Source organism: Acipenser ruthenus, chromosome 53 (genome assembly GCF_902713425.1).
Source record: "Acipenser ruthenus chromosome 53, fAciRut3.2 maternal haplotype, whole genome shotgun sequence".
Lineage (NCBI taxonomy): Eukaryota > Metazoa > Chordata > Actinopteri > Acipenseriformes > Acipenseridae > Acipenser > Acipenser ruthenus.
This window is the reverse complement of record NC_081241.1, coordinates 7,782,467-7,854,555: the sequence shown is the minus strand read 5'-3', so window position 1 is coordinate 7,854,555 and position 72,089 is coordinate 7,782,467. Positions and strand designations below refer to the sequence as shown.

The following is a 72,089-nucleotide window of genomic DNA, read 5'->3' as shown; positions in this document are numbered from 1 at the left end:
GTTCAACCAACTGTTGCTAAAAGATTTCCCCTGGCTTAAGTTTGACAATGTTAAAAAAAATCCATGTTTTGCACATTTTATCAGGATGCAGGGGAACTGATGGCAGGCAAGACTGCATTAACAGGGAGCCAGGAGTTCAAACATGAAAATATATTAAATACAGTGCTTCAAAACGGCACGCAGTGTGCGGAGAGGCAGCCCATCCCGCTACCATAAACAGCAAGCAGCGCATTCTGAGGAACATGTAGGTAAAGTTGTATCTTTTTAATTTTGTTGATGCAAAAGTATTGAACTGCACAAGTGTTATGTAAGAAAGAAAACAAACAAACAAAAAAGATCTGTAGATATTCAACATTACATTTGAGCAAAAATTCTATTATTATTATTATTATTATTATTATTATTATTATTATTATTATTATTATTATTATTATATTTGTGTGCCCCTAAATTTCAGTGCGTGGCTATCTATCTAAAAAAGTTTGCGTAGAGCGTTTGTTAGGTTTTTGGTGTTGTGGTTGTTTTGTTTTATTATTACTGTTACGTATTGGACACTAATATATTAAATTCCGCTAATAATTGTTTGTCATAGCTTACTGGTGGATCGCGGAGCCCTTTGAGATCCACCAAAATGGATTGCAGTGTTTTGTGTATTGGCCACCACTGCCTTAGGTCACCCAGCGGAGCCATGAGAACCGGAACTGTCCTGGTGACTGTCCACGATTGAGGAGCTCGCTTGCGGTTCGACCTGTCCCATGCGGGAGCGCGGGGAGAGAGCAACGCGAACACCTGCTGGGACGCCTCGCATTCCCGGTGGGATCTCTGCAAGATCTCCTCCACAGCTGGCCCAAAGGTATGTCCTGGGGATATCGGCATGCCTAGCAGCGCGGCCTTATCCGCGTCAGGAACTTGTGACAGCCACAGCTGTCTACGAGCCACCACTAGGCTAGTCAGGCTCCGGCCAAGAGCTTGGCCTTGAAGACCGGATATATAAGAACATAAGAAGAACATAAGAAAGTTTCCAAACGAGAGGAGGCCATTCAGCCCATCTTGCTCGTTTGGTTGTTCGTAGCTTATTGATCCCAGAATCTCATCCAGCAGCTTCTTGAAGGATCCCAGGGTGTCAGCTTCAACAACATTACTGGGGAGTTGGTTCCAGACCCTCACAATTCTCTGTGTAAAAAAGTGCCTCCTATTTTCTGTTCTGAATGCCCCTTTATATAATCTCCATTTATGACCCCTGGTCCTTTTTTCTTTTTTCAAGTCAAAGAAGTCCCCTGGGTTGACATTGTCTATACCTTTTAGGATTTTGAATGTTTGAATCAGATCGCCGCGTAGTCTTCTTTGTTCAAGACTGAATAGATTCAATTCTTTTAGCCTGTCTGCATACGACATGCCTTTTAAACCCGGGATAATTCTGGTCGCTCTTCTTTGCACTCTTTCTAGAGCAGCAATATCCTTTTTGTAACGAGGTGACCAGAACTGAACACAATATTCTAGTTGAGGTCTTACTAATGCATTGTAGAGTTTTAACATTACTTCCCTTGATTTAAATTCAACACTTCTCACAATATATCCAAGCATCTTGTTAGCCTTTTTTATAGCTTCCCCACATTGTCTAGATGAAGACATTTGTGAGTCAACATAAACTCCTAGGTCTTTTTCATAGTTCAACTCTTCAATTTCACTATCTCCCATATGATATTTATAATGCACATTTTTATTGCCCGCATGCAATACTTTACACTTTTCTCTATTAAATTTCATTTGCCATGTGTCTGCCCAATTTTGAATGCTGTCGAGATCATTTTGAATGACCTTTGCTGCTTCAACAGTGTCTGCCACTCCTCCTATTTTTGTGTCGTCTGCAAATTTAACGAGTTTGCTTACTATATCAGCGTGCTGGACAGGAGGTGTAGTTCAGTGGCTCCTCTGTATCCTCTTGTGCCGGCTGGGGCGCTTCTTCCCGTTCACCCTGATCTCCCCTGGGGGAGGGAGGGTACGGTACTTGGGGCAGGGTTGGAGCTGGTGCTGCAGCTGGAGCCGCAGGTGCCTGTTGAGAGGAGCTCCAGGGCCTGTGCCATTTGTGCGTTGAGGTCCATAATGTCCCTGGCCTGTTTAGACCGCTTCACCCTTCTCGCCTGTGGGGATGGAGAGCGACTATGGGGGTCCCGTGTGCCGGGGATGTCCAGCAGGGGGTCCTGGGACAGGTCATGGAGGAGGGGCTTTGGGCCACTGAGGAAGCGGAACTCGCCTTGTGGCCCTTTCCAACCTGCTCTCCTTCACCCGGGGCTGAAAAGCAGCACAGATACTGCAGGCCACCTCTCTCTCGAGGGCGTAGGTGGCATGCTGGACGCCCAGGCACCACACACAGAGGGTGTGCTTGTCCTCCTGAGGGATGTTGCCCCTGCAGGATGTACAGGCGTGGAACTCGGTCATGCTCAACATCATATTGGCGTGTTCTGCATCGATTGAACACAGCATGCACCGAACACTGTTTGCACTGGTTATCGTGCGCCCGTGCACTAGCGCTGTATCACCGGGCACCATGTGCACCGCGACCAGGCACCATGCACACTGAGTACCCTGAGCACTATGTGCACCATATACCTTGCGTCCCTGCAGTAGCGCCGTGTGCACTGCCATTTCTGTTTTTGTTTTTGTTTTGTTTTTTTGTCGTCAGGGTTTCCGTGACAATTGTTAGGGAGCGTGTTAAAATGACGCGCTTTCACATTTCTATTTTTCCATTTCTGTGTTCACGGGTTTGTTCTGAGGGTGGTTGTGTTTGCTCACATTTCTGTGAACCCTTTTTGTGTGAAGTGGATTCCCTTCAGTCCGAATCAGAGTGTATTTCAAAGCCCGTTGGTGTGGGTCCGGGTGATTTTTCGGGTGTCCGGTTTCTCCATGTTCGCAGTGACTCCCTCATGGAAATGCAGCTCTGTCCTCAGATGGGATGCGGAGCGGCTGTTGCCGAGGTGGTTCCGATGTTGGAAACGCGGGTTTCTCTTGGATTGATCAGGGAGGGCTGGACGGGTTTCTTTATCAAGCGCTCCCGAGAGGATTGTGGGATGTGTTGCTGTTTAATATAACGTTATAACTACATTAATAACATACGCGTACAGACACCTTACAGTACGCTGCTAAAGAATAAGAATCACACGAAGCTGAATAATGTATAAAGAGATATTAAAAAAAAAAAAATCATGTCTGATAGGCTGTGTGTGTGTGTGTGTGTAAACATTATTTTTTAAACTATAATAACGTTCCACTGTGGCTCTCAGTGATGAAGTTTCATGATTGCTTCAGCTCACATTCAGCAGGTTCCTCAGGCTGTGTGACTGACATATAATCTGACCAATGGAAACGCAGAAAGGGTTGAAACGGTTGTATTATTGGCTAATCGACCAAAAATAAGTCTGGTAACTGGTGGAGGAGGGAGGAGGGAACAGGGAGGAGGAAGCAGGGAGGAGGGAGTGATTTGAGGATGCAGCAGACAATGACTGTTGTATGTTTCAATTCTATTTCTCTCTCTTTTTTCTACCCAGTGAATGAAGGTGCAGTTGACAGTCTGCAGGCTCCAAAGCCAAGGAACAGAGCTGAGTTTTTAAAATGTAAGTCTGTTTCACTGAAACATTTGATTGAAAGATGTGTCACTCCATTGAGAGAAGAGCTAACACTACAGAACAGGGAGGGGTGGAGCTTGAGGGCAGCAATTATTATTATTTATTAGTAATTGTGAAGCCATTAATCTACACTCCTCTCCAACAAGTATTGGTTCAGATGAATACATGCAGAATGACTGGGGGTGGAACATTTGTTGCCTGTTTTCCCACTCAGACCTTTCTCTCCCTAAATATCTTGGTATCCCTGAATAGATAATCATCTCATCTTTTAATACATGTACAATGCATGTGAAACCAGTTGTGGGGTAAAATGAACAGCTATCCCTCCCAGTCATCCTGTGCTGGTAGTAAATGTATATTGCAGTATCACTGCACTTGTGGGATGGATTGCTCATTAAAATATTAGACAGATATTTGAAGAGAGGATGATATTCTATTGAAGATATTTAGTAAGCAAGGGGTCTGAGTGGGTAAAATGGCAACACATACCCTGTAGGAACATTAAGTGAACTGTAATTGTATGCAGAGCTGCATTTGATTAGTTCCAATTGAAGAAGTTTGATAAGATTGAGGAATTATAATGAACAAAACAATCAAACAGCAAGAGGGTTTAATTAACAGCAGCAGCAGTTTATTGAAGACAGAAAAATAAAAAGAGAAAACTTATCCAAAGTCAGAAATCAATCTCAAGTAAGAATTATAGATCAAATCTATTGATTATTATCAATCTTAATTATTACAGTCTAAATATACTTGTCTATAAAATAGCAGGGAGAAGGGAGCATGGAGGAGACAGCGTGGACCAGGGAGCAGGGTAGAGCAACCAGGGAGGAGGGAGCAGGGAGGAGGGAGCATGAAGGAAGGAGAGTGGAGGGAGCATGGAGGAGGAGCATAGAGGAAGGAGGATGGAGGGGGGAGTATGGAAAAGGGAGCATGGAGGGAGGAGGGAGCATGGAGGAGAGTAGGGAAGAGGGAGCATAGAGTAAAGAGGATTGAGGAGAGAGCAGAGAGAATGGAGCATGGAGGAGGGAGGAGGGAACATGGAGGAGGAATGAGGCAGCAGGGATATGGAGGAGGGAACATAGAGGAGGGAGCAGGGAGGACAGTGGAGTGATTTCAGTAGATGATATTCTATTCAAGATATTTAGTAAGCAAAGTGTCTGAGAGGGTAAAATGGAAACAAATGCCCCTCCCCCAGTCATTGTGCATGTATTTATATTATCCCAATACTTGTTGGAGGGGAGTGTATAATATTTTACAATGAATAGCATCATTACTTTGTGCATTGATTGTCAGCTGCAAAATGAATTCACACAAACTCACCCAAAATAATACAAACAATCCTATTACTCCCTTCTGTACCTTTGTATCTCAATGCGTCTTCTGTTTTCAAGCTGTATCCTCATGTCAGAAACAGCCATTATAAAAAGAACTTGCTGTAATATGTATTCAATTACATTATTTTTTTTACACATTATTATACATATTATTATACATACAATTCCCCATTTATATAGTTGTGTTTTTACTGGAGCAATCTAGGTAAAGTATCTTGCTCAAGGGTACAGCAGCAGTGTCCCCCACCTGGGATTGAACCCACGACCCTCCGGTCAAGAGTCCAGAGTCCTAACCACTACTCCACACTAATATGCATTCATCTTTTTATTGGTTCTGTAACATTTCTCAGTGATTTGACTTTTCTATCCGTTCTCTTCAATCAGATTCCTGTCAGCTCACACTGGACCCCAACACAGCGTATAGAGAGCTCTGTCTGTCTGAAGGGAATAGAAAGGTGACACGGAGGAGAGAGACCCAGAGGTATCCTGATGATCACCAAGAGAGATTTGAGAGCTATCCCCAAGTGCTGTGCAGAGAGGGTTTGTCTGGGACTCGCTGTTACTGGGAGATTGAGTGCAGTGGGGGAGGGGCTGCTATAGGAGTCACATATAAAGAAATCAGCAGGAAAGGAGGGGATTCCTGTGGCCTTGGATTCAATGACAAGTCCTGGAGTTTGCTCTGCTCTGGTTCCAGTTACACTGCCCGGCACAATAACAATGAAACTGCAATAACTGCCCCCCGCTCCCCCAGAATAGGAGTGTATCTGGACTTTAATGCCGGCACGCTGTCCTTTTATGGCGTCTCTGACACAATGACCCTCCTGCACAGATTCCAAACCACATTCACTGAGCCGCTCTATCCTGGGTTTTGGGTTTGGGATTATGAATCCCCTGTAACAATCTGCCAGCTGAACTAGACTGTTTTGTGTTGTAAGAAACCCTTTGTATTGAACTCCCTGTCTGTCCTCTCCACTCCTCGGGTGAAGGGAATGTTCAATCTGACACAACTTTGGATGAAAGTTAGGGGGTAAAACGGCGCCACCTGCAGAGCGAAACTAGGGAATTATTTGTTTTTATGCTTGTGGCATAACATTTGTAATTGTAAACACTCACACCTGGACAGCTGTTTCAGCATAAAACGTTCAATATGTCGTGAGTATGAGAAGTATCTCTTAAGGTGATTGTAGCTCACTAAATAATTCCACACTGTGTTCCTATATTGCACTTCCATGGCTACACAGGACTCAAATGTGCAGGTTTGAAAAACATGATGGGCAAGATTCTCAGAAATCCATGATCTTGTTTCGAATGGGATTTTGTGTCTCAAATGGATATTTATAGTATATAGCTGAACTATCTGGGATTTAGGTACATCTTGCAAATCTATAACCCGTGAGGCTTCATACATACCTTTATACAGAAAAGCAATAGGTACAAGATGCCTTTTCCTCATGTTATAATTGTAAATTAGTTTAAATATTAGTTTAAATATAGTTTGTAAATTATCTCATTGGAAATGGTTGCATATTTACTCTTGACTTGCATTTAATTAGATGTATCGGGTCTACTCGTCAGGCAGTTCAAAGTTTCAATATTATAATTGTTTACTTATTTTAACTATAATGTGAGTGAAATATCATCACAAGAAAGAAGACATTTCCATGGATAAAGTAAATCACATTCAATTTGCATTACATGTGCAATCTGCCCACAGTGGAAAGGCAGAAACGTGTTTTAAGCCTGGCCTTTGTCGCCCTCTTCAGGACAAACTCTGCAGCTGCGCAGAGCCTGATTGAAAGCAATTCTTTTCACTTGGTGTGGTTCCATTGGAAATGTAGGGCTCTATTCACACAACCTTCAGGACTGTTCCAAGCACTGTTTGGTTAAAGACGCTTTATAGTTTAAATCAGGTTGTTTAGAGAGGGGGAGCAGTTTACTGTTTATTAATTTTATTGTTTATTATTCAAAGCACCATTTAAGGTCAACACTTTATAATCAGGTTTCAAATTAAAACCAAAATATGAATGTAAAGAAGGACCATTTTAATAACCATTTTTTTTTTTTTATGTTTCTGTACTTCAATTAATGCAAACGTTTTTTTCATGTACTTTTTCTTTAAATGTTTTGTAAAGTTTTAATTTTCAATAAATGATTTGTTCTGCACCTACTTCTGAAATGAACATAAACTAAGTGGTCTGTCAACAGCAGCTGCTCTCTGGAAACGTGAAGTGCACAAAAAAGCTTTGGAGAAAATGTTAAACACACATAAAATATATTCTACTATAACAATGACCACACAGTGTTGCTTTAACTAAACTATACCAGCAGACCAGCCTATTTCATACAGGTCTTTGTAACTAAACAATACCAGCAGACCAGCCTATTTCATACAGGTCTGTGTAACTAAACAATACCAGCAGACCAGCCTATTTCAAACAGGTCTTTGTAACTAAACTATACCAGCAGACTAGCCTATTTCATACAGGTCTTTGTAACTAAACAATACCAGCAGACCAGCCTATTTCATACAGGTCTTTGTAACTAAACAATACCAGCAGACCAGACTATTTCATACAGGTCTTTGTAACTAAACAATACCAGCAGACCAGCCTATTTCATACAGGTCTTTGTAACTAAACAATACCAGCAGACCAGCCTATTTCATGCAGGTCTTTGTCCAGTGACTGCTGGGTCTGATGTAAGAAGAAAAAAAACAGAGCGATTCAGTCTATTGTATCTTTCAAAGGTTTGCCTGCCAGCTGAAGGAGCCAATGATAGCAGGGTAATACTATTGTGAAGCTGCTCAAAGAACACTACAGGTACAGTCCTGAATCCTCCCAGAAGCTGAGGGTGTGAAGTATAGAAGAACTGAAATGTCCGCTCTGGATAGACAAACACCAAAAAGATAACAAAGTTACAAACTGAATGAAAGGAGACAGGACAATATTGTGGATCAAATAAAAGCAGGTTTTTCACATCTTCAGCATGCCCAGCTGGCACAAGCCCATGAGGCTCTCTTGTCTTCAGAGCGCGAGCTCGGGTTCAAATGATTTCAGTCGCTTCTCAACTCTGGGATGAAGCTATCAGACACTTCCAGATGGTTAGTCAAGCTAACAGCCCCTAAAAGACTAAAACATCCCATTTAAAACATGTGAAAACCCCGTGCAGCCAGTCTACCCAGGCTAAGTGCTTGAGAAAGAGAGAGGGAGAGAGGTCTAAAGGGAAGGGGTGTATATCTCACTGCTCATGAACACACTGCTCCCAGGTAGGAAACCCACTGATCCTCTATTACTGCTCCTAGTGATCTCACACAGCTCCAATCCTCCAAGTCCACAGCTTGAGTTGCAATCTGGTGTCTCAGCTTCTCACACGGCACAGCACACAGCTCCCAACTTACAGCTCCCAGCTCCAGCACAGTTCATCTCCAGCACCCCATCCTCAACACTCCCCACCCCACACTGTATACTCTCAATCCATCACTTCTCATCAGCTAAACCAGCTGCACACCTCCAGCTCTTGTATACCTTAGTTTTAAACCCATTGAAGGTGAGAGCATAGTGAAAAGTCCATCGCAATCCTGTTTTAAAATGTGCCACTTTAGAATCAGCTTGTTTCCCCTCTTCGTGGGTCAGCAAGGGGGTCAGTAAGGTGTGGAATGGATTGGATTGGAATGTGTGTCCCTGGAGAAGTGCAGAATCCCTGGCCTCTGTTCTGAGAGTGCGATCTGCTCGTTTTATTATTTATTATTATTTTGTTTATTTAGCAGACGCCTTTATCCAAGGCGACTTACAGAGACTAGTGTGTGTGAACTATGCATCAGCTGCAGAGTCACTTACAATTACGTCTCACCCGAAAGACGGAGCACAAGGAGGTTAAGTGACTTGCTCAGGGTCACACAATGAGTCAGTGGCTGAGGTGGGATTTGAACCGGGGACCTCCTGGTTACAAGGCCTTTTCTTTAACCACTGGACCGCACAGCCTCCTTTTATTAACCTGGTTTTATCACAATTTGGAGCTGCACTGCTGGAGGAGTGCTTGGAGAGGCTGAAGAAGTTGTTTTCAGATAACCAGTTCCCTGACACTGAGCCACTTTCTCTAATCTGCTGGTCTCCCCCCGCAGTGCATCAATACTGTGATGAACCAGGACATGTGCTGAGGTTTGGGACCTGATCTAGTGTGTCTCTAAACAGCGCTGATGAAAAGACCTTCAGCGAGGGAGGCTGGGTGTGGATGACGCTGCACAAGCCACCGCTCCCTCAAAGATCAGGGTCCTTCAATGGAGGATTCTGTACACCATGTAGAGTACAAATCCAAGGAGGATATGAGGAGGTTGTATAATGCAGTGGTGAGACCGCACTTACAGGACTGGGTCCAAGTCTGGTCAGCACAGTACCAAAGGGACACTGTGGCCCTGGAGAAATCCCTAGAGCTATCATCGATGGGCACTACCACTTAAATATATATATATATATATATATATATATATATAACTAGCTTTGCATGTTTCATAAGGTACTTCGTTTCTTGTGGTAAAGCCCTTTGTATCAGATCAAGGTCCAGGACTTTACCACTGTTTGTGTTTGTGTGGGTGCGTCAATAACAAGTCTAGTCATCAAGCTGCTTTTAAGCACATTTTGTTCAAAAACAAACAAAACAGAGACTTCTAAATAAACAGTTTAATCAAAACCTGTGTCTGAACTAAATTTTAACAAAACACTAAACTATCTGTCCGGGCGGCTGAGTCGTTTACCGGTACACACACCTGGTTTCCATAACCAGTATTTGTAAAGATAGTTTTTACCTTCCAGCTCGCTCTTTCTTTCTTTCTTTCTTTCTTTCTTTCTTTCTTGGGTAGGGGTGGCCTAAGTCCAACTTAGCATTTCAAATCAGTTACAGTATTCTAAAACGAACACCGATGTTTATCCTTATATTAATGAGTACATTTGAAATCGCAGCATACTTAAATCAGAACACGTGACAGGGGAAAAAAACAACATTTCGGTTCCATTTCCTCAATGATCATTCTTTACTATCTGTGACGTGTCTGCACTTCCATGCGCCTCAGCTTTAAATGCTGCACTGCCATCTACTGGCACCCCATAGAATAGACCCGCCATTGCAAGTGAAGGAATATACAGTATTTAGGGCTTCTGGTTTTCGGTTTTAAACGATAAAACCTGATAAAACACCCGATACAAAAAAATGAAACCGATGGATAGCCAATAAACACCGGAAAACACCATAAAAACTGTGGAAATGGTTAATCTATTCATGATGACTTTACCCTTTTTCCATTACAAAATAAAACCTTCTACAAAAATAATAATAAATACATGTCCCGCCTTCCTGACTTGCATCCATCATTGATTTGTTCGGAATACTTTAAACCCGCCCCAACTACTGAGTGACAGCACATTCCTGCATTTCTATTGGAGACTCTGCTTGCGAGATTTAAAATAAGATTACAATCAGGATGGAGGCTTGTTAGCGGGATTTCAAGGTGTATTACAGTTAAGAAACGGAAGATTTAAAACAGAATTATGGCGAAATGTACAAAAATACCTCCAGACAAAAACCCCAGAAGAATGTGCGACCATAGGGATTTCGTTGTGGAAGACAGCAAAGGAAAGAAGGGGCATCTTAAGAGTGCAAGTACTGTCGAGTTACTACTATACATATTGTGACAGAAAAAGAAAAAAATAAACGCTCAAGCATTTAGGAAAGTAACTGAAAACACTAATTTCATACAGTATATCAAAAACGAAATCCCCCCCAAAAAACGATTTGCATAAAATTCGAAAATAGCTCAAAATAAGCACCGAAAAATACAATTAAGCCCAAAATATATCGTTCATACAACATTCATTATGTATTTAAGATAATGTCTGAATAAATTAAATATATTTCTACATTTACTTCTTAACAGACACCCTTAGCCAGGGCCACTTACAATTGTTACAAGATATCACATTATTTTTTACCACAGCAGTGTTCCCCGCCTGGGATCTAACCCACGACCCGCCAGTCAAGAGTCCAGATCCCTAACCACTACTCCACACTGCTGCATAGCCAATGTTTAATTTTGATATTTAAACACAGTAGCCTATATACTCGACATATTTCTCAATATGGGAATTAGTAACTGGCCAGTTCACAGCTATGGCGATCTTTATTATTGTATTACTTGTATTGTAACACTTGAATGTATTTGTATTTGCTTGCGATTGTAAGTCGCCCTGGATAAGGGCGTCTGCTAAGAAATAAATAATAATAATAATAATCTTTGCCCAAGCTTTATTTGCTCATTAACAGTAACAGCATTATGATTTTACATTTATGTAATGTAATGTTTGTTTACTTCTCGGTTTCAAAGAATATGAGTAATATTTCCCCTTATAGACAACAATGTCTATAACTATGTCAATTAAGTATCGAATAGTATTTTTAAATCAAAGAAAATAACTGAAAAATACGCATGCCGTATTTTTAATACTTGTTCCCATTTCTACCGGCAAACAAATACAGAAACATTTAATTGTGTTCGAGCCATTTTATATCACTTTAGACTTACTGTTCAAGTACAGCTCAAAGTCAAGCTTCAAGTCAAGTCTTTGATATTGCAACCCTTTCTCAAGCCAGACTTACCCCAGCCCGACAGTAGTTATACGCTATTGCAGATATCACCATGTTAATTTTTAACCAATGTGAATACAGCATTTGGTTTTGACAGGTGCCCTTAGCCAATCAGGATCGACCAGAAGTCCCGGCTCCTAGTTCCTGACACGTGTTTGTAGGCTTTAAGCAATTCCGGAAGTCCCACCCCTTCCATCCTGTCACATGTTTGTAGTTTTAATGTAAATATGGAAATCCCACCTCCCATCCTGTCACGTGTTTGTAGTCTTTAAGGCACTTTTGGAAACCATGTTCCATGATTGTAGTTTATCACAGTAAAATGGGGGATTAAACAAAGGTTTGGGGTATTATTTTTTAATTTGTATTATATGTGTTATTTCAGAAAAATAAATGGATCAGTGAAATGGGGAAATATATATAATTAAAAAATAAAATAAGCTTGGAAATGTTAAAACAGTTTGTTAAAATGTCTAAAGAGTTGACAAATAAAATAAGTTTTGAAAATAAAATGAGCACAAAAGTGTTAAAACAAGGTTACAACACTTGTATTTAAAAATGAAAAACAGTTTAAAAGCAGAGAAATGTGAATTGTTAAAACCTGCAGAGAACAGAGACGTGTGTTTGTTGAAAAAAAGACTAAAAACGTGTTAAACATTTAAAACACTTCTTAACCAACACATAAATAAATAAATAAACACAATAAAATATGAGAACCTGTATACATTAAGTCAACATTTTAAAAAACCTTATTGCATTATTTATTTTACACAACTTGAGACCCACGCATGTGTAAAGGCAACACAAGCACTTCTGAAATGTCCCTACAAAGTGTCTTGAGTTTAAAACATTAAAAACCCCAATATAAAAAAGAATACAAACCTTGACTATCGGCTGCCATTATGCTAGACTTGTTCCAATGTATTTGCTTAAAGAAAAAACTTTTTTAGAATAAAACCTTAAATGTGTCTGTGTTTGTCTGTGTCTGAGGAAAAGAGAACACTGTTGTACACTAAACTGTGCCTCGCATGGAGCTAAGGGGTGTTGCTCGAAGATAAGAAACTAGGGGCCCCTGCACTGGCTAACAGCATCGCTGGTCATGTGCTAAGGGTGTTGCTGGTCATGTGCTCACGGTGTTGCTGGTCATCTGCTCAGGGTGTTGCTGGTCATCTGCTCACGGTGTCGATGGTCATGTGCTCAGGGTGTTGCTAGTCATGTGCTCAGGATGTTGCTGGTCATGTGCTCAGGGTGTTGCTGGTCATGTGCTCATGGTTTCGCTGGTCATGTGCTCATGGTGTTGCTGGTCATGTGCTCAGGGTGTTGCTGGTCATGTGCTCAGGGTGTTGCTGGTCATGTGCTCATGGTGTCGCTGGTCATGTGCTCAGGGTGTTGCTGGTCATCTGCTCAGGGTGTTGCTGGTCATGTGCTCAGGGTGTCGCTGGTCATGTGCTCATGGTGTCGCTGGTCATGTGCTCATGGTTTCGCTGGTCATGTGCTCAGGGTGTTGCTGGTCATCTGCTCAGGGTGTTGCTGGTCATCTGCTCAGGGTGTTGCTGGTCATGTGCTCAGGGTGTTGCTGGTCATGTGCTCAGGGTGTCGCTGGTCATGTGCTCACGGTGTTGCTGGTCATGTGCTCACGGTGTTGCTGGTCATGTGCTCAGGGTGTTGCTGGTCATGTGCTCAGGGTGTTGCTGGTCATGTGCTCAGGGTGTTGCTGGTCATCTGCTCAGGGTGTTGCTGGTCATGTGCTCAGGGTGTCGCTGGTCATGTGCTCAGGGTGTCGCTGGTCATGTGCTCAGGGTGTCGCTGGTCATGTGCTCAGGGTGTTGCTGGTCATGTGCTCACAGTGTTGCTGGTCATGTGCTCAGGGTGTTGCTGGTCATGTGCTCAGGGTGTTGCTGGTCGCTCAGTTTAGAAGATAAGAAACGGTCCAGAACCAATGGCGAATCATTGCAGTAAATGGTAAAAAAAAAGGTTGCAATGCAGTTACTTAAAAATGAAAAAACAATTTAAAAGGGGAGAAATGTGAATTGCTAACACGTGTAGAGGCTACATGTCCAGAGCTATATTGCCCCAACACAGAAGGAAGCGACACAGGATGGCTTTAAACAGAGAAGAGTGTATGTTAAGAAAAGAAAAAGTGTTTTAAAATGAACAAGGATCAGATGCTGTACAGATCTAAACACACCTATACAGAAGTAAAGCGACACAGGCTGGTCTTAAACAGAGAAGCGAGTCTGTTGAAAAAAGACAAGATGTTTAAAATAAGGAACAACCTGTTTAAGAAATGTACATACTTAACACAACACATATAAATGAATAGATAAATAAATAAATAAACAAAATAAAATAATAATAATGTGACACCCTGTATACATTGTTAACATTTTAAAAACCTTATTGCATTATTTATCCACAGCTGGATGTACAAGCACATGTAAAACAGCACGGTCACCTTCTGAAATGTCCGTACCAAGTGTCTTGAGTTTAAAACATTAAAATGTCCATTAAAAATAAAAAAAATACAAACCTTGACTATCGGCTGCCGCTGTTAGACTTACAAGGCATTTACTTAAACTGAAGAAAAAACAAACAGTTTTAAAATAAACCGCTACAAACCTTTTCAGTGTCAGTGCTTGTCTTACTGAATTGCGTGTGTGGCTGGCAGTTCCTCCAGTGTGCTCAGGGCATTGTGGGAGTGTCATCACCCTTCCTGTCACGTGTTTGTAGTTTTTCCTCAGTTCAGGGACATGTGTGTAGTTTTAAAGCAACAGTTTTAAAGATTGTAGTTTCAAGTCAATTTTGATCTTAAGAAAATGAGTTGTTATAGGGCAGCAGTGTGGAGTAGTGGTTAGGGCTTTGGACTCTTGACCGGAGGGTTGTGGGTTCAATCCCCAGTGGGGGACACTGCTGCTGTACCCTTGAGCAAGGTACTTTACCTAGATTGCTCCAGTAAAAACCCAACTGTATAAATGGGTAATTGTATGTAAAAATAATGTGATATCTGTATAATGTGAAATAATGTATAATGTGATATCTTGTAACAATTGTAAGTCGCCCTGGATAAGGGCGTCTGCTAAGAAATAAATAATAATAATAATATAGTAAAATGGTAAACAAAAAGAATAGAGTTGTTGTTGTTGTATTTATTAATTTATACAATATTGGGATTTGGTCGTGAATCACTTATGATTGTAACTTATTTTTAGATGAAATTACATCTCTAAAAACAGCCTAGAAAGGGTTGAAATGCGATGGTAATACATTATATTTCTTAGTTTATAAACTGTAAACTGCACCATACAGCTTACTTGGCTGTGGCCCAATGCCCCTGGTAGCTAAAAGTGCTTCTCCTATCATTGTTAGAGCCAACAAGAAATAAAAGGGTTCAATTTGCCAGTGAATATGTGTGTTCTGTCTACTGCATGTATTTTCTTCTTAAATATAATGAGCATCAGATACAATTTGATCATGTAAATTAAGCACATTATACTATGGAGGTGACATTGGTACCTAGTTTCTCTATTTTATTTCAGTCGTGTTATAATTCCCCTGGTAAACAATGAAACGGTGGTACTACCTCCCAGCTGAGGGAGATATTTATTTTCCTTCATTTCAGTGCCTTCAAACTTTAGCTTTTTATTTTCAGGATCTTTGAGGAGGAGCCCCTCTGTCAAAGAGTCTGCATACTGTATCGTGAAGAATGTGGTTATCAAGTGACTGCATTACACTCCAGATAGGACGGGTGTAAGTTACATAACCATGAGAGATGACAAGTTAATGAAGAGCCCCTCACCCCCTTGATTTTACACACTCTGTTTTAACAAGTCAATTTGTAAACAGAAAAAAATCCTTAAAGTGAGTCCAGGACACCTTCACAAATTATTCTTTGCAAAGAAAAGGCTTAACATCTGTGTAAAGTATTTGGTTGTGTTTATATATATATAGTGTTTTTTTTATTATTATTTATTTATTTATTTTATTTTGGATACATGAGTGTTTGTAGAAAAAATATAGGCATACAAAATGTAAAATATGTGCTCACACACCCTGAACTAAGTTTGTGTTGCATATAAATAACAAAAAGCAGTGGATCCATCCTGTAACGTGTAAGCACAATACAAGTGAACAGTTTCACAGGATGTGGCTGTATGGGTTATGGGGCCCAACTAGCATCTCTAAAGTTTAGCTATTTTCATCTTGGCTAAAATAACAAACTCTTGAACACTGTAGCTTGGAAGAATATAACTAATACACACACACACACACACAAAACACCTACACACTCACACACACACATACACACACACATTAGACTCAAAACAATTAATTGATTGCTCGCAGTAGATGTTGATCACATTTTTTTAAAATCTTTTCAGATTACTAAGTGAAATACAATGAAAGCACTTGGAACAAACTGCCTATGCCATGCCATGGTCAATGGTCACTTAACCCGGTTCTGTTGCAGTCAAAATGCGAAAACACCCCTGATGAGATTGTATTTAAGAATGGAAGCCAGAAACAGACCCAGCATTCATCATTCCCTACCTAGCTACCAAGTTCATTTGTATAGGGGTTCATAACAACTGCATTCTGCATGGTCCTGCATGGTGTGAAAAAGCCTCATCGCTGCAGGCCTGGCACCGTGGCTCTGAGGGAGATCCGCCACTACCAGAAATCCACGAGCTGCTCATCTGCAAGCTGCCTTTCCAACGGCTTGTCAGAGAAATCACACAGGATTTCAAGATCGACCTGCGCTTACAAAGCTCCGCTGTCATGGCGCTGCAGGAGGCTAGCGAGGCTTACCTGGTCGGACTCTTTGAGGACACCAACCTGTGTGCCATTCACACCAAGAGAGTCACCATCATGCCCAAAGATATCCAGCTGGCACGCTGCATCCTCGGGGAGTGTGATTAAGCTGTAACCCCCTTAAAGAACTTGTTCTAAAACCAAAGGCTCTTTTAAGAGCCAACCAAGTTCTATGAAAGATGGTTTTCCATTTTAAAAATCATTACGTTCAATTTTAGAATTGAATACTAAGCTTTTCAAATGCAATGTTTTAATTGTGGCCTCTCTCTCTCTCTCTCTCTCTCTCTCTCTCTCTCTCTCTCTCTTTCTCTCTCTCTCTCTCTCTCTCTATATATATATATATATCCTTTTTCATTAGTCACAAGATACTGTGCTGCAAAAGGTCAGATAAGTGCATGCGGGTTACACGACTCTATGCTTCTTTCAAAAGAAATTAATTCATGATGCATCATGGGTGTCTAAACCCGTTTTTCTTTCCCAACATATAGTAAATAAATATGGGTGTCTACTGTCCTCACAGGTGCTCGAAAACATGTATATATATATATATATATATATATATATATATATATATATATATATATATATATATATATTGTACACTGGTATACTTAAATAAAAAGTGTATTAGTTCCCCACTCTGAGTCTACACTTTGACCCTCTGCATTATTTATTAGTAAAAAAAAAAAAAAAAAACATCTAGTGAGTTTTTAGCAGATTTGTATTCAGAAGTCTTCCATATTTGCAGAGGGGGGCGGGGGCAGGAAGTGATGTTATTTCTAAAACCACTTCCTCATTTCAGAATGTGACCCAGAGCCAGAAGCATATTTATAGTTACAGGCAAGAAAGTTGCCCTTCAGTATTTGTCAGTAGGCAGATATACATGTCATATAGGGGAAATTGTAAATATATATATATATGTATATATATATATATATATATATATATATATATATATATATATATATATATATATAACTATAATTTTAATTCACTGTAAATTAGAAGGTAAATGACAATAAAACTTAAAAATCTCACTTTACAAAATGTCCATAAATTTGAAGTTTATAAAACAATTAAAAAATGAAGGAAAATAACAGTTGTTTTTTTTTACTTTAATGCTGTTGTATTCAATAGCACAGCAAACCGTGACACCAATATGATAATACAATAACACTTTACAAAATTACTGTTCATATGAAGGGCAAATAGCCATAAAAAGGTTAAGGTAAAATATATTTTAAAATACAATACACATGCATTCTCTTATATGGCATGCCAAGGCATCTCAGAGCGCTGTACAAAACTAAACACAAGACACGTGTAAAAAACAGGTCCAGTTCCAATCCCATAAAATATATTGAAAATCTCCATCTAGAGCAGTGAGTTTAATCTTTTTAACTCAATGACCCACCAGTAAACATAAAAAATAATGCGACACACTATAAATTTTACTGATGATAAAATGTTACTCGAGAAATTTGCTTTTTTTTCTTTTCAACACAATCCGAAGTCTGTGCAACAGCAGACTGACCGGAACATGAATAATAATAATAATAATAATAATAATAATAATAATAATAATAATAATAATAATAATAATAATAACAGTTGTGATTCAGAGCAACAGGATCATTTCAGATCCTAAGGCAGGGTCTAGGGTTGCTAAGAAATGTAAGTATTATATGGTAATAATAATTGTTAAATGTAATCTTCTCAAAGCCCTTCTCGACCCACCTGAGCATGCTTCACGACCCGCAGGTTGAAAACCACGGCTTTATAGGATAAAGCCTCTATGGATAATGTGTGTATGTATATTGAAAATATCACTCAACTTCGGTCTTATTTTTACTAAAATAATTCTAAACCCAGCCAAAGCTTCCAGAACACTCAGTACATTTCTAACACTGTGTTACAAACATTTAAAACATGTTACAAAACCTCTGTAAATTGTGAAGGTTAAAAACTTTAATGTTAAATCACTGTAAACCTGACGGTATACAATCATAAAATAACACCTTACAAAATGACTCTAAATTTAAAGGTAAATAACCATTAAAAAATGAAGGAAAAATAATACTATATGTTTCTTGTTTTACTTTAATGCAGTGGCATTCTATAGCTTAGCAAAGCCTTATTTATCATGTTTTGGTTCGCTGCCTTTGAGCAAATCTGTCAAAGCTGATTTTCTTTGATTTTTTTAACAAACTCTTTCAGTATTATATCTATATCACCCCTCGCGATTATTTCTGTACCGGCCTCAATGTAAAACAATTCCACCTTGTTACTGTCTGCTAACTGAAATCCATATAGATATCATCTTCAGCTCCCCCCTTATTGCCCTGATTGAAACCAAAGTTGTCATACTGTGGTTCGCTTATCTCTTCATAGTCCAGGTCATCTGTGACTTCTTTACCATCCACAGCTCTCATCTCTTCATAGTCCTGGTCAACTGTATCTTCCTTGAAAAACTCAGTGTTCGCATAGACCTCATCAGCATCCTCAGAGTGCAGGTTACCAGCGCCTTTGGAAACGTATGAATTCATCCTGACTGTAAAGAAGCACATGGAACAACAGCATCAACACACACAAAAACACAGTACCCATAAACAATGACTTCACATAATCACATAACAAACACACAGCATCGGACAGGTTAAAACCATGCATTCATCTGATTACTGCCAAATGCAATTCAAAATGTCTATCGTCTAAAAGGGTTATTTATAAATAGACTGTTTTTAATATATATATATATATATATATATATATATATATATATATATATATATATATATATATATATATATATATAATGTGTGTATATATATACATATATATAAACGTTGGGCAGCTGGCTCTTTGAGCTAATATATATATATATATACAGCTCTGGAAAAAATTAAGAGACCACTGCAAAATTATCAGTTTCTCTGGTTTTACTATTTATAGGTATGTGTTTGGGTAAAATGAACATTTTTGTTTTATTCTATAAACTACTGACAACATTTCTCCCAAATTCCAAATAAAAATATTGTCATTTAGAGCATTTATTTGCAGAAAATGACAACTGGTCAAAATAACAAAAAAAGATGCAGTGTTGTCAGACCTCGAATAATGCAAAGAAAATAAGTTCATATTCATTTTTAAACAACACAATACTAATGTTTTAACTTAGGAAGAGTTCAGAAATCAATATTTGGTGGAATAACCCTGATTTTCAAGCACAGCTTTCATGCGTCTTGGCATGCTCTCCACCAGTCTTTCACATTGATGTTGGGTGACTTTATGCCACTCCTGGCGCAAAAATTCAAGCAGCTCGGCTTTGTTTGATGGCTTGTGACCATCCATCTTCCTCTTGATCACATTCCAGAGGTTTTCAATGGGGTTCAGGTCTGGAGATTGGGCTGGCCATGACAGGGTCTTGATCTGGTGGTCCTCCATCCACACCTTGATTAACCTGGCTGTGTGGCATGGAGCATTGTCCTGCTGGGAAAACCAATCCTCAGAGTTGGGGAACATTGTCAGAGCAGAAGGAAGCAAGTTTTCTTCCAGGACAACCTTGTACTTGGCTTGATTCATGCGTCCTTCACAAAGACAAATCTGCCCGATTCCAGCCTAGCTGAAGCACCCCCAGATGAGTCCAATTTTCAGCTTTGCCCAACACCTGGTCATCTAATGGTTAGACGGAGACCTGGAGAGGCCTACAAGCCACAGTGTCTCGCACCCACTGTGAAATGTGGTGGAGGATCGGTGATGATCTGGGGGTGCTTCAGCAAGGCTGGAATCGGGCAGCTTTGGCATGAATCAAGCCAAGTACAAGGTTGTCCTGGAAAAAAACTTGCTTCCTTCTGCTCTGACAATGTTCCCCAACTCTGAGGATTGGTTTTTCCAGCAGGACAATGCTCCATGCCACACAGCCAGGTCAATCAAGGTGTGGATAGAGGACCACCAGATCAAGACCCTGTCATGGCCAGCCCAATCTCCAGACCTGAACCCCATTGAAAACCTCTGGAATGTGATCAAGAGGAAGATGGATAGTCAGAAGCCATCAAACAAAGCCGAGCTGCTTGAATTTTTGCGCCAGGAGTGGCATAAAGTCACCCAACATCATTGTGAAAGACTGGTGGAGAGCATGCCAAGACGCATGAAAGCTGTGCTTGAAAATCAGGGTTATTCCACCAAATATTGATTTCTGAACTCTTCCTAAGTTAAAACATTAGTATTGTGTTGTTTAAAAATGAATATGAACTTATTTTCTTTGCATTATTCGAGGTCTGACAACACTGCATCTTTTTTGTTATTTTGACCAGTTGTCATTTTCTGCAAATAAATGCTCTAAATGACAATATTTTTATTTGGAATTTGGGAGAAATGTTGTCAGTAGTTTATAGAATAAAACAAAAATGTTCATTTTACCCAAACACATACCTATAAATAGTAAAACCAGAGAAACTGATAATTTTGCAGTGGTCTCTTAATTTTTTCCAGAGCTGTATATATATATATATATATATATATATATATATATATATATATATATATATATATATATTATAAAATTGGAATCGGCAATTATTTTATTTCTGTTTTCTCCTAATTTGAAATGTCCAATTGTTTTAAAGACCCTGTCTCACCGCTGCGACCCCCGCTGTGACTCAGGAGAGAAGACAAGTGCACTCAAGCATCCTGTATTTTTGTTTACGACTGTAAGTCGCCCTGGATAAGGGCTTCTGCGAAGAAATAAATAATAATAATAATAATCCCCCAAAACGTGTGCTATCAAGCTGCCCACATCCTTTCACATTGCAAGCCCACAGTGAAGCCAACCAGACCTGACGCGTCGGAGGTCAACCACAGATCCAGTTACAACACCGCTGGCTTGCAGGAGTCGCTGGTGAGCAGTGAGACAGGGATTAACCTCTTGAGCCCTCCCCACCCGGACAGTACTTGGCCAATTGTGACCGCCCCATGGGAGCTCCTGGCCATGGTTTGAGGACCATGACAGAGAATTCTTTCATGGACACCCCCATGATTTCAATCCAATTGTTTGTGTTGAACTTGAACCACTGTCATAACGATCCTTTGACCACCAACATGAACATCAGTGACTGAATTGATCCCTAGAGACACTGGGTCCTAAGAAAGTTGCCTGGCAGTGAATGTGATCAAACTGAAGGCGCAGAGATGCCGGCTCCCTCTGCTGTCGCTCACCTGCAGCGCTCCTCACTTCCTTTCTGCTGTCTGTCCTTCTCTTTTTACATCTCAGGAGTATGAGAAATACTGAGAGCAGCAGCACTGCAGCAGCAATGACAGCAAACACGACTGGAATCAGGACTGACACTGAAATACAACACAGTGACAGATCAGAGATGCTGATAATGAAATACAACACAGTGACAGATCAGAGATACTGACACTGAAATACAACACAGTGACAGATCAGAGATACTGACACTGAAATACAACACAGTGACAGATCAGAGATACTGACAATGAAATACAACACAGTGACAGATCAGAGATACCGACACTGAAATACAGCACAGTGACAGATCAGAGATACTGACACTGAAATACAACACAGTGACAGATCACAGATACTGACACTGAAATTCAGCACAGTGACAGATCAGAGATACTGACACTGAAATACAGCACAGTGACAGATCAGAGATACTGACAATGAAATACAGCACAGTGACAAATCAGAGATACTGACACTGAAATACAACACAGTGACAGATCAGAGATACTGACACTGAAATACAACACAGTGACAGATCAGAGATACTGACACTGAAATACAACACAGTGACAGATCAGAGATACTGACAATGAAATACAACACAGTGACAGATCAGAGATACCGACACTGAAATACAGCACAGTGACAGATCACAGATACTGACACTGAAATACAGCACAGTGACAGATCAGAGATACCGACACTGAAATACAGCACAGTGACAGATCACAGATACTGACACTGAAATTCAGCACAGTGACAGATCAGAGATACCGACACTGAAATACAGCACAGTGACAGATCAGAGATACTGACACTGAAATACAGCACAGTGACAAATCAGAGATACTGACACTGAAATTCAGGACAGTGGCAGATCAGAGATACCAACACTGAAATACAGCACAGTGACAGATCACAGATACTGACACTGAAATACAGCACAGTGACAGATCAGAGATACTGACACTGAAATTCAGGACAGTGACGGTTCATAGTTATATCAGGCAAACTAATGAATCAACAACATCAGAAACGGATAAACACATTTCGTGCTCCACAGAAGATGATTTGTTTTCTGCTTACCTGTGACTGTGACTGTGACGTGGAGCATCTCGCTCAGCTGGGATTCAAACACTCTCCCCGATACCCGGGTCTGATACTGACAGGAGTAATTCCCCTCATGTGTGGAGTCTGCAGCAGGGAAGCTGAAGAGGGCAGACTGGTTGATGGTTGGTGCTGCTCTGTTCCATCTCTCATTGAAGCCTGCAGAGACTCTGAAGAGGAGGAAGGTGCTCTCTGTGTAGCGTTCTGTAGAGCTGCAAGTGATTTCAAAACTGTATCCTCTCTCAACAGCACCGCCAGCCGGACTCAGAGAGATGTGCGGCTGCTTCAGAAACACTGGAAAAGAAGAGGAACATTCAACAATCAGCAGTGTGGAGTGCTGGGTAGGGCTCTGGACTCCTGACCGGTGGATTGTGGGTTCAATCCCAGATGGGGGATATTGCTGCTGTACCTTTGAGCAAAGAACTTTACCTAGATTGCTTCAATAAAAAAAGTCACTACAGCTGGATAAAAAAGCACTGTCCTGAGAGAGGGTTCTGCTGGTGTAGCCAATAAAGATCCCGATGGTGTGATCATTGGTTACCAACAGGCAGTGTCAGCAGCAGTATAGCTAATAGAAGTCCACTCACCCACTGTGATGTGTACAGGGTCACTGCGAGGGGAGCTGAAGGTCTCACTTCTCCCCTGTACTTTATACACACAGCTGTAGCTGCCTTGCTTTGACTCGGAGAGGTCGGACAGAATGAAAGTCATGCTGGTCTGTAAAGATCCAACTCTTTGTTTTGTGATGTAGTTTCCAGAACCGCTTCTGTACAGATAGAAATCAGTGCTGGTGTGCAGTCTGGAGGGGCCAGTGCATGTGATGCTGGCTTCTTCACCAGGTAAAAATGAAGGGTAACTGGACAGCAAGGAGGCTGAAGGCTTTGTCATCGATCCTGAGCGAAACACAGCACTTTAACAGGTTAAAAACATTCTTTTCATCTTGAATACACTTTTTAATCTATGTACTCACATCAATGGTCTCCAGCCCTGGTCCTGGAGAGCCTCTATCATTTCTAATACAGTGTGTCTCCAGCCCTGATCCTGGAGAGTCCCTATCATTTCTAAAACAGTGTGTCTCCAGTCCTGGTCCTGGTCCTGGAGAGCCCCTATCATTTCTAATACAGTGTGTCTCCAGATCTGGTCCTGGAGAGACCATATACAACAGGTTTTCTAGGTCATCAGTATCTAAACACATTGAACAATTTCATAGGTATCAACTAAACAGGTGTCTACACACAGCTGCCCAAGCGTCTGTCTTCTTTTACATTTTCAAACTACTGTATGTTTGCCAAAACATGAAGAAAACCAAAGAGCATGTGTGATCCTTGTATATGTGAAATACAAATTGGAAATAAGCTAATTTAAGAGCAGATTATGAAACATCTTTGTTCTGAACAGAGTTGTGTGTTCATTGGTTACCAACAGATTCAAGAGAAGGACATTGTCAAGCAGTATAAATCCACTCACCCACTGTGATGTGTACAGGGTTACTGCGAGGGGAGCTGAAAGTCTCATTTCTCCCCTGTACTTTATACACACAGCTGTAGCTGCCTTGCTTTGACTCAGAGAGGTCAGACAGAATGAAAGTCACACTGGTCTGTGAAGGTGCAGCTCTCTGTGTTGTGATGTAGTTTCCAGAACCGCTTCTGTACAGATAGAAATCAGTGCTGGTGTGCAGTCTGGAGGGGCCAGTGCATGTGATGCTGGCCTCTTCACCAGGTAGAAATGAATGGTAACTGGACAGCAAGGAGGCTGAAGGCTTTGTCATCGAACCTGAGCGAAACACAGCACTTTAGCAGGTTAAAAACATTCTTTTCATCCTGAATACACTTTTTAATCTATGTACTCACACCAATGGTCTCCAACCCTGGTCCTGGAGAGCCCCTATCATTTCTAATACAGTGTGTCTCCAGCCCTGGTCCTGGAGAGCCCCTATCATTTCTAATACAGTGTGTCTCCAGCCCTGGTCCTGGAGAGCCCCTATCATTTCTAATACAGTGTGTCTCCAGCCCTGGTCCTGGAGAGCCCCTATCATTTCTAATACAGTGTGTCTCCAGCCCTGGTCCTGGAGAGCCTCTATCATTTCTAATACAGTGTGTCTCCAGCCCTGGTCCTGGTCCTGGACAGCCCCTATCATTTCTAATACAATGTGTCTCCAGTCCTGGTCCTGGTCCTGGAGAGTCCCTATCATTTCTAATACAGTGTGTCTCCAGCCCTGGTCCTGGAGAGTCCCTATCATTTCTAATACAGTGTGTCTCCAGCCCTGGTCCTGGAGAGCCCCTATCATTTCTAATACAGTGTGTCTCCAGCCATGGTCCTGGTCCTGGAGAGTCCCTATCATTTCTAATACAATGTGTAACCAGTCCTGGTCCTGGTCCTGGAGAGTCCCTATCATTTCTAATACAGTGTGTCTCCAGCCCTGGTCCTGGAGAGTCCCTATCATTTCTAATACAGTGTGTCTCCAGCCCTGGTCCTGGAGAGACCCTATACAACAGGTTTTCTAGGTCATCAATATCTAAAAACATTGAACAATTTCATAGGTATCAACTAAACAGGTGTCTACACACAGCTGCCCAAGCGTCTGTCTTCTTTTACATTTTCAAACTACTGTATGTTTGCCAAAACATGAAGAAAACCAAAGAGCATGTGTGATCCTTGTATATGTGAAATACAAATTGGAAATAAGCTAATTTAAGAGCAGATTATGAAACATCTTTGTTCTGAACAGAGTTGTGTGTTCATTGGTTACCAACAGATTCAAGAGAAGGACATTGTCAAGCAGTATAAATCCACTCACCCACTGTGATGTGTACAGGGTTACTGCGAGGGGAGCTGAAAGTCTCATTTCTCCCCTGTACTTTATACACACAGCTGTAGCTGCCTTGCTTTGACTCAGAGAGGTCGGACAGAATGAAAGTCACACTGGTCTGTGAAGATACAGCTCTCTGTGTTGTGATGTAGTTTCCAGAACCGCTTCTGTACAGATAGAAATCAGTGCTGGTGTGCAGTCTGGAGGGGGCAGTGCATGTGATGCTGGCCTCTTCACCAGGTAGAAATGAAGGGTAACTGGGCAGCAAGGAGGCTGAAGGCTTTGTCATCGAACCTGAGCGAAACACAGCACTTTAGCAGGTTAAAAACATTCTTTTCATCCTAGATACAATGTTTAAGCTATGTCTGCCATTACTGTTAGTTCCTTAGCAAAAGATGTTAACAGCCTAGCAATACTGATTTGCCTTGTTTAGTCCAATCAACAATCAGTGTGGATTAGTGATTAGGGGGGGCTCTGGACTCTTGACTGGGGAGTCGTTGGTTCAATCCCAGGTGAGGGACACACTGCTGCTGTACCCTTGAGCTAGGTACTTTAACTAGATTGCTCCAGTAAAAACCCAACTGTATAAATGGGTAACTGTATGGAAAAATAATGTGATACCATCTTGCAAGAATTGTAAGTCGCCCTTGATAAGAGCATCTGCTAAGAAATAATTTTAATTGAGAATTGTGTGTGTGTGGGTGATTATATATATATATATATATTCACAGGCACCAAGTTTTGAAATTCTGGGGGGGGGGGGAGGGGCTGGATTAGAGAGAGACAATTACCTTCTTTATAGACATTCTTATATTGGTCAGCACCTTTGTGAAGATTTAAGCATTGCAGTGCACAACAGGATTTTTGTTTTGTTTATGTTTTGATTATATATATATATATATATATATATATATATATATATATATATATATATATATAGTTATCACAGTATTCATCAATTTTATTGTGCTTTTAAGTTTGTTTTTTAAAGCAACTCAAAATGTCTGCTCATGGAGAGCAGATTTTATGCAGCAGAAGTCATGTGATCTTTCCTGGAAATGCAAAAATAAACCCCTAAACTATTCCACAGAAATGGTTCAACATGGTGGGTTGTTATTTCTAGCATTTAACATTTCTGTACAGGTACTTAGTATTTTCTAAGGTTCAACATTGACAATGAAGGTTAAAATTGCAGGTTATTCAAACAGCTGCAGCAACATGTGAGGACTGATAACTCCATTTTGAAAACACCCTGATAGTTGCTGTTTAAGTACTAGCAACTTCTGAAACCCCTGAGAGTTCACATAAACTGCTATAATGGAAATGTTATAATGATATGATAGTCATGATTGAAGAGGGGTATGGGTTAACCCTCTAAATCAGGGATGTCAGAATCCGGTCTTGGAGGGCCACTGCAGTGCCTGCTGGTTTTCATTCCAACTTCTGCTCTCAATCACTTAATTGATGTAATTATTATTTACTCAATTTGACATTTTTTAAAATGTTGTTTTGCAAGGAATTTTAGTTGATGATTTAAAATATGTCCTTGATTCAGATTAAATTTTATAATATTTGGGGGCCTGGATTAGGTATTAAATGTATCCAGCTATTAAATAATTAGACCAATTAAGTCAGTGAGGACTTCGGTGGAACAAAAAGCAGCTAACACAAACACTCCATAATGCTGATAACAGAGGTGAATACATTAATCACAGGGATCAAACATTTATTTACATGGGCAGTTAAGACTGTATTTCATTATCAGTTCACATGCACAGTCGAACCTGTCTCCTTTATGTTTATATGTACAGTTAAACATTTCTCTTCTAACAGTTTACAGCATTATTATTACTATTATTAGTATTATTACTATTATTATTATTTATGATTAAGATTGAACCCACAAGCATCCAGAGCCCTTACCACTACTCCACACTGCTGCCAGTTTGTGTAGAGCTAAGATGCTCTCTTTTCTCAGTATACATGCATTTTTAAGCTTTTCTGTTAGTGTGTAATTTTTTGTGCAGCTATAGGATCCCAAGGCTGTAATATGTTATTCCTCTGAACTATAAGAATTATAAATTGAGATAACTGAGTTCAAAATAACACACAAGCCCAACAGCAATTAAGAGGCCCAGGAATGAACAAATAATTAAAATACACAGGGCAGAAAGTAAGGTGACTGCAATAGTCAGTGCTGGACGAGAAGTTTTTCATTCCAGGAATCAGGTCCCTCTGACTTTTGGAGTAGAAGTTAATTGTTTATAAAAAGCATTGTTTATGGACTGTTTTAAGTGATGTGCTATCAATGGTTGTTTAAGACCTTTTTTAAAAAATGACAATATTATTTAATTATTTAACCTGAAAAGAGTTCTTAAAGTTGCAGAAGAGATCCTGATATTGTGATGTTTTTTGAATAGAAACAAATAAATCTTTCTTACCTGAGCAAACCACTCCAGCAGCTTCACCATGGTAACAGTCACGTTTACCCCATCCTTGTGATCCACAGCTGTGCAGTGAGGTCTCTGATCCATTGCATGCCATATCATCCAGCCAGATTGTTCCATTCCCTTGGCTAAAGTGAGCACCTCCTGGAGCCAACACAGCGGAGCCACAGCCCAGCTCTCTGCACACAACCTGGGTGTCGTTCATGTCCCAGGAATCATCACACACTGTCCCCCACTGGCCATCATGAAGAACCTCAACTCTCCCAGAGCAGCAGCTGTTCCCACCCACCAGCCTGACAGAAACATTCTGCATTGCTGATAACAAAGGTCAATATATTAATCACAGGGATCAAACATTTATTTATATGGGCAGTTAAGCTTGAATTTCATTATCAGTTCACATGCACACTCAAGCCTCTCTCATCTATGTTTATATCTCTTCTATCAGTTTACAGCATTATTATTATTATTATTATTATTATTATTATTATTATTATTATTATTATTATTATTATTAATAATTACGATTATGATTGAACCCACAAGCATCCAGAGCCCTTACCACTACTCCACACTGCTGCCAGTATATGTAGAGCTGAGATTCTCTCTTTTCTCAGTATACATGCATTTTTAAGCTTTTCTGTTAGTGTGTAATTTTTTGTGCAGCTATAGGACCCCAAAGACAATATAAAACACTAATCCACTGTGTTTGAATTAAACAAAAAGTGATTAAAGTTTACTGATTGGCTGTAATATGTTATTCCTCTGAACTATATGAATTATAAATTGAGATATCGGAGTTAAGAAATAACACACAAGCAGAAAGTAAGGTGTCTGCAATAGTCAATGCTGGACGAGAAGTTTTTCATTACAGGAATCAGGTCCCTCTGACTTTTGGAATAGAAGTTAATTGTTTATAAAATGCTCTGTTCATGGACTGTTTTAAGTGATGTGTTATCAATGGTTGTTTAAGACCTTTGTCATCAATGACAATGTAATTTAATTATTTAACCTGAGAGAATGTTTATTAACACAAAAAAGGAATCCAACAAAAGAGTTCTTAAAGTTGCAGAAGAGATTCTGATATTGTGATGTTTTTTTTTTTTAATAGAAAAATAAATCTTTTCTACCTGAGCAAACCACTCCAGCATCTTCACCGTGGTTACAGTTATGTTTACCCCATCCTTGTGATCCACAGCTGTGCAGTGAGGTCTCTGATCCATTGCATGCCATATCATCCAGCCAGATTGTTCCTTTCCCTTGGCCAAAGTGAGCACTTCCTGGTGCCAACACAGCGGAGCCACAGCCCAGCTCTCTGCACACAACCTGGGCGTCGTTCGTGTCCCAGGAATCATCACACACTGTCCCCCACTGGCCATCATGAAGAACCTCAACTCTCCCAGAGCAGCAGCTGTTCCCACCCACCAGCCTGACAGAAACACCCTCTGAAAGAGAAGACATTGATAGGAGATCTGATTCTCAGCTCTTAAACTGTCAGACTTACCTTCAAACAGTGTCCCTCGTTGGACTTCAGTTAAACTGGACAGTTTGGATCCTGACTGCTAACTAACACTGAATCCCATCTGAGTGAATTAGTTTAATTGGAAACAAGGCAGACAGTTTATTTACATTCCTTACAGCAGGGCTACTCAACTCTTGCTCACGTGATCCATTCCAGTCCAGGTTTTCACTGCAGGCAGATTCTAAAATACAGTCAAACCTGTATTAAGAGACCACTCAAGGGACAGTCAAATAGTGGCCTCTTAGGTGGCCTCTCAAAAGAGGGCCCATAACTTATTAATGCCTTCCTATAATTCTGTTATGTTTAAAGATCTGGCGGTGGTGAGTGAGTGGTGAGTGAATACAGATGAGTGCAGTGCAGAGCGGATACAATGTCCAGAGCTTTATGGCAAACACCTGTAAATAATAATGTTGGAGTGATACAGCGGCATGTGGCGGAGTGTCCTGCCCCTATATATATATATATATATATATATGCACTGTTTTATTATTATTTGTATTATTGTTTGCGGTGCGGATAAAAGCGCTGCGTATTTGTTATTGTTTTATATTTTAAAAACCTTGTGAGGATGCGTAACTGATCAGCTACTGATTATTTAACTAGCTGACAGTCACGCATCCTTATAAACTCATTCAGACTATGGCTGAGGGGTAATAATTAATAGCTAGTTAACCCCACGGCCAGAATATAAAAAGCCTGCAGCGATCTGCGCAGGCAGGAGAGCGAGCAGAGGAGAGTACGGGAGATTGAACAGAGGAGAGTACGGGAGAGCGAGCAGAGGAGAGTACGGGAGATTGAGCAGAGGAGAGTACGGGAGAGCGAGCAGAGGAGAGTACGGGAGAGCGAGCAGAGGAGAGTACGGGAGATTGAGCAGAGGAGAGTACGGGAGAGCGAGCAGAGGAGAGTACGGGAGATTGAGCAGAGGAGAGTACGGGATAGCGAGCAGAGGAGAGTACGGGAGAGCGAGCAGAGGAGAGTACGGGAGAGCGAGCAGAAGAGAGTACGGGAGAGTACGGGAGAGCGAGCAGAGGAGAGTAAGGGAGATTGAGCAGAGGAGAGTACGGGAGAGCGAGCAGAGGAGAGTACGGGAGATTGAGCAGAGGAGAGTACGGGAGAGCGAGCAGAGGAGAGTACGGGAGAGCGAGCAGAGGAGAGTACGGGAGATTGAGCAGAGGAGAGTACGGGAGAGCGAGCAGAGGAGAGTACGGGAGATTGAGCAGAGGAGAGTACGGGATAGCGAGCAGAGGAGAGTACGGGAGAGCGAGCAGAGGAGAGTACGGGAGAGCGAGCAGAAGAGAGTACGGGAGAGTACGGGAGAGCGAGCAGAGGAGAGTAAGGGAGATTGAGCAGAGGAGAGTACGGGATAGCGAGCAGAGGAGAGTACGGGAGAGCGAGCAGAGGAGAGTACGGGAGAGCACGGGAGAGCAATTAGAGGAGAGTACGGGAGAGCGAGTAGAGGAGAGTACGGGACAGCACGGGAGAGCGAGCAGAGGAGAGTATGGGAGAGCATGGGAGAGCGAGCAGAGGAGAGTACGGGAGAGCACGGGAGAGCGAGCAGAGGAGAGTACGGGAGAGCACGGGAGACCGAGTAGAGGAGAGTATGGGAGAGTGTGCAGAGGAGAGTACGGGAGAGCGAGCAGAGGAGAGTACGGGAGTGCACGGGAGAGCGAGCAGAGGAGAGTACGTGAGAGCGAGTAGAGGAGAGTATGGGAGAGCACAGGAGAGCGAGCAGAGGAGAGTATGGGAGAGCGAGCAGAGGAGAGTACGGGAGAGCACGGGAGAGCGAGCAGAGGAGAGTATGGGAGAGCGAGCAGAGGAGAGTACGGGAGAGCAAGCAGAGGAGAGTACGGGAGAGCAAGCAGAGGAGAGTACGGGAGAGCACGGGGGAGCGAGCAGAGAAGAGTACGGGAGAGCACGGGAGAGCGAGCAGAGGAGAGTACAGGAGAGTACGGGAGAGCGAGCAGAGGAGAGTATGGGAGAGCGAGCAGAGGAGAGTATGGGAGAGCGAGCAGGGGAGAGTACAGGAGAGCATGGGAGAGCGAGCAGAGGAAAGTATGGGAGAGCACGGAAGAGCGAGCAGAGGAGAGTATGGGAGAGCACGGGAGAGCGAGCAGAGGAGAGTATGGGAGAGCGAGCAGAGGAGAGTATGGGAGAGCGAGCAGAGGAGAGTACAGGAGAGTATGGGAGAGCGAGCAGAGGAGAGTATGGGAGAGCACGGGAGAGCGAGCAAAGGAGAGTATGGGAGAGCACGGGAGAGCGAGCAGAGGAGAGTACGGGAGAGCAAGCAGAGGAGAGTACGGGAGAGCACGGGAGAGCGAGCAGAGGAGAGTACGGGAGAGCAAGCAGAGGAAAGTATGGGAGAGCACGGGAGAGCGAGCAGAGGAGAGTATGGGAGAGCACGGGAGAGCGAGCAGAGGAGAGTATGGGAGAGCGAGCAGAGGAGAATACGGAAGAGCAAGCAGAGGAGAGTACGGGAGAGCAAGCAGAGGAGAGTATGGGAGAGCGAGCAGAGGAGAGTACAGGAGAGCAAGCAGAGGAGAGTACGGGAGAGCACGGGGGAGCTAGCAGAGGAGAGTATGGGAGAGTGAGTAGAGGAGAGTACGGGAGAGCACGGGAGAGCGAGCAGAGGAGAGTATGGGAGAGCGAGCAGAGGAGAATACGGGAGAGCAAGCAGAGGAGAGTATGGTTGAGCAAGCAGAGGAGAGTACGGGAGAGCACGGGGGAGTGAGCAGAGGAGAGTATGGGAGAGCGAGCAGAGGAGAGTACGGGAGAGCGAGCAGAGGAGAGTACGGGAGAGCGAGTAGAGGAGAGTATGGGAGAGCACGTGAGAGCGAGCAGAGAAGAGTACGGGAGAGCACGGGAGAGCGAGCAGAGGAGAGTACAGGAGAGCACGGGAGAGCGAGCAGAGGAGAGTATGGGAGAGCGAGCAGAGGAGAGTACAGGAGAGCATGGGAGAGCGAGCAGAGGAAAGTATGGGAGAGCACGGAAGAGCGAGCAGAGGAAAGTATGGGAGAGCACGGAAGAGCTAGCAGAGGAGAGTACGGGAGAGCACGGGAGAGCGAGCAGAGGAGAGTACAGGAGAGTACGGGAGACCGAGCAGAGGAGAGTACAGGAGAGCACGGGAGAGCGAGCAGAGGAGAGTATGGGAGAGCGAGCAGAGGAGAGTACAGGAGAGCATGGGAGAGCGAGCAGAGGAAAGTATGGGAGAGCACGGGAGAGCGAGCAGAGGAAAGTATGGGAGAGCACGGAAGAGCGAGCAGAGGAGAGTATGGGAGAGCACGGGAGAGCGAGCAGAGGAGAGTACGGGAGAGCACGGGAGAGCGAGCAGAGGAGATTACGGGAGAGCACGGGAGACCGAGTAGAGGAGAGTATGGGAGAGTGTGCAGAGGAGAGTACGTGAGAGTATGGGAGAGCGAGCAGAGGAGAGTATGGGACAGCACGGGAGAGCGAGCAGAGGAGAGTATGGGAGAGCACGGGAGAGCGAGCAGAGGAGAGTACGGGAGAGCACGGGAGAGCGAGCAGAGGAGATTACGGGAGAGCACGGGAGACCGAGTAGAGGAGAGTATGGGAGAGTGTGCAGAGGAGAGTACAGGAGAGTACGGGAGAGCAAGCAGAGGAGAGTATGGGAGAGCGAGCAGAGGAGAGTACGGGAGAGCAAGCAGAGGAGAGTACGGGAGAGCACGGGAGAGCGAGCAGAGGAAAGTATGGGAAAGCACGGGAGAGCGAGCAGAGGAGAGTATGGGAGAGCGAGCAGAGGAGAGTACAGGAGAGCATGGGAGAGCGAGCAGAGGAAAGTATGGGAGAGCACGGAAGAGCGAGCAGAGGAGAGTATGGGAGAGCACGGGAGAGCGAGCAGAGGAGAGTATGGGAGAGCGAGCAGAGGAGAGTATGGGAGAGCGAGCAGAGGAGAATACGGGAGAGCAAGCAGAGGAGAGTACGGGAGAGCAAGCAGAGGAGAGTATGGGAGAGCACGGGGGAGCGAGCAGAGGAGAGTATGGGAGAGTGAGTAGAGGAGAGTACGGGAGAGCACGGGAGAGCGAGCAGAGGAGAGTATGGGAGAGCGAGCAGAGGAGAGTACGGGAGAGCAAGCAGAGGAGAGTACGGGAGAGCAAGCAGAAGAGAGTACGGGAGAGCACGGGGGAGCGAGCAGAGGAGAGTATGGGAGAGCGAGCAGAGGAGAGTATGGGAGAGCGAGCAGAGGAGAATACGGGAGAGCAAGCAGAGGAGAGTACGGGAGAGCAAGCAGAGGAGAGTATGGGAGAGCACGGAAGAGCGAGCAGAGGAGAGTATGGGAGAGCGAGCAGAGGAGAGTACGGGAGAGCAAGCAGAGGAGAGTACGGGAGAGCAAGCAGAGGAGAGTACGGGAGAGCAAGCAGAAGAGAGTACGGGAGAGCACGGGGGAGCGAGCAGAGGAGAGTATGGGAGAGCGAGCAGAGGAGAGTATGGGAGAGCGAGCAGAGGAGAATACGGGAGAGCAAGCAGAGGAGAGTACGGGAGAGCAAGCAGAGGAAAGTATGGGAGAGCACGGAAGAGCGAGCAGAGGAGAGTATGGGAGAGCACGGGAGAGCTAGCAGAGGAGAGTATGGGAGAGCGAGCAGAGGAGAGTATGGGAGAGCGAGCAGAGGAGAATACGGGAGAGCAAGCAGAGGAGAGTACGGGAGAGCAAGCAGAGGAGAGTATGGGAGAGCACGGGGGAGCGAGCAGAGGAGAGTATGGGAGAGTGAGTAGAGGAGAGTACGGGAGAGCACGGGAGAGCGAGCAGAGGAGAGTATGGGAGAGCGAGCAGAGGAGAGTACGGGAGAGCAAGCAGAGGAGAGTATGGGAGAGCAAGCAGAGGAGAGTACGGGAGAGCAAGCAGAGGAGAGTATGGGAGAGCAAGCAGAGGAGAGTACGGGAGAGCAAGCAGAGGAGAGTACGGGAGAGCAAGCAGAGGAGAGTACGGGAGAGTACGGGAGACTACGGGAGAGCGAGCAGAGGAGAGTACAGGAGAGCGAGCAAGTGAGCAATAGGAAAAAGATATAGAAACAACTGCTAAGATACTTATGTGTTTATTTGTTTGGCCAACTCGCCTTTTTGTTTAGTGTGTTTTGTTCCAATGTTTTGTTAGCGCTCAGTTTCACCACTGCCATTAATTGTTTGGTTTCTGTTTCTGGTCCGTGACGTCACCACTCACACGCCACTGCAAGCCACTTGGTCACACCCGGGTTTGACCCGTAACCAAAAGTCCAGTTTAACACACAACACTAAACACAAACACAGTTCTTAGTGATAGTGAATACGTGCAAGTGGTGTAATACAGTTCTCTGTGAAATGCAGGGGTGAAAGTGATGTCCGGGTTTATGCTGGCTTTCGCTACAGCTCCGGATCGTGCAACTGGTAGTCTATTAAAAAAAGACGACAGTTATCAAAACACTAACAAACACAAGACAAAACTCAAGGTTCATGAAACAGCACACAGACTCCTTGTAGGTTTTCAACACTAACCATTTACCAAGGAACAGATCACGTATGCTAAGTCCACTATTTATATCCTCGCTCATGACCCCTAGGTTAACGATGGCGCATCCGCTCCTCCAATCCTCATATGCCACACCGTTTACCGTCTGGGTCATTGAGTTTGGATACCGTAGTTGTGCCCCATTCCTAAATGTCTCCAGCCCTGGTCCTGGTCCTGGAGAGCATCTATCATTTCTAATACAGTGTGTCTCCAGCCCTGGTCCTGGTCCTGGAGAGCCCCTATCATTTCTAATACAGTGTGTCTCCAGCCCTGGTCCTGGTCCTGGAGAGCCTCTATCATTTCTAATACAGTGTGTCTCCAGCCCTGGTCCTGGTCCTGGAGAGCCCCTATCATTTCTAATACAGTGTGTCTCCAGCCCTGGTCCTGGTCCTGGAGAGTCCCTATCATTTCTAATACAGTGTGTCTCCAGCCCTGGTCCTGGTCCTGGAGAGTCCCTATCATTTCTAATACAGTGTGTCTCCAGCCCTGGTCCTGGAGAGTCCCTATCATTTCTAATACAGTGTGTCTCCAGCCCTGGTCCTGGAGAGTCCCTATCATTTCTAATACAGTGTATCTCCAGTCCTGGTCCTGGAGAGTTCCTATCATTTCTAAAACAGTGTGTCTCCAGTCCTGGTCCTGGTCCTAGAGAGCCCCTATCATTTCTAATACAGTGTGTCTCCAGCTCTGGTCCTGGAGAGACCCTATACAACAGGTTTTCTAGGTCATCAGTATCTAAACACATTGAACAATTACATAGGTATCAACTAAACAGGTGTCTACACACAGCTGCCCAAGCGTCTGTCTTCTTTTACATTTTCAAACTACTGTATGTTTGCCAAAACATGAAGAAAACCAAAGAGCATGTGTGATCCTTGTATATGTGAAATACAAATTGGAAATAAGCTAATTTAAGAGCAGATTATGAAACATCTTTGTTCTGAACAGAGTTGTGTGTTCATTGGTTACCAACAGATTCAAGAGAAGGACATTGTCAAGCAGTATAAATCCACTCACCCACTGTGATGTGTACAGGGTTACTGCGAGGGGAGCTGAAAGTCTCATTTCTCCCCTGTACTTTATACACACAGCTGTAGCTGCCTTGCTTTGACTCAGAGAGGTCGGACAGAATGAAAGTCACACTGGTCTGTGAAGATACAGCTCTCTGTGTTGTGATGTAGTTTCCAGAACCGCTTCTGTACAGATAGAAATCAGTGCTGGTGTGCAGTCTGGAGGGGCCAGTGCATGTGATGCTGGCCTCTTCACCAGGTAGAAATGAATGGTAACTGGACAGCAAGGAGGCTGAAGGCTTTGTCATCGAACCTGAGCGAAACACAGCACTTTAGCAGGTTAAAAACATTCTTTTCATCCTGAATACACTTTTTAATCTATGTACTCACACCAATGGTCTCCAACCCTGGTCCTGGAGAGCCCCTATCATTTCTAATACAGTGTGTCTCCAGCCCTGGTCCTGGAGAGTCCCTATCATTTCTAATACAGTGTGTCTCCAGCCCTGGTCCTGGAGAGCCCCTATCATTTCTAATACAGTGTGTCTCCAGCCCTGGTCCTGGAGAGCCCCTATCATTTCTAATATAGTGTGTCTCCAGCCCTGGTCCTGGAGAGCCTCTATCATTTCTAATACAGTGTGTCTCCAGCCCTGGTCCTGGTCCTGGAGAGCCCCTATCATTTCTAATACAATGTGTCTCCAGCCCTGGTCCTGGTCCTGGAGAGTCCCTATCATTTCTAATACAATGTGTAACCAGTCCTGGTCCTGGTCCTGGAGAGTCCCTATCATTTCTAATACAGTGTGTCTCCAGCCCTGGTCCTGGAGAGTCCCTATCATTTCTAATACAGTGTGTCTCCAGCCCTGGTCCTGGAGAGACCCTATACAACAGGTTTTCTAGGTCATCAATATCTAAAAACATTGAACAATTTCATAGGTATCAACTAAACAGGTGTCTACACACAGCTGCCCAAGCGTCTGTCTTCTTTTACATTTTCAAACTACTGTATGTTTGCCAAAACATGAAGAAAACCAAAGAGCATGTGTGATCCTTGTATATGTGAAATACAAATTGGAAATAAGCTAATTTAAGAGCAGATTATGAAACATCTTTGTTCTGAACAGAGTTGTGTGTTCATTGGTTACCAACAGATTCAAGAGAAGGACATTGTCAAGCAGTATAAATCCACTCACCCACTGTGATGTGTACAGGGTTACTGCGAGGGGAGCTGAAAGTCTCATTTCTCCCCTGTACTTTATACACACAGCTGTAGCTGCCTTGCTTTGACTCAGAGAGGTCGGACAGAATGAAAGTCACACTGGTCTGTGAAGATACAGCTCTCTGTGTTGTGATGTAGTTTCCAGAACCGCTTCTGTACAGATAGAAATCAGTGCTGGTGTGCAGTCTGGAGGGGGCAGTGCATGTGATGCTGGCCTCTTCACCAGGTAGAAATGAAGGGTAACTGGGCAGCAAGGAGGCTGAAGGCTTTGTCATCGAACCTGAGCGAAACACAGCACTTTAGCAGGTTAAAAACATTCTTTTCATCCTAGATACAATGTTTAAGCTATGTCTGCCATTACTGTTAGTTCCTTAGCAACAGATGTTAACAGCCTAGCAATACTGATTTGCCTTGTTTAGTCCAATCAACAATCAGTGTGGATTAGTGATTAGGGGGGGCTCTGGACTCTTGACTGGGGGGTCGTTGGTTCAATCCCAGGTGAGGGACACATTGCTGCTGTACCCTTGAGCTAGGTACTTTAACTAGATTGCTCCAGTAAAAACCCAACTGTATAAATGGGTAACTGTATGGAAAAATAATGTGATACCATCTTGCAAGAATTGTAAGTCGCCCTTGATAAGAGCATCTGCTAAGAAATAATTTTAATTGAGAATTGTGTGTGTGTGTGTGATTATATATATATATATATTCACAGGCACCAAGTTTTGAAATTCTGGGGGGGGGGGAGGGGCTGGATTAGAGAGAGACAATTACCTTCTTTATAGACATTCTTATATTGGTCAGCACCTTTGTGAAGATTTAAGCATTGCAGTGCACAACAGGATTTTTGTTTTGTTTATGTTTTGATTATATATATATATATATATATATATATATATATATATATATATATATATATATATATATATATATATATATATATATAGTTATCACAGTATTCATCAATTTTATTGTGCTTTTAAGTTTGTTTTTTAAAGCAACTCAAAATGTCTGCTCATGGAGAGCAGATTTTATGCAGCAGAAGTCATGTGATCTTTCCTGGAAATGCAAAAATAAACCCCTAAACTATTCCACAGAAATGGTTCAACATGGTGGGTTGTTATTTCTAGCATTTAACATTTCTGTACAGGTACTTAGTATTTTCTAAGGTTCAACATTGACAATGAAGGTTAAAATTGCAGGTTATTCAAACAGCTGCAGCAACATGTGAGGACTGATAACTCCATTTTGAAAACACCCTGATAGTTGCTGTTTAAGTACTAGCAACTTCTGAAACCCCTGAGAGTTCACATAAACTGCTATAATGGAAATGTTATAATGATATGATAGTCATGATTGAAGAGGGGTATGGGTTAACCCTCTAAATCAGGGATGTCAGAATCCGGTCTTGGAGGGCCACTGCAGTGCCTGCTGGTTTTCATTCCAACTTCTGCTCTCAATCACTTAATTGATGTAATTATTATTTACTCAATTTGACATTTTTTAAAATGTTGTTTTGCAAGGAATTTTAGTTGATGATTTAAAATATGTCCTCAGATTAAATTTTATAATATTTGGGGGCCTGGATTAGGTATTAAATGTATCCAGCTATTAAATAATTAGACCAATTAAGTCAGTGAGGACTTCGGTGGAACAAAAAGCAGCTAACACAAACACTCCATAATGCTGATAACAGAGGTGAATACATTAATCACAGGGATCAAACATTTATTTACATGGGCAGTTAAGACTGTATTTCATTATCAGTTCACATGCACAGTCGAACCTGTCTCCTTTATGTTTATATGTACAGTTAAACATTTCTCTTCTAACAGTTTACAGCATTATTATTACTATTATTAGTATTATTACTATTATTATTATTTATGATTAAGATTGAACCCACAAGCATCCAGAGCCCTTACCACTACTCCACACTGCTGCCAGTTTGTGTAGAGCTAAGATGCTCTCTTTTCTCAGTATACATGCATTTTTAAGCTTTTCTGTTAGTGTGTAATTTTTTGTGCAGCTATAGGATCCCAAGGCTGTAATATGTTATTCCTCTGAACTATAAGAATTATAAATTGAGATAACTGAGTTCAAAATAACACACAAGCCCAACAGCAATTAAGAGGCCCAGGAATGAACAAATAATTAAAATACACAGGGCAGAAAGTAAGGTGACTGCAATAGTCAGTGCTGGACGAGAAGTTTTTCATTCCAGGAATCAGGTCCCTCTGACTTTTGGAGTAGAAGTTAATTGTTTATAAAAAGCATTGTTTATGGACTGTTTTAAGTGATGTGCTATCAATGGTTGTTTAAGACCTTTTTTAAAAAATGACAATATTATTTAATTATTTAACCTGAAAAGAGTTCTTAAAGTTGCAGAAGAGATCCTGATATTGTGATGTTTTTTGAATAGAAACAAATAAATCTTTCTTACCTGAGCAAACCACTCCAGCAGCTTCACCATGGTAACAGTCACGTTTACCCCATCCTTGTGATCCACAGCTGTGCAGTGAGGTCTCTGATCCATTGCATGCCATATCATCCAGCCAGATTGTTCCATTCCCTTGGCTAAAGTGAGCACCTCCTGGAGCCAACACAGCGGAGCCACAGCCCAGCTCTCTGCACACAACCTGGGTGTCGTTCATGTCCCAGGAATCATCACACACTGTCCCCCACTGGCCATCATGAAGAACCTCAACTCTCCCAGAGCAGCAGCTGTTCCCACCCACCAGCCTGACAGAAACATTCTGCATTGCTGATAACAAAGGTCAATATATTAATCACAGGGATCAAACATTTATTTATATGGGCAGTTAAGCTTGAATTTCATTATCAGTTCACATGCACACTCAAGCCTCTCTCATCTATGTTTATATCTCTTCTATCAGTTTACAGCATTATTATTATTATTATTATTATTATTATTATTATTATTATTATTATTAATAATTACGATTATGATTGAACCCACAAGCATCCAGAGCCCTTACCACTACTCCACACTGCTGCCAGTATATGTAGAGCTGAGATTCTCTCTTTTCTCAGTATACATGCATTTTTAAGCTTTTCTGTTAGTGTGTAATTTTTTGTGCAGCTATAGGACCCCAAAGACAATATAAAACACTAATCCACTGTGTTTGAATTAAACAAAAAGTGATTAAAGTTTACTGATTGGCTGTAATATGTTATTCCTCTGAACTATATGAATTATAAATTGAGATATCGGAGTTAAAAAATAACACACAAGCCCAACAGCAATTAAGAGGCCCAGGCATGCAAAAGATAATTAAAACACACAGGGCAGAAAGTAAGGTGTCTGCAATAGTCAATGCTGGACGAGAAGTTTTTCATTACAGGAATCAGGTCCCTCTGACTTTTGGAATAGAAGTTAATTGTTTATAAAATGCTCTGTTCATGGACTGTTTTAAGTGATGTGTTATCAATGGTTGTTTAAGACCTTTGTCATCAATGACAATGTAATTTAATTATTTAACCTGAGAGAATGTTTATTAACACAAAAAAGGAATCCAACAAAAGAGTTCTTAAAGTTGCAGAAGAGATTCTGATATTGTGATGTTTTTTTTTTTTAATAGAAAAATAAATCTTTTCTACCTGAGCAAACCACTCCAGCATCTTCACCGTGGTTACAGTTATGTTTACCCCATCCTTGTGATCCACAGCTGTGCAGTGAGGTCTCTGATCCATTGCATGCCATATCATCCAGCCAGATTGTTCCTTTCCCTTGGCCAAAGTGAGCACTTCCTGGTGCCAACACAGCGGAGCCACAGCCCAGCTCTCTGCACACAACCTGGGCGTCGTTCGTGTCCCAGGAATCATCACACACTGTCCCCCACTGGCCATCATGAAGAACCTCAACTCTCCCAGAGCAGCAGCTGTTCCCACCCACCAGCCTGACATTAACACTCTCTGAAAGAGAAGACATCGATAGAAGATCTGATTCTCAGCTCTTAAACTGTCAGACTTACCTTCAAACAGTGTCCCTCGTTGGACTTCAGTTAAACTGGACAGTTTGGATCCTGACTGCTAACTAACACTGAATCCCATCTGAGTGAATTAGTTTAATTGGAAACAAGGCAGACAGTTTATTTACATTCCTTACAGCAGGGCTACTCAACTCTTGCCCACGTGATCCATTCCAGTCCAGGTTTTCACTGCAGGCAGATTCTAAAATACAGTCAAACCTGTATTAAGAGACCACTCAAGGGACAGTCAAATAGTGGCCTCTTAGGTGGCCTCTCAAAAGAGGGCCCATAACTTATTAATGCCTTCCTATAATTCTGTTATGTTTAAAGATCTGGCGGTGGTGAGTGAGTGGTGAGTGAATACAGATGAGTGCAGTGCAGAGCGGATACAATGTCCAGAGCTTTATGGCAAACACCTGTAAATAATAATGTTGGAGTGATACAGCGGCATGTGGCGGAGTGTCCTGCCCCTATATATATATATATATATATGCACTGTTTTATTATTATTTGTATTATTGTTTGCGGTGCGGATAAAAGCGCTGCGTATTTGTTATTGTTTTATATTTTAAAAACCTTGTGAGGATGCGTAACTGATCAGCTACTGATTATTTAACTAGCTGACAGTCACGCATCCTTATAAACTCATTCAGACTATGGCTGAGGGGTAATAATTAATAGCTAGTTAACCCCACGGCCAGAATATAAAAAGCCTGCAGCGATCTGCGCAGGCAGGAGAGCGAGCAGAGGAGAGTACGTGAGATTGAGCAGAGGAGAGTACGGGAGAGCGAGCAGAGGAGAGTACGGGAGAGCGAGCAGAAGAGAGTACGGGAGAGTACGGGAGAGCGAGCAGAGGAGAGTACGGGAGAGCGAGCAGAGGAGAGTACGGGAGATTGAGCAGAGGAGAGTACGGGAGAGCGAGCAGAGGAGAGTACGGGAGAGCGAGCAGAAGAGAGTACGGGAGAGTACGGGAGAGCGAGCAGAGGAGAGTACGGGAGATTGAGCAGAGGAGAGTACGGGATAGCGAGCAGAGGAGAGTACGGGAGAGCGAGCAGAGGAGAGTACGGGAGAGCACGGGAGAGCAATTAGAGGAGAGTACGGGAGAGCGAGTAGAGGAGAGTACGGGACAGCACGGGAGAGCGAGCAGAGGAGAGTATGGGAGAGCATGGGAGAGCGAGCAGAGGAGAGTACGGGAGAGCACGGGAGAGCGAGCAGAGGAGAGTACGGGAGAGCACGGGAGAGCGAGCAGAGGAGAGTACGGGAGAGCACGGGAGAGCGAGCAGAGGAGTGTACGGGAGAGCACGGGAGACCGAGTAGAGGAGAGTATGGGAGAGTGTGCAGAGGAGAGTACGGGAGAGCGAGCAGAGGAGAGTACGGGAGTGCACGGGAGAGCGAGCAGAGGAGAGTACGGGAGAGCGAGTAGAGGAGAGTATGGGAGAGCACAGGAGAGCGAGCAGAGGAGAGTATGGGAGAGCGAGCAGAGGAGAGTACGGGAGAGCATGGGAGAGCGAGCAGAGGAGAGTATGGGAGAGCGAGCAGAGGAGAGTACGGGAGAGCAAGCAGAGGAGAGTACGGGAGAGCAAGCAGATGAGAGTACGGGAGAGCACGGGGAGCGAGCAGAGGAGAGTATGGGAGAGCGAGCAGAGGAGAGTACGGGAGAGCGAGCAGAGGAGAGTACGGGAGAGCGAGTAGAGGAGAGTATGGGAGAGCACGTGAGAGCGAGCAGAGAAGAGTATGGGAGAGCACGGGAGAGCGAGCAGAGGAGAGTAAAGGAGAGTACGGGAGAGCGAGCAGAGGAGAGTACAGGAGAGCACGGGAGAGCGAGCAGAGGAGAGTATGGGAGAGCGAGCAGAGGAGAGTACAGGAGAGCATGGGAGAGCGAGCAGAGGAAAGTATGGGAGAGCACGGAAGAGCGAGCAGAGGAGAGTATGGGAGAGCACGGGAGAGCGAGCAGAGGAGAGTATGGGAGAGCGAGCAGAGGAGAGTATGGGAGAGCGAGCAGAGGAGAGTACGGGAGAGTATGGGAGAGCGAGCAGAGGAGAGTATGGGAGAGCACGGGAGAGCGAGCAAAGGAGATTATGGGAGAGCACGGGAGAGCGAGCAGAGGAGAGTACAGGAGAGCACGGGAGAGCGAGCAAAGGAGAGTACGGGAGAGTACGGGAGAGCAAGCAGAGGAGAGTACGGGAGAGTATGGGAGAGCAAGCAGAGGAGAGTATGGGAGAGCACGGGAGAGCGAGCAAAGGAGAGTACGGGAGAGTACGGGAGAGCAAGCAGAGGAGAGTACGGGAGAGTATGGGAGAGCGAGCAGAGGAGAGTATGGGAGAGCACGGGAGAGCGAGCAAAGGAGAGTACGGGAGAGTATGGGAGAGCGAGCAGAGGAGAGTATGGGAGAGCACGGGAGAGCGAGCAAAGGAGAGTATGGGAGAGTACGGGAGAGCAAGCAGAGGAGAGTACGGGAGAGTATGGGAGAGCGAGCAGAGGAGAGTATGGGAGAGCGAGCAGAGGAGAGTACGGGAGAGTATGGGAGAGCGAGCAGAGGAGAGTATGGGAGAGCACGGGAGAGCGAGCAAAGGAGAGTATGGGAGAGCACGGGAGAGCGAGCAGAGGAGAGTACAGGAGTGCGAGCAGAGGAAAGTACGGGAGAGCACGGGAGAGCGAGCAGAGGAGAGTATGGGAGAGCGAGCAGAGGAGAATACGGGAGAGCAAGCAGAGGAGAGTACGGGAGAGCAAGCAGAGGAGAGTATGGGAGAGCGAGCAGAGGAGAGTACAGGAGAGCAAGCAGAGGAGAGTACGGGAGAGCACGGGGGAGCGAGCAGAGGAGAGTATGGGAGAGTGAGTAGAGGAGAGTACGGGAGAGCACGGGAGAGCGAGCAGAGGAGAGTATGGGAGAGCGAGCAGAGGAGAGTACGGGAGAGCAAGCAGAGGAGAGTACGGGAGAGCAAGCAGAGGAGAGTACGGGAGAGCGAGTAGAGGAGAGTATGGGAGAGCACGTGAGAGCGAGCAGAGAAGAGTACGGGAGAGCACGGGAGAGCGAGCAGAGGAGAGTACAGGAGAGTACGGGAGAGCGAGCAGAGGAGAGTACAGGAGAGCACGGGAGAGCGAGCAGAGGAGAGTATGGGAGAGCGAGCAGAGGAGAGTACAGGAGAGCATGGGAGAGCGAGCAGAGGAAAGTATGGGAGAGCACGGGAGAGCGAGCAGAGGAGAGTATGGGAGAGCGAGCAGAGGAGAGTATGGGAGAGCGAGCAGAGGAGAGTACGGGAGAGTATGGGAGAGCGAGCAGAGGAGAGTATGGGAGAGCACGGGAGAGCGAGCAAAGGAGAGTATGGGAGAGCACGGGAGAGCGAGCAGAGGAGAGTATGGGAGAGCGAGCAGAGGAGAGTACAGGAGAGCGAGCAGAGGAAAGTATTGGAGAGCACGGGAGAGCGAGCAGAGGAGAGTATGGGAAAGCACGGGAGAGCGAGCAGAGGAGAGTATGGGAGAGCGAGCAGAGGAGAGTACAGGAGAGCATGGGAGAGCGAGCAGAGGAAAGTATGGGAGAGCGAGCAGAGGAGAGTATGGGAGAGCGAGCAGAGGAGAATACGGGAGAGCAAGCAGAGGAGAGTACGGGAGAGCAAGCAGAGGAGAGTATGGGAGAGCACGGGGAAGCGAGCAGAGGAGAGTATGGGAGAGCGAGCAGAGGAGAGTACAGGAGAGCATGGGAGAGCGAGCAGAGGAAAGTATGGGAGAGCACGGGAGAGCGAGCAGAGGAGAGTATGGGAGAGCGAGCAGAGGAGAGTATGGGAGAGCGAGCAGAGGAGAGTACGGGAGAGTATGGGAGAGCGAGCAGAGGAGAGTATGGGAGAGCACGGGAGAGCGAGCAAAGGAGAGTATGGGAGAGCACGGGAGAGCGAGCAGAGGAGAGTATGGGAGAGCGAGCAGAGGAGAGTACAGGAGAGCGAGCAGAGGAAAGTATTGGAGAGCACGGGAGAGCGAGCAGAGGAGAGTATGGGAAAGCACGGGAGAGCGAGCAGAGGAGAGTATGGGAGAGCGAGCAGAGGAGAGTACAGGAGAGCATGGGAGAGCGAGCAGAGGAAAGTATGGGAGAGCGAGCAGAGGAGAGTATGGGAGAGCGAGCAGAGGAGAATACGGGAGAGCAAGCAGAGGAGAGTACGGGAGAGCAAGCAGAGGAGAGTATGGGAGAGCACGGGGAAGCGAGCAGAGGAGAGTATGGGAGAGTGAGTAGAGGAGAGTACGGGAGAGCACGGGAGAGCGAGCAGAGGAGAGTATGGGAGAGCGAGCAGAGGAGAGTACGGGAGAGCAAGCAGAGGAGAGTACGGGAGAGCAAGCAGAGGAGAGTACGGGAGAGCACGGGGGAGCGAGCAGAGGAGAGTATGGGAGAGCGAGCAGAGGAGAGTACGGGAGAGCAAGCAGAGGAGAGTACGGGAGAGCAAGCAGAGGAGAGTATGGGAGAGCAAGCAGAGGAGAGTACGGGAGAGCACGGGAGAGCGAGCAGAGGAGAGTACGGGAGAGCACGGGAGAGCGAGCAGAGGAGAGTATGGGAGAGCGAGCAGAGGAGAGTATGGGAGAGCGAGCAGAGGAGAATACGGGAGAGCAAGCAGAGGAGAGTACGGGAGAGCAAGCAGAGGAGAGTATGGGAGAGCACGGGGAAGCGAGCAGAGGAGAGTATGGGAGAGTGAGTAGAGGAGAGTACGGGAGAGCACGGGAGAGCGAGCAGAGGAGAGTATGGGAGAGCGAGCAGAGGAGAGTACGGGAGAGCAAGCAGAGGAGAGTACGGGAGAGCAAGCAGAGGAGAGTACGGGAGAGCACGGGGGAGCGAGCAGAGGAGAGTATGGGAGAGCGAGCAGAGGAGAGTACGGGAGAGCAAGCAGAGGAGAGTACGGGAGAGCAAGCAGAGGAGAGTATGGGAGAGCAAGCAGAGGAGAGTACGGGAGAGCAAGCAGAGGAGAGTACGGGAGAGCAAGCAGAGGAGAGTACGGGAGAGTACGGGAGACTACGGGAGAGCGAGCAGAGGAGAGTACAGGAGAGCGAGCAAGTGAGCAATAGGAAAAAGATATAGAAACAACTGCTAAGATACTTATGTGTTTATTTGTTTGGCCAACTCGCCTTTTTGTTTAGTGTGTTTTGTTCCAATGTTTTGTTAGCGCTCAGTTTCACCACTGCCATTAATTGTTTGGTTTCTGTTTCTGGTCCGTGACGTCACCACTCACACGCCACTGCAAGCCACTTGGTCACACCCGGGTTTGACCCGTAACCAAAAGTCCAGTTTAACACACAACACTAAACACAAACACAGTTCTTAGTGATAGTGAATACGTGCAAGTGGTGTAATACAGTTCTCTGTGAAATGCAGGGGTGAAAGTGATGTCCGGGTTTATGCTGGCTTTCGCTACAGCTCCGGATCGTGCAACTGGTAGTCTATTAAAAAAAGACGACAGTTATCAAAACACTAACAAACACAAGACAAAACTCAAGGTTCATGAAACAGCACACAGACTCCTTGTAGGTTTTCAACACTAACCATTTACCAAGGAACAGATCACGTATGCTAAGTCCACTATTTATATCCTCGCTCATGACCCCTAGGTTAACGATGGCGCATCCGCTCCTCCAATCCTCATATGCCACACCGTTTACCGTCTGGGTCATTGAGTTTGGATACCGTAGTTGTGCCCCATTCCTAAATGTCTCCAGCCCTGGTCCTGGTCCTGGAGAGCATCTATCATTTCTAATACAGTGTGTCTCCAGCCCTGGTCCTGGTCCTGGAGAGCCCCTATCATTTCTAATACAGTGTGTCTCCAGCCCTGGTCCTGGTCCTGGAGAGCCTCTATCATTTCTAATACAGTGTGTCTCCAGCCCTGGTCCTGGTCCTGGAGAGTCCCTATCATTTCTAATACAGTGTGTCTCCAGCCCTGGTCCTGGTCCTGGAGAGTCCCTATCATTTCTAATACAGTGTGTCTCCAGCCCTGGTCCTGGAGAGTCCCTATCATTTCTAATACAGTGTGTCTCCAGCCCTGGTCCTGGAGAGTCCCTATCATTTCTAATACAGTGTATCTCCAGTCCTGGTCCTGGAGAGTTCCTATCATTTCTAAAACAGTGTGTCTCCAGTCCTGGTCCTGGTCCTAGAGAGCCCCTATCATTTCTAATACAGTGTGTCTCCAGCTCTGGTCCTGGAGAGACCCTATACAACAGGTTTTCTAGGTCATCAGTATCTAAACACATTGAACAATTACATAGGTATCAACTAAACAGGTGTCTACACACAGCTGCCCAAGCGTCTGTCTTCTTTTACATTTTCAAACTACTGTATGTTTGCCAAAACATGAAGAAAACCAAAGAGCATGTGTGATCCTTGTATATGTGAAATACAAATTGGAAATAAGCTAATTTAAGAGCAGATTATGAAACATCTTTGTTCTGAACAGAGTTGTGTGTTCATTGGTTACCAACAGATTCAAGAGAAGGACATTGTCAAGCAGTATAAATCCACTCACCCACTGTGATGTGTACAGGGTTACTGCGAGGGGAGCTGAAAGTCTCATTTCTCCCCTGTACTTTATACACACAGCTGTAGCTGCCTTGCTTTGACTCAGAGAGGTCGGACAGAATGAAAGTCACACTGGTCTGTGAAGATACAGCTCTCTGTGTTGTGATGTAGTTTCCAGAACCGCTTCTGTACAGATAGAAATCAGTGCTGGTGTGCAGTCTGGAGGGGCCAGTGCATGTGATGCTGGCCTCTTCACCAGGTAGAAATGAATGGTAACTGGACAGCAAGGAGGCTGAAGGCTTTGTCATCGAACCTGAGCGAAACACAGCACTTTAGCAGGTTAAAAACATTCTTTTCATCCTGAATACACTTTTTAATCTATGTACTCACACCAATGGTCTCCAACCCTGGTCCTGGAGAGCCCCTATCATTTCTAATACAGTGTGTCTCCAGCCCTGGTCCTGGAGAGTCCCTATCATTTCTAATACAGTGTGTCTCCAGCCCTGGTCCTGGAGAGCCCCTATCATTTCTAATACAGTGTGTCTCCAGCCCTGGTCCTGGAGAGCCCCTATCATTTCTAATATAGTGTGTCTCCAGCCCTGGTCCTGGAGAGCCTCTATCATTTCTAATACAGTGTGTCTCCAGCCCTGGTCCTGGTCCTGGAGAGCCCCTATCATTTCTAATACAATGTGTCTCCAGCCCTGGTCCTGGTCCTGGAGAGTCCCTATCATTTCTAATACAATGTGTAACCAGTCCTGGTCCTGGTCCTGGAGAGTCCCTATCATTTCTAATACAGTGTGTCTCCAGCCCTGGTCCTGGAGAGTCCCTATCATTTCTAATACAGTGTGTCTCCAGCCCTGGTCCTGGAGAGACCCTATACAACAGGTTTTCTAGGTCATCAATATCTAAAAACATTGAACAATTTCATAGGTATCAACTAAACAGGTGTCTACACACAGCTGCCCAAGCGTCTGTCTTCTTTTACATTTTCAAACTACTGTATGTTTGCCAAAACATGAAGAAAACCAAAGAGCATGTGTGATCCTTGTATATGTGAAATACAAATTGGAAATAAGCTAATTTAAGAGCAGATTATGAAACATCTTTGTTCTGAACAGAGTTGTGTGTTCATTGGTTACCAACAGATTCAAGAGAAGGACATTGTCAAGCAGTATAAATCCACTCACCCACTGTGATGTGTACAGGGTTACTGCGAGGGGAGCTGAAAGTCTCATTTCTCCCCTGTACTTTATACACACAGCTGTAGCTGCCTTGCTTTGACTCAGAGAGGTCGGACAGAATGAAAGTCACACTGGTCTGTGAAGATACAGCTCTCTGTGTTGTGATGTAGTTTCCAGAACCGCTTCTGTACAGATAGAAATCAGTGCTGGTGTGCAGTCTGGAGGGGGCAGTGCATGTGATGCTGGCCTCTTCACCAGGTAGAAATGAAGGGTAACTGGGCAGCAAGGAGGCTGAAGGCTTTGTCATCGAACCTGAGTGAAACACAGCACTTTAGCAGGTTAAAAACATTCTTTTCATCCTAGATACAATGTTTAAGCTATGTCTGCCATTACTGTTAGTTCCTTAGCAACAGATGTTAACAGCCTAGCAATACTGATTTGCCTTGTTTAGTCCAATCAACAATCAGTGTGGATTAGTGATTAGGGGGGGCTCTGGACTCTTGACTGGGGGGTCGTTGGTTCAATCCCAGGTGAGGGACACACTGCTGCTGTACCCTTGAGCTAGGTACTTTAACTAGATTGCTCCAGTAAAAACCCAACTGTATAAATGGGTAACTGTATGGAAAAATAATGTGATACCATCTTGCAAGAATTGTAAGTCGCCCTTGATAAGAGCATCTGCTAAGAAATAATTTTAATTGAGAATTGTGTGTGTGTGTGTGATTATATATATATATATATATTCACAGGCACCAAGTTTTTAAATTCTGGGGGGGGGGGGGAGGGGCTGGATTAGAGAGAGACAATTACCTTCTTTATAGACATTCTTATATTGGTCAGCACCTTTGTGAAGATTTAAGCATTGCAGTGCACAACAGGATTTTTGTTTTGTTTATGTTTTGATTATATATATATATATATATATATATATATATATATATATATATATATATATATATATATATATATATATATATATATATAGTTATCACAGTATTCATCAATTTTATTGTGCTTTTAAGTTTGTTTTTTAAAGCAACTCAAAATGTCTGCTCATGGAGAGCAGATTTTATGCAGCAGAAGTCATGTGATCTTTCCTGGAAATGCAAAAATAAACCCCTAAACTATTCCACAGAAATGGTTCAACATGGTGGGTTGTTATTTCTAGCATTTAACATTTCTGTACAGGTACTTAGTATTTTCTAAGGTTCAACATTGACAATGAAGGTTAAAATTGCAGGTTATTCAAACAGCTGCAGCAACATGTGAGGACTGATAACTCCATTTTGAAAACACCCTGATAGTTGCTGTTTAAGTACTAGCAACTTCTGAAACCCCTGAGAGTTCACATAAACTGCTATAATGGAAATGTTATAATGATATGATAGTCATGATTGAAGAGGGGTATGGGTTAACCCTCTAAATCAGGGATGTCAGAATCCGGTCTTGGAGGGCCACTGCAGTGCCTGCTGGTTTTCGTTCCAACTTCTGCTTTCAATCACTTAATTGATGTAATTATTATTTACTCAATTTGACATTTTTTAAAATGTTGTTTTGCAAGGAATTTTAGTTGATGATTTAAAATATGTCCTTGATTCAGATTAAATTTTATAATATTTGGGGGCCTGGATTAGGTATTAAATGTATCCAGCTATTAAATAATTAGACCAATTAAGTCAGTGAGGACTTCGGTGGAACAAAAAGCAGCTAACACAAACACTCCATAATGCTGATAACAGAGGTGAATACATTAATCACAGGGATCAAACATTTATTTACATGGGCAGTTAAGACTGTATTTCATTATCAGTTCACATGCACAGTCGAACCTGTCTCCTTTATGTTTATATGTACAGTTAAACATTTCTCTTCTAACAGTTTACAGCATTATTATTACTATTATTAGTATTATTACTATTATTATTATTTATGATTAAGATTGAACCCACAAGCATCCAGAGCCCTTACCACTACTCCACACTGCTGCCAGTTTGTGTAGAGCTAAGATGCTCTCTTTTCTCAGTATACATGCATTTTTAAGCTTTTCTGTTAGTGTGTAATTTTTTGTGCAGCTATAGGATCCCAAGGCTGTAATATGTTATTCCTCTGAAATATAAGAATTATAAATTGAGATAACTGAGTTCAAAATAACACACAAGCCCAACAGCAATTAAGAGGCCCAGGAATGAACAAATAATTAAAATACACAGGGCAGAAAGTAAGGTGACTGCAATAGTCAGTGCTGGACGAGAAGTTTTTCATTCCAGGAATCAGGTCCCTCTGACTTTTGGAGTAGAAGTTAATTGTTTATAAAAAGCATTGTTTATGGACTGTTTTAAGTGATGTGCTATCAATGGTTGTTTAAGACCTTTTTTAAAAAATGACAATATTATTTAATTATTTAACCTGAAAAGAGTTCTTAAAGTTGCAGAAGAGATCCTGATATTGTGATGTTTTTTGAATAGAAACAAATAAATCTTTCTTACCTGAGCAAACCACTCCAGCAGCTTCACCATGGTAACAGTCACGTTTACCCCATCCTTGTGATCCACAGCTGTGCAGTGAGGTCTCTGATCCATTGCATGCCATATCATCCAGCCAGATTGTTCCATTCCCTTGGCTAAAGTGAGCACCTCCTGGAGCCAACACAGCGGAGCCACAGCCCAGCTCTCTGCACACAACCTGGGTGTCGTTCATGTCCCAGGAATCATCACACACTGTCCCCCACTGGCCATCATGAAGAACCTCAACTCTCCCAGAGCAGCAGCTGTTCCCACCCACCAGCCTGACAGAAACATTCTGCATTGCTGATAACAAAGGTCAATATATTAATCACAGGGATCAAACATTTATTTATATGGGCAGTTAAGCTTGAATTTCATTATCAGTTCACATGCACACTCAAGCCTCTCTCATCTATGTTTATATCTCTTCTATCAGTTTACAGCATTATTATTATTATTATTATTATTATTATTATTATTATTATTATTATTATTATTATTATTATTATTATTATTATTAATAATTACGATTATGATTGAACCCACAAGCATCCAGAGCCCTTACCACTACTCCACACTGCTGCCAGTATATGTAGAGCTGAGATTCTCTCTTTTCTCAGTATACATGCATTTTTAAGCTTTTCTGTTAGTGTGTAATTTTTTGTGCAGCTATAGGACCCCAAAGACAATATAAAACACTAATCCACTGTGTTTGAATTAAACAAAAAGTGATTAAAGTTTACTGATTGGCTGTAATATGTTATTCCTCTGAACTATATGAATTATAAATTGAGATATCGGAGTTAAAAAATAACACACAAGCCCAACAGCAATTAAGAGGCCCAGGCATGCAAAAGATAATTAAAACACACAGGGCAGAAAGTAAGGTGTCTGCAATAGTCAATGCTGGACGAGAAGTTTTTCATTACAGGAATCAGGTCCCTCTGACTTTTGGAATAGAAGTTAATTGTTTATAAAATGCTCTGTTCATGGACTGTTTTAAGTGATGTGTTATCAATGGTTGTTTAAGACCTTTTTCATCAATGACAATGTAATTTAATTATTTAACCTGAGAGAATGTTTATTAACACAAAAAAGGAATCCAACAAAAGAGTTCTTAAAGTTGCAGAAGAGATTCTGATATTGTGATGTTTTTTTTTTTTAATAGAAAAATAAATCTTTTCTACCTGAGCAAACCACTCCAGCATCTTCACCGTGGTTACAGTTATGTTTACCCCATCCTTGTGATCCACAGCTGTGCAGTGAGGTCTCTGATCCATTGCATGCCATATCATCCAGCCAGATTGTTCCTTTCCCTTGGCCAAAGTGAGCACTTCCTGGTGCCAACACAGCGGAGCCACAGCCCAGCTCTCTGCACACAACCTGGGCGTCGTTCGTGTCCCAGGAATCATCACACACTGTCCCCCACTGGCCATCATGAAGAACCTCAACTCTCCCAGAGCAGCAGCTGTTCCCACCCACCAGCCTGACAGGAACACCCTCTGAAAGAGAAGACATTGATAGGAGATCTGATTCTCAGCTCTTAAACTGTCAGACTTACCTTCAAACAGTGTCCCTCGTTGGACTTCAGTTAAACTGGACAATTTGGATCCTGACTGCTAACTAACACTGAATCCCATCTGAGTGAATTAGTTTAATTGGAAACAAGGCAGACAGTTTATTTACATTCCTTACAGCAGGGCTACTCAACTCTTGCTCACGTGATCCATTCCAGTCCAGGTTTTCACTGCAGGCAGATTCTAAAATACAGTCAAACCTGTATTAAGAGACCACTCAAGGGACAGTCAAATAGTGGCCTCTTAGGTGGCCTCTCAAAAGAGGGCCCATAACTTATTAATGCCTTCCTATAATTCTGTTATGTTTAAAGATCTGGCGGTGGTGAGTGAGTGGTGAGTGAATACAGATGAGTGCAGTGCAGAGCGGATACAATGTCCAGAGCTTTATGGCAAACACCTGTAAATAATAATGTTGGAGTGATACAGCGGCATGTGGCGGAGTGTCCTGCCCCTATATATATATATATATATATATATGCACTGTTTTATTATTATTTGTATTATTGTTTGCGGTGCGGATAAAAGCGCTGCGTATTTGTTATTGTTTTATATTTTAAAAACCTTGTGAGGATGCGTAACTGATCAGCTACTGATTATTTAACTAGCTGACAGTCACGCATCCTTATAAACTCATTCAGACTATGGCTGAGGGGTAATAATTAATAGCTAGTTAACCCCACGGCCAGAATATAAAAAGCCTGCAGCGATCTGCGCAGGCAGGAGAGCGAGCAGAGGAGAGTACGGGAGATTGAACAGAGGAGAGTACGGGAGAGCGAGCAGAGGAGAGTACAGGAGATTGAGCAGAGGAGAGTACGGGAGAGCGAGCAGAGGAGAGTACGGGAGAGCGAGCAGAAGAGAGTACGGGAGAGTACGGGAGAGCGAGCAGAGGAGAGTACGGGAGAGCGAGCAGAGGAGAGTACGGGAGATTGAGCAGAGGAGAGTACGGGATAGCGAGCAGAGGAGAGTACGGGAGAGCGAGCAGAAGAGAGTACGGGAGAGTACGGGAGAGCGAGCAGAGGAGAGTACGGGAGATTGAGCAGAGGAGAGTACGGGATAGCGAGCAGAGGAGAGTACGGGAGAGCGAGCAGAGGAGAGTACGGGAGAGCACGGGAGAGCAATTAGGGGAGAGTACGGGAGAGCGAGTAGAGGAGAGTACGGGACAGCACGGGAGAGCGAGCAGAGGAGAGTATGGGAGAGCACGGGAGAGCGAGCAGAGGAGAGTACGGGAGAGCACGGGAGAGCGAGCAGAGGAGAGTATGGGAGAGCGAGCAGAGGAGAGTACAGGAGTGCACGGGAGAGCGAGCAGAGGAGAGTACGGGAGAGCGAGCAGAGGAGAGTACGGGAGAGCACGGGAGAGCGAGCAGAGGAGAGTACGGGAGAGCGAGCAGAGGAGAGTACGGGAGAGCACGGGAGAGCGAGCAGAGGAGAGTACGGGAGAGCGAGCAGAGGAGAGTACGGGAGAGCGAGTAGAGGAGAGTATGGGAGAGCACAGGAGAGCGAGCAGAGGAGAGTATGGGAGAGCGAGCAGAGGAGAGTACGGGAGTGCACGGGAGAGCGAGCAGAGGAGAGTACGGGAGAGCGAGCAGAGGAGAGTACGGGAGTGCACGGGAGAGCGAGCAGAGGAGAGTACGGGAGAGCGAGCAGAGGAGAGTACGGGAGTGCACGGGAGAGCGAGCAGAGGAGAGTACGGGAGAGCGAGCAGAGGAGAGTACGGGAGTGCACGGGAGAGCGAGCAGAGGAGAGTACGGGAGAGCGAGCAGAGGAGAGTACGGGAGAGCACGGGAGAGCGAGCAGAGGAGAGTATGGGAGAGCGAGCAGAGGAGAGTACAGGAGTGCACGGGAGAGCGAGCAGAGGAGAGTACGGGAGAGCGAGCAGAGGAGAGTACGGGAGTGCACGGGAGAGCGAGCAGAGGAGAGTATGGGAGAGCGAGCAGAAGAGAGTACGGGAGAGCACGGGAGAGCGAGCAGAGGAGAGTACGGGAGAGCGAGCAGAGGAGAGTACGGGAGAGCGAGTAGAGGAGAGTATGGGAGAGCACAGGAGAGCGAGCAGAGGAGAGTATGGGAGAGCGAGCAGAGGAGAGTACGGGAGAGCACGGGAGAGCGAGCAGAGGAGAGTACGGGAGTGCACGGGAGAGCGAGCAGAGGAGAGTACGGGAGAGTACGGGAGAGCGAGCATAGGAGAGTATGGGAGAGCGAGTAGAGGAGAGTATGGGAGAGCACAGAAGAGCGAGCAGAGGAGAGTATGGGAGAGCGAGCAGAGGAGAGTACGGGAGAGCACGGGAGAGCGAGCAGAGGAGAGTACGGGAGAGCGAGCAGAGGAGAGTACGGGAGAGCGAGTAGAGGAGAGTATGGGAGAGCACGTGAGAGCGAGCAGAGAAGAGTATGGGAGAGCGAGCAGAGGAGAGTACAGGAGAGCATGGGAGAGCGAACAGAGGAAAGTATGGGAGAGCACGGAAGAGCGAGCAGAGGAGAGTATGGGAGAGCACGGGAGAGCGAGCAGAGGAGAGTATGGGAGAGCGAGCAGAGGAGAGTACAGGAGAGCATGGGAGAGCGAACAGAGGAAAGTATGGGAGAGCACGGAAGAGCGAGCAGAGGAGAGTACAGGAGAGTACGGGAGAGCGAGCAGAGGAGAGTACAGGAGAGCACGGGAGAGCGAGCAGAGGAGAGTACAGGAGAGCGAGCAGAGGAGAGTATGGGAGAGCGAGCAGAGGAGAGTATGGGAGAGTATGGGAGAGTGAGCAAAGGAGAGTATGGGAGAGCACGGGAGAGCGAGCAGAGGAGAGTACGGGAGAGCAAGCAGAGGAGAGTACGGGAGAGCACGGGAGAGCGAGCAGAGGAGAGTACGGGAGAGCACGGGAGAGCGAGCAGAGGAGAGTACAGGAGAGTACGGGAGAGCGAGCAGAGGAGAGTACAGGAGAGCACGGGAGAGCGAGCAGAGGAGAGTATGGGAGAGCGAGCAGAGGAGAGTACAGGAGAGCATGGGAGAGCGAACAGAGGAAAGTATGGGAGAGCACGGAAGAGCGAGCAGAGGAGAGTATGGGAGAGCACGGGAGAGCGAGCAGAGGAGAGTATGGGAGAGCGAGCAGAGGAGAGTATGGGAGAGCGAGCAGAGGAGAGTATGGGAGAGTATGGGAGAGCGAGCAAAGGAGAGTATGGGAGAGCACGGGAGAGCGAGCAGAGGAGAGTACGGGAGAGCAAGCAGAGGAGAGTACGGGAGAGCACGGGAGAGCGAGCAGACGAGAGTACGGGAGAGCACGGGAGAGTGAGCAGAGGAGAGTATGGGAGAGCACGGGAGAGCGAGCAGAGGAGAGTATGGGAGAGTGAGTAGAGGAGAGTACGGGAGAGCACGGGAGAGCGAGCAGAGGAGAGTATGGGAGAGCGAGCAGAGGAGAGTACGGGAGAGCAAGCAGAGGAGAGTACGGGAGAGCAAGCAGAGGAGAGTACGAGAGAGCACGGGGGAGCGAGCAGAGGAGAGTATGGGAGAGCGAGCAGAGGAGAGTACGGGAGAGCGAGCAGAGGAGAGTACGGGAGAGCGAGTAGAGGAGAGTATGGGAGAGCACGTGAGAGCGAGCAGAGAAGAGTACGGGAGAGCACGGGAGAGCGAGCAGAGGAGAGTACAGGAGAGTACGGGAGACCGAGCAGAGGAGAGTATGGGAGAGCGAGCAGAGTAGAGTACAGGAGAGCACGGGAGAGCGAGCAGAGGAGAGTATGGGAGAGCGAGCAGAGGAGAGTACGGGAGAGCACGGGAGAGCGAGCAGAGGAGAGTACAGGAGAGTACGGGAGAGCGAGCAGAGGAGAGTACAGGAGAGCATGGGAGAGCGAGCAGAGGAGAGTACAGGAGAGCATGGGAGAGCGAGCAGAGGAAAGTATGGGAGAGCACGGAAGAGCGAGCAGAGGAGAGTATGGGAGAGCACGGGAGAGCGAGCAGAGGAGAGTACGGGAGAGCGAGCAGAGGAGAGTACAGGAGAGCATGGGAGAGCGAGCAGAGGAGAGTACAGGAGAGCATGGGAGAGCGAGCAGAGGAAAGTATGGGAGAGCACGGAAGAGCGAGCAGAGGAGAGTATGGGAGAGCACGGGAGAGCGAGCAGAGGAGAGTATGGGAGAGCGAGCAGAGGAGAGTATGGGAGAGCGAGCAGAGGAGAGTACGGGAGAGTATGGGAGAGCGAGCAGAGGAGAGTACGGGAGAGCACGGGAGAGCGAGCAGAGGAGAGTATGGGAGAGCACGGGAGAGCGAGCAGAGGAGAGTATGGGAGAGCGAGCAGAGGAGAGTATGGGAGTGCGAGCAGAGGAGAGTATGGGAGAGCACGGGAGAGCGAGCAAAGGAGAGTACGGGAGAGCACGGGAGAGCGAGCAGAGGAGAGTACAGGAGTGCGAGCAGAGGAGAGTACGGGAGAGCACGGGAGAGCGAGCAGAGGAGAGTACGGGAGAGCACGGGAGAGCGAGCAGAGGAGAGTACGGGAGAGCACGGGAGAGCGAGCAGAGGAGAGTATGGGAGAGCACGGGAGAGCGAGCAGAGGAGAGTACGGGAGAGCACGGGAGAGCGAGCAGAGGAGAGTATGGGAGAGCGAGCAGAGGAAAGTATGGGAGAGCACGGGAGAGCGAGCAGAGGAGAGTATGGGAGAGCGAGCAGAGGAGAGTATGGGAGAGCGAGCAGAGGAGAGTATGGGAGAGCGAGCAGAGGAGAATACGGGAGAGCAAGCAGAGGAGAGTACGGGAGAGCAAGCAGAGGAGAGTACGGGAGAGCACGGGGGAGCGAGCAGAGGAGAGTATGGGAGAGCGAGCAGAGGAGAGTACGGGAGAGCAAGCAGAGGAGAGTACGGGAGAGCACGGGAGAGCGAGCAGAGGAGAGTATGGGAGAGCACGGGAGAGCGAGCAGAGGAGAGTATGGGAGAGCGAGCAGAGGAGAGTATGGGAGAGCAAGCAGAGGAGAGTACGGGAGAGCACGGGGGAGCGAGCAGAGGAGAGTATGGGAGAGCGAGCAGAGGAGAGTACGGGAGAGCAAGCAGAGGAGAGTACGGGAGAGCACGGGAGAGCGAGCAGAGGAGAGTATGGGAGAGCACGGGAGAGCGAGCAGAGGAGAGTATGGGAGAGCGAGCAGAGGAGAGTACAGGAGAGCATGGGAGAGCGAGCAGAGGAAAGTATGGGAGAGCACGGAAGAGCGAGCAGAGGAGAGTATGGGAGAGCACGGGAGAGCGAGCAGAGGAGAGTATGGGAGAGCGAGCAGAGGAGAGTATGGGAGAGCGAGCAGAGGAGAATACGGGAGAGCAAGCAGAGGAGAGTACGGGAGAGCAAGCAGAGGAGAGTATGGGAGAGCGAGCAGAGGAGAGTACGGGAGAGCAAGCAGAGGAGAGTACGGGAGAGCACGGGAGAGCAAGCAGAGGAGAGTATGGGAGAGCGAGCAGAGGAGAGTACGGGAGAGCAAGCAGAGGAGAGTACGGGAGAGCAAGCAGAGGAGAGTACGGGAGAGCACGGAAGAGCGAGCAGAGGAGAGTATGGGAGAGCACGGGAGAGCGAGCAGAGGAGAGTATGGGAGAGCGAGCAGAGGAGAGTATGGGAGAGCGAGCAGAGGAGAATACGGGAGAGCAAGCAGAGGAGAGTACGGGAGAGCATGGGAGAGCGAGCAGAGGAAAGTATGGGAGAGCACGGAAGAGCGAGCAGAGGAGAGTATGGGAGAGCGAGCAGAGGAGAGTACAGGAGAGCATGGGAGAGCGAGCAGAGGAAAGTATGGGAGAGCACGGAAGAGCGAGCAGAGGAGAGTATGGGAGAGCACGGGAGAGCGAGCAGAGGAGAGTATGGGAGAGCGAGCAGAGGAAAGTATGGGAGAGCACGGGAGAGCGAGCAGAGGAGAGTATGGGAGAGCGAGCAGAGGAGAGTATGGGAGAGCGAGCAGAGGAGAGTATGGGAGAGCGAGCAGAGGAGAATACGGGAGAGCAAGCAGAGGAGAGTACGGGAGAGCAAGCAGAGGAGAGTACGGGAGAGCACGGGGGAGCGAGCAGAGGAGAGTATGGGAGAGCGAGCAGAGGAGAGTACGGGAGAGCAAGCAGAGGAGAGTACGGGAGAGCACGGGAGAGCGAGCAGAGGAGAGTATGGGAGAGCACGGGAGAGCGAGCAGAGGAGAGTATGGGAGAGCGAGCAGAGGAGAGTATGGGAGAGCAAGCAGAGGAGAGTACGGGAGAGCACGGGGGAGCGAGCAGAGGAGAGTATGGGAGAGCGAGCAGAGGAGAGTACGGGAGAGCAAGCAGAGGAGAGTACGGGAGAGCACGGGAGAGCGAGCAGAGGAGAGTATGGGAGAGCACGGGAGAGCGAGCAGAGGAGAGTATGGGAGAGCGAGCAGAGGAGAGTACAGGAGAGCATGGGAGAGCGAGCAGAGGAAAGTATGGGAGAGCACGGAAGAGCGAGCAGAGGAGAGTATGGGAGAGCACGGGAGAGCGAGCAGAGGAGAGTATGGGAGAGCGAGCAGAGGAGAGTATGGGAGAGCGAGCAGAGGAGAATACGGGAGAGCAAGCAGAGGAGAGTACGGGAGAGCAAGCAGAGGAGAGTATGGGAGAGCGAGCAGAGGAGAGTACGGGAGAGCAAGCAGAGGAGAGTACGGGAGAGCACGGGAGAGCAAGCAGAGGAGAGTATGGGAGAGCGAGCAGAGGAGAGTACGGGAGAGCAAGCAGAGGAGAGTACGGGAGAGCAAGCAGAGGAGAGTACGGGAGAGCACGGAAGAGCGAGCAGAGGAGAGTATGGGAGAGCACGGGAGAGCGAGCAGAGGAGAGTATGGGAGAGCGAGCAGAGGAGAGTATGGGAGAGCGAGCAGAGGAGAATACGGGAGAGCAAGCAGAGGAGAGTACGGGAGAGCAAGCAGAGGAGAGTATGGGAGAGCACGGGGAAGCGAGCAGAGGAGAGTATGGGAGAGTGAGTAGAGGAGAGTACGGGAGAGCACGGGAGAGCGAGCAGAGGAGAGTATGGGAGAGCGAGCAGAGGAGAGTACGGGAGAGCAAGCAGAGGAGAGTACGGGAGAGCAAGCAGAGGAGAGTACGGGAGAGCACGGGGGAGCGAGCAGAGGAGAGTATGGGAGAGCGAGCAGAGGAGAGTACGGGAGAGCAAGCAGAGGAGAGTACGGGAGAGCAAGCAGAGGAGAGTATGGGAGAGCAAGCAGAGGAGAGTACGGGAGAGCAAGCAGAGGAGAGTACGGGAGAGCAAGCAGAGGAGAGTACGGGAGAGTACGGGAGACTACGGGAGAGCGAGCAGAGGAGAGTACAGGAGAGCGAGCAAGTGAGCAATAGGAAAAAGATATAGAAACAACTGCTAAGATACTTATGTGTTTATTTGTTTGGCCAACTCGCCTTTTTGTTTAGTGTGTTTTGTTCCAATGTTTTGTTAGCGCTCAGTTTCACCACTGCCATTAATTGTTTGGTTTCTGTTTCTGGTCCGTGACGTCACCACTCACACGCCACTGCAAGCCACTTGGTCACACCCGGGTTTGACCCGTAACCAAAAGTCCAGTTTAACACACAACACTAAACACAAACACAGTTCTTAGTGATAGTGAATACGTGCAAGTGGTGTAATACAGTTCTCTGTGAAATGCAGGGGTGAAAGTGATGTCCGGGTTTATGCTGGCTTTCGCTACAGCTCCGGATCGTGCAACTGGTAGTCTATTAAAAAAAGACGACAGTTAGCAAAACACTAACAAACACAAGACAAAACTCAAGGTTCATGAAACAGCACACAGACTCCTTGTAGGTTTTCAACACTAACCATTTACCAAGGAACAGATCACGTATGCTAAGTCCACTATTTATATCCTCGCTCATGACCCCTAGGTTAACGATGGCGCATCCGCTCCTCCAATCCTCATATGCCACACCGTTTACCGTCTGGGTCATTGAGTTTGGATACCGTAGTTGTGCCCCATTCCTAAATGACCGACCTCCACCTACCCTATGGAATAAATTGTCATACCATTTGGTTAAGGGTACTCTGTTCCCATTACACAGTGCCCTCGCAGGTCGAGAGGGAGATCTAACACCAAACACCATTTGATCTCTGTCACAAAAGACTAGAAGACGGAATATACCAAAATGAAGCACTGTAATTGAATTACATTTGTTTAGATAATGCATTTACAAAGCATTGTGAAAGAAGCAATGATTCTGTCATATCTAGGGTGAGGAAGACCTTTCGTTTCTCCATGTTTTCTCTCTTCCTTTACAAGAGAACACTGTTGTTTTAATAGTATGTTTATTGATTGAAGATAAAAAAGCCTGCTACAATTGTTGCTTAATACAGGTTGTTTAAGTCCATTGTTTAGTAAGCGGATTGTGGTCACTGGTAGACAGGTGGTCCTTTAATGCAGTTAAATAAAAGCACAGATGTCATTTAAAGAGGTCACTTAGACCAGGTGGTCTCTAAATAAAGGTGAAGGTCACACAGGGCCGGCCTTAAGCCTATACGGTCCCATAGGGCCCCACGACCAAAGGGTCCCCATGGCTGAAAACTGTTTCCCTCCCGATTTTGAATGCTAGTTCTATCGTCTTGCACATGCTGGTCCACCCCCTCTACTGATGGAAAAAAAGAGATTGGAGACTGTGTCTGCAGACCTGTGGTTGACAAAAACTACATTTCTGTGGAAAGCTATACACAGGTAAGTAAGCGATACAGTACCCTTGGGTCCTCGTGCCTCAGAGCCTCGATAGCCTCAGTGCCTCGAGGTATTTCGAGCCCTGCACTTCAGCTCCCTTGGTAGCCTCGGGGCCTTTCGAGACCTGTGCAGCGGCACCCTTGGTGCCACGTTGCCCCAGAGCCTCGGTACCTCTGTGCTTCGGCATCCTCGGTGCCTCGAGAGCTACATGCCTCGGCGCTTCGACTCCTTGAGGCAATGCTTTGGCGCTCTCGGTGCCCCGATGCTCTACAACCTCGGTGCCTTGGTGCTTCAGTATCCTTGGCACCTCAAGGACTGTACGCCTCAGCGCTTCGATGCTTCGAGGTCTTTGTAACCCTCTGCCCCAGTACCGTTGAGACCCTCGGGCTCCTGGTGCTCCATAGACTCGGTACCTCGGCACTTCGACACCCACTGTGTTTCACAAGCACACTCAATTCCCTGGGTTTTTTTTCAGTGTCTCTGTGTTATACAGCCTTGACACCTTGCTGCTTCGGCTGAAATGTCTAATTTCCACTTATGCGAATCCTGCAGGCAGAAATTGCCACTGCAGGACAAACACACTCTGTGTGCAAGGTGCCTGGGCATTGAGCATGCCTCTGCTGCCTTGGCAGACAGGTTGTCCTGCTCCTTTTGCGCCGGATCCAAGGAGAGCGCCCTACAAAAAAGACTGGCGCTTTTCTCAGACGAGAACCTTGCAGCCAGCCTAGGAGAGCCATCATCGGTCTCGGGATCCCAGGCCTCCCCGGCCTACCGTCCAAGCCCTGCCTACCCTCCAAACCTGCACAAAGTATTCCTTCTGCCCAGGCTTCTCAGCACCACCGCAATCACTCTAGATCTCCCTCAAGGGGCAGTGTAACAGGGGAGATCTGGACTGACTGTCTGGCACATTCGTATTACTGCAGGTAGAGGGCAGCAGTCTCGTGGGATCCGCCTGTAGGTCATGGCGATGACACGGAGAGGTGGGGAAGAGTGTGTGTGTGCTTTCCCTCTCTCTGAGTGGCTGAGGGGCGGGCCTTGGGAGACTGCTCAGCCCATAAGAACTGGCTTGGTTGTGCACTCGGGTGGCCGTGTTGGGGGAAATACAGTGTCGCTGGCAGAAGAGGCCAGCGTGAAACAAGGAGCAGGCGAGCCCGGCTGAGGGGGCAGCCTTTCATAAAAAAAAAACTAATTTTCACAGAGCAATATAAATAAATACGTACCTGAGGGGACGTGTGTAGAGGTACGGGGAACCCAGGCCAACCCCAGTGTATAGGCACAGCTGAGTGTAGGACGGAGACCCGTGCTGACCGGCTTAGCGGCAGTGGGGGCACTGCATAAGCAGCACTTTTGTTTGTAGTTTTATTAATGTGTTTTATTTTCCCCTTTTTCTTTCGCCTTCTGTTTTCATTATTATTTTTGAGCACTTGAAGGTGCACGGACTGGGATACCTGTGTTGGTAACCCCGTGGTCCTGGTTTACTGTCGGCAGTATCCAGACCACGGACAACAGCGCCCTCTGCGGGCTAAACTAAATAAAAAAATAAATAAGTAAAATAAATAAATGTGGACACCTGAGCGGTGTTTACAAATAAAATCTTCTGTCTCCCGTGTCAGTGAATACCCCCACCCTTCCACAGGCAGAAAGAGAGTTAGAAATGCGGACCACGTGAGGGATATTGCCGAGCAACAAAGACACTCGAGCACTTAAGCAGGCAGCAGGTCCCCCCGCACCTGCCCCAGCTCCACCAGCGCCTGCCCCAGTGCATACACCGGCTTCGCCAGTGGTTGCTACAGAGGCTGAGCAACAGGACATGGTGATGAGCGAGGAGGAACAGGATGCGCTCTCCCTAGCAGCTTCCTACCTTGAGGAATCCTTCTTGTGGACGGAGGCTTAGGACCCAGACCTGACTCATGTAACGGCCCCCAGCTCCGAGCTCATTTAAGAATCTAATATTCCAGCGTCCTCGAACTCGGTTCGGGCACTGATGGAAAGGGCCGCCAACTTTGTCCAGGTACCCTGGAAGGCAAGTTCCAAGCAGCACAGGTCTATTTTCAGACCAGCGCAGACTTAAACCCCCCAGCCCTTTGGAGGGAGCAGAGGCTGCAGGGCACAGGTCCCCCAAGTGGACTCCATCATAGTGGCCCTAGTGCGAGCTCCCCCAGTAGGAGGTATATCCAAGGATGCTGTATGCCCTAACAGCCAATGCAGGATCACAGAAGCCCACCTGAAAAAGGCTATATGAATTCTAAATTGAGATAACTGAGTTAAAAAATAACACACAAGCCCAACAGCAATTAAGAGGCCCAGGAATGCAACAAATAATTAAAATACACAGGGCAGAAAGTAAGGTGTCTGCAATAGTCAATGCTGGACGAGAAGTTTTTCATTACAGGAATCAGGTCCCTCTGACTTTTGGAATAGAAGTTAATTGTTTATAAAATGCTCTGTTCATGGACTGTTTTAAGTGATCAATGGTTGTTTAAGACCTTTTTCATCAATGACAATGTAATTTAATTATTTAACCTGAGAGGATGTTTATTAACACAAAAAAGGAATCCAACAAATTAGTTCTTAAAGTTGCAGAAGAGATTCTGATATTGTGAAGTTTTTTTTAATAGAAAAATAAATCTTTCTTACCTGAGCAAACCACTCCAGCATCTTCACCGTGGTTACAGTTATTTTTACCCCATCCTTGTGATCCACAGCTGTGCAGTGAGGTCTCTGATCCGTTGCATGCCACATCATCCAGCCAGATTGTTCCATTCCCTTGGCCAAAGTGAGCACTTCCTTGTGCCAACACAGCGGAGCCACAGCCCAGCTCTCTGCACACAACCTGGGCGTCGTTCATGTCCCAGGAATCATCACACACTGTCCCCCACTGGCCATCATGAAGAACCTCAACTCTCCCAGAGCAGCAGCTGCTCCCACCCACCAGCCTGACAGGAACACTCTGCAATGCTGATAACAGAGGTCAATACATTAATCACAGGGATCAAACATTTATTTATATGGGCAGTTAAGCTTGAATTTCATTATCAGTTCACATGCACACTCAAGCCTCTCTCATCTATGTTTATATCTACAGTTAAACATTTCTCTTCTATCAGTTTACAGCATTATTATTATTATTATTATTATTATTATTATTATTATTATTATTATTATTATTTTTATTATTATTATTATTATTAATAATTACGATTATGATTGAACCCACAAGCATCCAGAGCCCTTACCACTACTCCACACTGCTGCCAGTATATGTAGAGCTGAGATTCTCTCTTTTCTCAGTATACATGCACTTTTAAGCTTTTCTGTTAGTGTGTAATTTTTTGTGCAGCTATAGGACCCCAAAGACAATATAAAACACTAATCCACTGTGTTTGAATTAAACAAAAAGTGATTAAAGTTTACTGATTGGCTGTAATATGTTATTCCTCTGAACTATATGAATTATAAATTGAGATATCAGAGTTAAAAAATAACACACAAGCCCAACAGCAATTAAGAGGCCCAGGAATGAACAAATAATTAAAACACACAGGGCAGAAAGTAAGGTGTCTGCAATAGTCAATGCTGGACGAGAAGTTTTTCATTACAGGAATCAGGTCCCTCTGACTTTTGGAATAGAAGTTAATTGTTTATAAAATGCTCTGTTCATGGACTGTTTTAAGTGATGTGTTATCAATGGTTGTTTGAGACCTTTTTCATCAATGACAATGTTATTTAATTATTTAACCTGAGAGGATGTTTATTAACACAAAAAAGGAATCCAACAAAAGAGTTCTTAAAGTTGCAGAAGAGATTCTGATATTGTGATGTTTTTTTTTTAATAGAAAAATAAATCTTTTCTACCTGAGCAAACCACTCCAGCATCTTCACCGTGGTTACAGTTATTTTTACCCCATCCTTGTGATCCACAGCTGTGCAGTGAGGTCTCTGATCCATTGCATGCCATATCATCCAACCAGATTGTTCCATTCCCTTGGCCAAAGTGAGCACTTCCTGGAGCCAACACAGCGGAGCCACAGCCCAGCTCTCTGCACACAACCTGGGCATCGTTCATGTCCCAGGAATCATCACACACTGTCCCCCACTGGCCATCATGAAGAACCTCAACTCTCCCAGAGCAGCAGCTGTTCCCACCCACCAGCCTGACAGGAACACCCTCTGAAAGAGAAGACATCGATAGAAGATCTGATTCTCAGCTCTTAAACTGTCAGACTTACCTTCAAACAGTGTCCCTCGTTGGACTTCAGTTAAACTGGACAGTTTGGATCCTGATTGCTAACTAACACTGACTCCCATCTGAGTGAATGAGTTTAATTAGAAACAAGGCAGACAGTTTATTTACATTCCTTACAGCAGGGCTACTCAACTCTGGCCCATGCGATCCATTCCAGTCCAGGTTTTCACTGCAGGCAGATTCTAAAATACAGTCAAACCTGTATTAAGAGACCACTCAAGGGACAGTCAAATAGTGGCCTCTTAACACAGGTGGCCTCTCAAAAGGGCCCATAACTTATGAATGCCTTCCTATAATTCTGTATGTTTAAAATACACTGTAAAAAGACTAGAAGATTGAATTCACCAAAATGAAGCACTGTATTTGAATTACATTTGTTTAGATAATGCATTTACAAAGCATTGTGAAAGAAGCAATGATTCTGTCATATCTAGGGTGAGGAAGACCTTTCGTTTCTCCATGTTTTCTCTCTTCCTTTACAAGAGAGCACTGTTGTTTTTAATACTATGTTTATTGATTGCAGATAAAAAAAAGCCTGCTACAATTGCAGCTTAATACAGGTTTAAGTCCATTGTTTAGTAAGAGGATTGTGGTCACTGGTAGACAGGTGGTCCTTTAATACAGATATCATTTAAAGTGGTCACTTAGACCAGGTGGTCTCTAAATAAAGGTGAAGGTCACACAGGATCGGCCTTAAGCCTATACGGTCCCATAGGGCCCCACGGCCGAAGGGTCCCCGTTGCTGAAAAGTGTTTCCCTCTCAATTATGAATTTAAATGCTAGTTCTACCGTCTTGCACATGCTGGCACGTGTACACAGTAGTGTATGTTGCTACAGCCAGTGCTTCCCATACCCTGCCCACCCACTCTACTGATGAAAAAAAGAGATTGGAGATGGTGTCTGCAGACCTGTGGTTGACAAAAACTACATTTCTGTGCAAAGCTATACACAGGTAAGTAAGCGATACATCATGTGTAAATTAATTTCCCATAAAATAGTATATTTGTCTCCTTGTTCCGAGTTGTCAGGTGGTGTAATTCGATTATAAATAAACTGATAGGTTTGCAATTTAGCTGTTGTTGGCCTCGACACCCACAGTACCCTTGGGTCCTCGTGCCTCAGAGCCTCGATAGCCTCAGTGCCTCGAGGTCTTTCAAGCCCTGCACTTCAGCTCCCTTGGTAGCCTCTGGGCCTTTCGAGCCCTGTGCAGCGGCACCCTTGGTAGCCTCGGGGCCTTTCGAGCCCTGTGCAGCGGCACCCTTGGAAGCCTCGGGGCCTTTCGAGCCCTGTGCAGCGGCACCCTTGGTGCCACATTGCTCCAGAGCCTCGGTACCTCTGTGCTTCGGCATCCTCGGTGCCTCGAGAGCTACGCGCTTCGGCTCCCTTGGTAGCCTCTGGGCCTTTCGAGCCCTGTGCAGCGGCACCCTTTGTGCCACATTGCCCCAGAGCCTCGGTACCTCTGTCGACCTCTTTGCCACGGCGGAGATTACCCATTGCCCCCCTGTGGTTCTCCCTCCGCAGCTGTGGCGGTACACTAGGCATCGACGCCCTAGCGCACGAATGGCCCAATGCGCCTTTATACGCTTTACCGCCTATACTGCTGCTCCCTGCCTTCCTCAAGAAGGTCAGAAGAGAGGAAGCGACGGTTCTCCTGGTGGCCCCCAGATGGCCCAGGAGAACCTGGTTTACAAACCTCTGCCAGCCGCTGCAGGACCAGCCCTGGGAGATCCCGCTGCGCATGGATCTCCTCAGCCAGTCGAAAGGCACCCTACCCCCACCTGGGAGGGTGGCCGCACACTCAACCAGAGGTGTTGCTATGTCATGGGTCCTCTTCAGAGGTGCCTCGTTGACCGATATATGTACTGCGTCTAGCTGGGCTACTCCACATACATTTACCAGGCTCTACCGACTTAATGTCGTAGATCCCTCTATGCTTTTAAGGCACTAGGGTCCTTGAGATTGCACGCTCACACCACCAACACTAGATGGCAGTAGCGAGATGTCCCTCAGATGCTGTCTGCCCATTCTCCCTCACTACGGCACTGGTATACTTTCCCAAAAGTATTCAATTTGGCGGTTATCTTCTCTTTCAGGCAGTAAAGTTTGAGCGATCAAGACATCCTGCTACACCATTGAAAATAATATTGCATTGAAAATGTCTGAATTGCATATTTTGACACTTTTGAAAGCACAGAGGACCGTTGGCAGTTTTTTCTGCATTGTTTAAAATTATTTTAAATTAGTGGCAACCCTAAATAACATCTACTTTAATTTAATTTCGTGTCCGATCTTTCTAGTTTATTTACTGCTTTTTTATCGTGAATTTTTGCAATTATTACTCAGTCAATACTTTGGAGGAAGGTTTGAATTCTTGTTAGGAATTCAGTGCATTTTTTGTGTTGTTTGAGAGGCAAGGATTGTTCTATTTTTCATTATTTGCATGGAGATGCCAGGCGCAAACTTTTTTCATAAGAGACATTAGGTTTTTTAATAAGTGCTTCGTTTGCTTATGTTCATAATTTGGCATGTGTATGTTTTTTTTTTCCTGCTCCTCCATCAGTCTCTCAAGGTACATATTCACCAGAGTTCTGTGCTTTGTGTTTACATATTGATTGCACATGCATAATACCATTGGAATTTTATGTATAGGTACATATGTATCTAAAAGGTGACTACTATGTAAATACACAGTAATTACAGGCACAATGGCCAATATTCATCAAGGGTTTTTACACAAATTCTCTATTTCCGACATTTTTTAAAACTTGAATGAAATGCAAATGAAAGTTAACATGCGTACGTCACAGCGGGTACAGTTTGATTTAAAGATGATGTGTATGAGTAAGTCATATTTCATTCATTTTACTGCTTATGTGACCCTTTATTCTCTTTAGAAAAAGTGTCAGAAATAGCGAATTTGTGTAAAGCCCTTGATGAATACAGGACAATGTAACGTGTTACCATGATTTTTATATTGAAGATGCACTGACGGCTTCACTATGGTCTTGTAACAAATGATCACATTTCTTTATAAAGTTCAATGCAGTTTTGCAGCTTTTCAGTAACATGACCTGATCTGCTTGGAAACAGTGAAAGACACTTACCTGCTACTGGAAATGTGTTCTGCTTTCCAAAGAGATGATCTGGAAGAAACAGACACAGCTTCATTACAGATCTAACGCATGATTATATTATTCAATACATTTACTAAACATCTAGCCTACGGTATTATACATTAGAATGTATCGACAATATACTACATAATTATATTTTTGTATATGAATATGCTGTATAATAAATGCACAGTATACTGAATATCTTTTAAAAAGTACATAAATGATATACTAAGAATACAAGCGTGACAGCGTACTTGCCCAATACACCATCGTAAGTGCATAAAGAAACCAGCCCCTGGTCCTGGGGACCCCCTGTCAGTGTCTGCTGGTTTTTGTTCCAACTGAGCTCTCAATTACTTAATTGAACCCTAAATTTAACTAATAATTTGCCTAATCAGAGTTTTTTCTCCATTTTAAACAAAGCTTTCAAGTATATCAAATGAGGAGGATCTGAACCCACTCCCTGCGGTGTCCCTCCTGGTTTTTTGTTTCAACTATGCCCTAAATGACTTAATTGAACAAATAATTAGTCCACTTAAGTAATTTAGGGCACAATTGGAACAAAACTCAGGAGGGACATCGGCCCTTCAGGACAAGGATTGGAGACCTCGGGCTCATACCCAAGTGTTTTTTTTATTTTTCCCCAAAAGTTATATAAAGTTTATTTTTAATATTTTCTGCATAGAGCACAACTATACCATTGGAACCCCTGCCTCCCTTCTCCCTCCCTCAAGCTGAAATCAGAGGAGACTCACAGAAGCAGGTGATCAGCAGGAACCTCAGCATCTCAGAGTCCAGGTTGAGAGATTCTGCAGGACTGAAGGGTCACCATCCAGCTGAACTGCAGAGCTGCACATATACTCTGCTTTCTCTCGCCCGGCTATGTCTAATTATAATTCTTGAAGTTCCCCTTTTTCTTTGCTTTTTGTCAGTGTTATTTTTAAATGTGTTAGACTTTGCTGCTGAATGTCAGTGGGTTTACTTTGAAGAGAAATAGAGTGGTATACAGTGCCTATAGAAAGTCTACACCCCCTTTCAAAATTTTTACCTTTTGTTGCCTTATAACCTGGAATTAAAATGCATTAAAATAGGTTTTTTTTTTCATTGATGTACACATCCTACCCCACAACTTCCAAGTGAAAAAATATTCTAGAAATTTGTAGAAAATTAATTAAAAATAAAAACTGAAATAGCTTGGTTGGATAAGTGTCCACCCCCTTGTAATAGCAATCCTAAATTAGCTCAGGTGTAACCAACTGCCTTCAAAATCACACACCAAGTTAAGTGGCCTCCACCAATGTTAAATTGTAGTGATTCACATGATTTCAGGATAAATTCAGCAGTTCCCGTAGGTTCCTTCTACTGGATAGTGCATTTCAAAGCAAAGACTCAACCATGAGCACCAAGGCACTTTCAAAAGAACTCCGGGACAAAGTTGTTGAAAGGCACAGATCAGGGTATGGGTATAAAAAAAAAATATCAAAGGCCTTGAATATCCCTTGGAGCACAGACGATTATTAAGAAGTGGAAAGTGTAAGGCACCACCAAGACCCTGCCTAGATCAGGCCATCCCTCCAAACTGGAGACTGATCAGAGAGGCTACCAAGAGGTCAATGGCAACTTTGCAAGAGCTACAGACTTTTATGGCCAAGACTGGTCAAAGTGTGCATGTGACAACAATATCCCAAGCACTGCACAAATCTGGCCTGTATTTTACTCAAGAAAGATCACCTTGAATTCAGTTTGAAGTATGCAAAAAAAAACACTTAGGAGATTATGTAGCCATGTGGCAAAAAGTTTTGTGGTCTGACAAAACTAAAATGGAACTTTTTGGCCTAAATTCAAAGCGTTATGTTTGGCACAAACCCAACACTGCGCATCACCCAAAGAACACCATCCCTACTGTGAAGCATGGTGGTGGCAGCAGCATGTTATGGGGATATTTCTCATCGGCAGGGACTGGGGCACTTGCCAGGATAGAAGGGAAAATGAAAGGAGCAAAGTACAGAAAAGTCCTTGAATAGGGGCTCCCGAGTGGCGCATTCAGTAAAAGCACTCGCTAGAGTGCAGGATGTGCTCTATAGCCTGGACATCGCCGGTTTGAGTCCAGGCTATTCCACAGCCGACCGTGGACGGGAGGGCTAGGTCTGCCAGGGTGTCCTCGGCTCACCGCGCACCAGCGACCCCTGTAGTCTGGCCGCGCGCCTGCGGGCTTGCCTGTAAGCTGCCCAGAGCTGCGTTGTCCTCCGACGCTGGAGCTCTGAGGCGGCTGCATGGTGAGTTCGCAGTGTGTAAAGAAGCGGGTGGCTGAAGGCACATGCTTCGGAGGACAGCGTGTGTTCATCTTCGCCCCTTCCGAGTCAGCGCAGAGATGGTAGCGGTGAGCTGAGCCTAAAAAATAATTGGGCATTTCAAACTGGGGAGAAAATAATAAAAAACTAATTGGCAACGACTAAATTTAAAAAAAAATAAAATAAAATAAAATAAAAAAAATAAAAAAATAAATAAAAAAAAAGTCCTTGAAGAAAACCTGCTGCCCTCTGCAAGAAAGTTGAAACTGGGACGGAATTTCACCTTTCAGCATGACAACGACCCAAAGCACACAGCCAAAGCTACACTGGAGTGGCTAAGGAACAAAAATGTAAATGTCCTTGAGTGGCCCAGTCAGAGCCCCGACCTAAATCCAATCGAAAATGTGTGGCTACACTGGAGTGGTTTAAAAACAAGAACCTGAATGTCTTAGAATGGCCCAGTCAAAGCCCAGACCTCAATCCGATTGAGAATCTGTGGCAAGACTTGAAAATTGCTGTTCACCAACGGTCCCCACCCAACTTGACAGAGCTTGAGCAATTTTGCCAAGAAGAATGGGCAAAATTTGAAGGATCCAGATGTGCAAAGCTGGTAGAGACTTACCCAAAAAGACTCACAGCTGTAATTGCTGTCAAAGGTGCTTCTACCAAGTATTGACTCAGGGGGGTGAATACTTATGCAACCAACAAATGTCTTTTTTTTTGTTTAATTAACTTTTGTGTCACGATAAAAATATTTTGCACCTTCAAAGTGTTAAGAACATAAGAACATAAGAAAATAAGAAAGTTTACAAACGAGAGG

General features: G+C 45.1%; 2 protein-coding genes across 5 annotated transcripts in view; one reads left to right on the top strand and one right to left on the bottom strand.

The window, feature by feature from the left end:
- LOC117432757 (tripartite motif-containing protein 16-like) overlaps window positions 1-7,117 on the top strand; it is a 9,119-nt gene extending 2,002 nt beyond the window's left edge. The window contains exons 3-6 of one of the 4 annotated variants that reach the window (XR_009320164.1): window positions 85-244; window positions 593-853; window positions 3,546-3,611; window positions 5,345-7,117. Coding sequence is in view for 1 of the 4 variants with exons in the window: in XM_059016719.1 (XP_058872702.1) it covers window positions 3,546-3,611; window positions 5,345-5,877 (599 nt within the window). In the remaining 3 variants the exon portion in view is untranslated. Of the gene's footprint in view, window positions 1-84; window positions 854-3,545; window positions 3,612-5,344 lie in introns of all 4 variants that reach the window. The other 3 variants (XR_004661504.2, XR_009320163.1, XM_059016719.1) reach the window with 3 other exon arrangements.
- A 43,887-nt stretch (window positions 7,118-51,004) lies between these two features.
- Window positions 51,005-69,248, bottom strand: LOC131723087 (deleted in malignant brain tumors 1 protein-like). Its single transcript, XM_059016430.1, has 8 exons — window positions 69,233-69,248; window positions 68,967-69,005; window positions 65,472-65,786; window positions 64,254-64,574; window positions 61,529-61,531; window positions 52,598-52,912; window positions 51,441-51,713; window positions 51,005-51,012 (listed from the first exon to the last, which is right to left on the bottom strand). The coding sequence occupies exons 1-8, from the start codon at window positions 69,246-69,248 to the stop codon at window positions 51,005-51,007; spliced, it is 1,290 nt and encodes a 429-aa protein (XP_058872413.1).
- Window positions 69,249-72,089: the final 2,841 nt, after the last annotated feature.

Excerpts from the sequence above, each read along its gene's own strand:
- LOC131723087 (XM_059016430.1), bottom strand. Across the intron at positions 65,787-68,966 it reads GAACACATTTCCAGTAGCAG|AGGGTGTTCCTGTCAGGCTG; the intron begins GTAAGTGTCTTT and ends CTTCTCTTTCAG. Across the intron at positions 64,575-65,471 it reads TGCTGGAGTGGTTTGCTCAG|CATTGCAGAGTGTTCCTGTC; the intron begins GTAGAAAAGATT and ends CTCTGTTATCAG.